Below are 72089 nucleotides of genomic sequence, written 5' to 3'. Positions count from 1 at the left end.
CTTTCTTCTTCTTATCGTGCTGTTAAATTTGAGAGCGTGTAGCCGCTCCAAAGGAACAGGAAGTGTGAGTGTAAGTGTAAATGTCAGTGGTTTGGTGAAACAGGCTTATATAACGTAGGATAAGGCTACATTCGAGAGTCCAAAAAGACACTTTTTAATTTAAATAAAAGAGAGGATCTTTTTTTTTATGTAGTCTTTTATCAATTGTATCCAGTGCGTGTGGAACAGTATATAAATGACCTCATGTAACAAGAGAACTCAATTCAATAGAATGTACAGTAATTGCAGAGTAATACTGTTACTGTACAGAGGATCCAGTTTCACTGCAGGAAAGGAGTAGCAGTTGTGATTTTATACCACGAAAAATGGGTAAATACCTCCTTACCCATGTCGTATGCATTTATCTAACCATATATAGTATATCATAGAATAAGTAGTGATAGTTTAAGGAGCTGATTTGAGAAAAAGACACCTTTGATGAGGAATCAAACTCACAACCCTGGATATACAAACTGAAAATATTAACATTCCAACCCACGGTAACTTGTTCGTTTATCTTAATGAATTTTGACAAATGTCTGTGAGGCTGATGTATTGACTATTTCAGCAGATTGATTTATAACAAGAGCGCAAAACCTCCACCAAGTGTCCAAATCTCCTCCAATCCAGATGAAACTCAGTGGGGTAACTGAGGAACCCACCAGGTTTTTAAAGATTAAAATTTCAGTAAGAGGAATTTTTTTTAATTATGCCAATGATGAGAGGTAGGGATTCTTTGATTTTTTTGAAACTTCATTCAGAACCAGTATATTGATTAGAATCCCCCCCAAAATGTAGTGGAATCGTCCTTGGTGTATGGTCTATCTTTGGTGAAATGATAGACACCTCACCGTCTCCTTGCCTATGTCAGTAATAAGATGCTTTACACTAGGGCTAATATATAGGCAAAGCAAGGCACATTTATTATTCAATGTGCTCTGCATGATCAAAAAGTGCAATAGAAAACATTCAACAGCCTAAAAATCAATAAGAACATTTAAAATTAGCATTAAAAACATTTAAAATATACTATTTCACTTTATGATTTCTAGAAACATTCCGTACATAGGAACCTCACACAGCTGGTTTTTGGCTGGTCATTTTCTGTACCAGCTTGTCCTCTTTTTCTTTTTTTTTTTTTATCAAGTTAATGGATCACTGGAGCCTATAGATGTGGCTGGACACGCCATGGACTGAATGACAGTTTATCAGACTCATGGAAACCTTATATTATGAAGAAAATCAAAGTATAAAGAGTAAACCCACCCAGCAGATAATAATGTGCAGGCAAAAGTCCTTATCACTGAGCTGACCCCAGATATAACATGTTATCATCTTTTCATCGATATCATTTCATAGTGTTTTCTGTCAGTGGAGAAAACAGCTCCAGCTCTTAAACTGATTTCTTGGAGGTCTGCCATACTGCATGTTTCCCTGCTCTAAAAAAAAAAAAACCTCAATCCAACAAATGTGTCATCTAGATTCTAGAAGGTAAATCTTCAGCTCCAAGTCCCTGAAAAGGCAACAGAGGTGAAACCAATGACCTTCTTCTTTATTTTTGTCTTGCCGTTTGTTCCTCAGAGAGCTCTTGACCCGTCTGTTTCTTCAACCATCGTCAGGTCCGACAGAGTCTGACGCCACATGACATTGTTGACAGTAGTTGCGGAGGTCATTTGTTCTACTCCTGACAGATGGAGGGATGCTGAGAGGAAGCACGGCCAACCCTCCCCAATGCCCCAGCTGATAAGTGACCTCATTACGGCTCCGCGGGGCATGTTTTTCGTATCCACAGAATGCTGTGATGACGGTTGCCTCCCTGGGAGTAAATGGACTTCCCAGTCGTGCCAAGTTGTCTTGAGTTTCATTTTTTTTTTCTTCTCTTGGCTCATCTTACACGATCCATCATAAATAAATGAATGAATGAATGAATGAAATAAAGAAATAAAGTTATGATAAAAACACATCAAGCCTAAATGCCTACACAGTGGTTTTCAATCTTTTTTTTGGCTCACGTACCCCCTTTCTTCTGAATCCAAGTACCTCCTTTGTCCGACTACAACATTTTGCTTAGAAAACTATTTAAAAATATAGAGCATAATGATGGAATAACTGAGTGATAACACACATTTTAAATAATCTCATTTTGTAAATAAGGCGAAAAAAACAATATTTAGTGGTTCCTGAACTTTTTTGGATCATGACCCAATTTTCAAAAATTTTTGGCGACCCCAAAGACTAGAATTTATTTTTGACCATGTTTGAGCTCAGACTTTTATTTCATTTTTTTTTTTTTTTTACTGCATTTTAGTTGAACTAGATTTATATTTCACAAAGTGAAAGAATAGAAATACAGTTGTTTATTATTGTGTGTTGTTTTAATCTTTCAAAATAATAATAATAATAATTCAAAAAACTCAAAAATCTATTTTCATTTTTCAGGATTTGCAGGCGACCCCACATGGGGTCTCGAACCCCAAGTTTGAAAACTGATTTATTGGCTCCTGAATAGATTCATTTTTATAGTTTTCATCATCTCCAGTCATCTAACGCCTGGGGTGGGACCAAGATTGACACTTTAGTTTGTTAATTTTTTACTCTCTCTCTCTCTCAAGTACCCACTGTACTGCCATCACGTCCCCCTAGGGGTACACGTACCCCCATTTGAGAAACACTGCTATATAACATTCCATGTCTGACTCGGTTTGGTTTTTCGGGGCGGCAGCTGTAAGTAATTCTCTCACTCTGTCTCTTTCCATTTGTTCCCCTCGTCTTCCTCCACTGAGTCTGGAGAATGTAAGCATCATAAGAGGCTCCAGATTTCTGCCATCACAATCTTTCCTGCAGCAGATATGAAGACAGGGCTGCACTGACCCCGTCGCCCCGCCCGAGGCACTCGAGTGTGCGCAGAGTGTAAAGTGGGATTACACTTAAGATTGTAATGGCACAAAATTTGTGTTGACAGTTTAATTCTTCCCAAAAGGTCTCCTTGCTCAGTGCTACCATCTGTTAGATATGGGAAGGATGTGGAGAATGGTGTGAATGCTCAGTTGATTTTTCCATTTATCCAAACTCTGGGCTCTACAAGGGCCAGGATTTAGACCAACGTGCATGTTTTTGGACTGTGAAAGGATGCAGTATAGATCCATCTGGGTTAAACCAACATATGCACATGCATATTAAGCAGCCTTTGTGCTGTTTGCAAGTTCTTCTTACCGACATTTACCTTCATTGTAAAGTCAGAGGAAGAATCATGTTATTCCAATCTCTAAAGCGTTTCTGGCTATAGGCAGACAATGCAATTGCATAGAGCCCCATGAGCCAGTAGGGGGCCTCTACAGCTGAGTCAACTGCCTAATTTGAGAAGAACTAACTTTACATATATTCATTTCTCTAATATTCCTAAAATGTAGTAGGTATAACATAAACTAACATCATAAGCTGTGGCTAGTGTTTTTGAGGAGTAATTAAATTTGCTAGAGCCAAACAAATTCATCAGATAAAGACATGGCTGTGTTCGAAATGCATACTCCATACTACACACTACAAGCTAAATAGTATATACTGTCTACTATATACTATATGTATGGTTAGGATGATTAGGATGATGATCGTTCCCACTGAAGTATAATTCAAAGTTCCCCAAGATGCATTTCAAACCTACAATGACAAAAACCAGAAGCACTGAGGCTAAATATCTCCGTTTATTCGCCACCTTTGAAAGTTCTGAAAGCATTTTAAGTGGGAAAGTGACCAAGTAGAATATCAACATGCGGTCATTTGATCCATATAACTTGCGGAAACGCATTTCATGCCGACATTTCAGAGATTTTCACAGACCCGCTATTGTGCTATATCTACTAGGGGTGTCCCGATCCGATATTGATATCGGATATCTGTGCGATATCAGCCAGAAAACGAATATCGGATTTTATCGGACTGCATCTAAAATCTCCGATATCATAACCGATATTATATTTTATTCAATTGTAGAATACTGTAGATATTACGTTGAAGGTTAAAATGTATGTAACCAATTGGTTAATAATAAATGTGTCAGTTTTTCTCATACCTACTGTTGCTGACTATTGCTCTCTGTTTGAGTGACATCACTTGATGAAGCCTTTTCTAACATTCCACACTACAAAATAAGTCATGTGTCGGAAGTGAAAAAGTTGTTAACTTCAAAACAAGAGCCCTATTTACAAAAGCGTTAAAAAGTAATGGAAGACAAGAAGAGATGCTTTTGTTTTGAAAAGGAGATTTGACTTTTCGTCCCAGGACGATTTCACGTTCCACTCGCAATGCATCATGGGGCGGTTGAGTATAGCTAGTGTGTCCACCGTGCATACTTCAAAAATGTCCCGATATAGTATACGTCTGGGTATTTCTTGCACACTATCTACAGTGAACGCACTACATAGTCGTTTTGACGTCAGACTTAGTATGAGTAGTACTTTAGTATGCCATTTCTAACAGCCTTTGTGTAGGCCTCATAAATGAATAAATCGAAGATAATTTGCAAAAAAAAATAAAAGGTTGAAATTACCGCTCAGAAGTTTGTTTTGTTCTCCACTGTAAACCCTCTGTTTATTGACGGTGTCAGAAAAATTGCCACAATGCATTGTGGGATGTAGCGTCCAGTAAACTATAAGTGTTTTTACTTCATTCTTATCGTGATTTCCTGTGTTTTCCCAAAGAACTCTGGTGTTTTCACAAACTGAAAGCTGTGACAAATTAATGGCAAATTTTTATTCTATGCCTTACATGAAAATTAAATGTCTCGCAGAGTGAGGTGATATCACGGGGAATACTGGGAACAAACCAGAACTATGTTTCTGTCTAGGACTAAACATCCCACAATGCAATGAGTGAAAATGTCTGAAAATGTCAATAAGAGTGTTTACGGTGGAGACAAAAACAAACTTTCGAGTAGCAATTTCAAACTTTTACATCTTTTTCTGACAAGTAGCTGTAACTCATGGACCATTTAATGGATTAGGAATCTCTCCATGTAGTTTGCTAAACTGGAGGCCATTCAAGGGAACTCCCACCCAGTCCCAGCTTGTGTAACTTACATCCATCCTAATGATCCCAACATCATTTTCTCCCCCTTTTCATTTCTTTGCTGAGGAATTCCACGAAAATGAACTCCATGTGTGTTTGAAGGAGCCCCATGGGAAGCAGGCCAAGAAGAATATACTGCTGACGAAACACAAACACTGACTTCATCAAACTTTGCGAGTATGATGCTCTCCATATGCTCACCTGGGGCTGGCAGCGCAGCCATTTGCTGACAGCAGAGATAGGTTTCACCAGCCATGGCAGCTTCTTTATCTTCTTATATGACACATGCTCCTCAGTAACTTAAGGGTGCACAGAGACTGGTCCTGGTAGTTGGTATCAGCAGTGAGGCAAAGCGTCACCACTATAAAGGGGAGCTCGGTGTTTACACAGACCTTCAAATGATAAGCTAACAGGGAGATAGTAAAGAGTTGGTGCGTCAATCAAATGTAAATGTTGCTTATGTACATTAAAGAAGGAGAGGGGAGTTCCCTGAGCAGGCTTTGTGTGTTTTCACTCAGTAACCAGGGTAACAGAAGAGGAACAAAGTTAAATAACAGGGAAGAAAAATGGAGGAAAGAAGGGGAAAAAAAGAGGCAAGTTGTAAATTTTCCTGCGTAATAATTAAATCTCATGTTCCCGCACTATTTCTCACTGAAACCTTATTTCCACTGGCACCTCGCCAGGGGCGGCTGACCTTGTTCACTCTCCTTCTCGTGTCACGCCGCAGCTGCTCGCTGGTGACCTTTCAGGCGATGAATGCACGTACGTCTCTGGAGAACAATCACTTATCGAGAGCATTCACCAGCTTTACAAAGAAAAAGCAGCCAATTAAGTGCAGCTGTAATTCATGCGATCATCAATGTGTCCGCGGAGCAGCAGCCTTTCTTCGGCGTTGACCTCTAACATTAGGAATGTGAGATTGACCGTGTGGAGCCGAAGGGTGGACATGAGCTCCAAAGCAGACGTTGAACCACAGGAACCCTGTCATAGGGTTCAGCGTCCTTTCTTCAGACGTCTCCGACACCTTAATAAGTTAGTTCAAGCGTGATTCATTTTGTCTTCTTTTTGAACAGTGTGTTAAGTTGAGGTTTTGTTTAATCAGACAAGCTTTTTCAGGTTTTTAAAAAAATTAATTAATTAAGACAAAATTAATCTTGCTAGAACTATTACATGGAAGTCAAGTGAAATGTCAACGGAACCATCCAAGGCGGTCAGCAGAACTCCTCTGACAAAGACTGGCAGTTGACAGTCGAAACATGTCAGGAGATTAAAAAAAAAAAGAAAGTGTCTATTTGTACGATTGCCTTATGAACAACCCCCGGTGCTATTGGTACGGTTACCGAAGTACAAGTACGTAGCGTCTTAGGTTTAGGGTTAGGATTAGGTTTAGGGTTTGGTTTACGGTTAGGTTTAGTCTTAGTCACGCGGCCTAAACAGGCCAATGACTAACCTATCACGTGACGTGAACTGGCCAAATAGGGGCACTGCGTACGGATAGAATGTTGGTATATTGATACGACAACCGTACGGATAGCCACTGCCTAAAAAAACTACCTGAAAAACCTTCTCTGAATAAACGAAACCTTAATAAGATAAAAAAAAAAAACAGACCAAATCAGTGAAAGTAGCAGTATTACACTGTAATGTATTTATTGGGAGAAATACCTTTGAACTAACTTCAGGACCCTGCAACAAAGTCTGTCACTATTTTTCATGTCAAATACCAAATGGCTTGCTTCAGCTAAGTATCATACATTATGAAATTCATCCAAATGGGAAATTTTACATTTTAATATAGCTTTTGTGGAGTTACCGGTCTGCTTTTGGAAGAATTCCCATATATGGATTATTACTCAGAAAAAAGTTCTCCTTCTTTGTCATCATTAATGTAGTTTGTATTGACAATGCGTACGGAGTTAGCGAGCATGGACGAATAAAACACTCAAAGACAGCAGCTGTCAGGTTCTGTTTGGTTTTAGTTGTGTTTAGCTCTTGTGGTCCTCTCTTTGTGTCTCTTTTGATTCCAGTTTCATCTGTTAACTACGGTGGCTGGAAAGTGTCAGGTGAATACATTTACAGAAACGAACACAAATGCAAACAGGTCACAACACGAATGCAAACCGGCCACAACGGAAGTGTTTCCGACGGACCGGTATTACAGTCGGACGGGTATTATGATATGATAGCCTGATATGAAAAATATAAGAGTATCCTAATCAACTTTCACTTACTTTCTTCTTCTTGTTCTTCTCTGTTCTGGTGGGTTAAAAACATCCGCCAGAAACGTGTCCGTCTGCAATACCGGTCCGTCGGAAACACTTCCGTTGTGGCCATTTTGCATTTGCGTTCATTTCTTTAAAAGCATTCACCTGACACTTCACAGCCACCGTAGTTAACTCTTGTCTTTGTGCTTCCCAGGTATTAATGCTCGTGTCTCTACCACCCAGTGATGTCAGTGTGTTTGGGTTGTGAGTGATTAGCTGACTCATGTGTTGCACCCAGGTGTGGCCCCTTCCTAATCAAGTCTCGCTCACTATTCAGCTCAGTGTTTGGACACAGAATGGCTGCCGGTTTGTTGCGTATGTTGCCCTGTTCGTTTACTGCTGCGTTTTCTCCCCCTGCTCCCTTTTTATCTCATGCCTCGTTGGTTTTGATCATTAAACATGGACTATTATTATAATCTATAATCTAATGCTTCAATCTCTCTGCGCTTGGGTCCTCCACCACCACATCTCCAAGGCATGACAGTGGCAAATGCAGTAAATTCATGTTTCTGTACTTTACTTGGGTATTATTTTGAGGGATACCGGTACTACTTCTCCTGTCTGCTCACATGTTTTTTTTTTAATTTATTTATTATTATTATTATTATTATTATTATTGCTTCAGATCTAATAGAAAAGTTTATGTTGATGTTCGTTTTGGGGTGAACCAGTCACGCCCAACTTTTACACACGCATGTAAATTCATAAAAAATATATCACTTTAATAATTGTATCACTTTAGGGGCTTTGTAGGTTTATTATTTCTATTACATTAATAAATTCCTGTTATTTTTATATGTTTATTTTTTAATGTTCCTCTTAAATGAAGCAATCATATACTGTAAAAACTAGGGGTGGGTACCTCACGATATGATTCGTGATACAAAGCTCACGATAACGATTATCTCACGATGTGAGCATACTGCAATTATTGATATATTGGTCAGAAATCAATCTACAATAATCTATGACATAAAAAAAAGATTTAGTGAAACATTTAAATTTTTATTTTATATCTCTGAAAGACAATTAATTGAAAAAGTGTCCTATGAACAGTGACACTATTTTAGTGCAACATTTCTGTAAATAAGTGTCAACATACAAATGTAAACGAATAAGTATCTCCAATAGTGCTTTCTGTAAACAAAAATAGGGTCTTTCTTATCAGTGACACCAGTATAGTGCAATATTCCAGTAAACAACATATTGGTTCCTTCAACAAGCAGCGCAAAATTTCTGTGAAGACGTACCTGCACCTTTTAGTGAAAAAGCAGAAAAGGTTTTGAAAATAACAAAATAAATCTTATATCAAAAAAAAAAAAAATCGTGATATATCGCCATATCAATATATCGTCACACTCCTAGTAAAAATACAACAAGCACAACTTTCAAAGTAAAACTATGGTTTTACAACAACCAACATTAAACTAAACTTAATACAAACTCAAAATAAATCTGATTAAAAAGTGCAACAGAAAGAGTGAAATGTAGGTTGTTTTTTTACATGTTTTTTTATGGAGTATTTTAGAATTTTTTTTTCTTTTTTAATGCTCCTCTTAAGTCGTGTTAAACATGCCTGCAGCCCATGTTTGGGTCTCACACCATGAGTTGAGAAACCTTGCTATACACTGATGTGGTTTAAAAGAACCACACTGTTATGTGTAAGTGTCGTATTTTTGGCTGATCTTACTTGAAAAAGTCATTTTGCTCTTTAATTTGTTCTTTTCAGTGACAATTACTTTCCTGTTTTCTTTGCTTGGCTTCACTCATTTCCTCGTTTTTGCATCCTGTTTGTAGAAAAACCCTTAAATCATAAATACTGTGGGAGAGGACATTTGATTGGGTTCATTGGACGAGCACAGAGGACGCCAAAAGAATGCTAAATCTGCTCTGCACACAAGAAAATGGATTATTGAATTTCATAACTGAGGGGAAAAAGAGGGATGCAGCATTGATTGATCTACTGCTGGAGGCGTACATATGGATTCAGATCATAATCAATGCATGTGTGGTTTTATGTGTCGGAGTCCTTCAGTTTAAGATGTTGTCTATTAATAATAGATGATGGGATTGGAACACAAGCCTCACATTAAATCTGTATGTGGACGGAATATAGATTTTGACAATAATACATGTATATATGTTTGTGTGTGATTTTTGGTTGCATTCAAGCTCTGTGTGGTGCTGCTCTTAATGTGCAGTTTGCATGTTCTCCCTTGAGAAAAAGATTCCATCTCTAAGTTTCTCCCACAATAAAAATATATCTTAGATTGGTCAATTTAAATCAGCCCAATTTCCCCTTTATTGAAGTTACTGTATATTACTGAAGTCTCAGGATGTCAGGCTTCTATGTTGTAAAATAAAGATATTTTGGTCGTAAATGTTCAATGCTAAATATTCACAGGTGGCCATATTGGATTTTCCATTATGGGGATGCCAATCAATGTTACTGTCAAATATGCATCATATTTAGAATCCCTGAGGTCCAAAACCTTAGAAACATATTTTTAATTTGAATTATGTGACTTTTGGTTGGTTAGTAAAAGAAAAACCTGTTTTTGAGAATTCAGGCAGATTTAAATTCAGCAGGTTAAAAATGATGTGTGCCATATTTCATGCTTATTGACAAATTTGCACGATCCCTCCTTAAAATCCCCCGAACCCACCAGACGAGCTGCAAGATGTTTTTCACATACACCATATTTAATCATTTCATGCTGATGTTAACTATAAAACCAATATGTACACACTACAGCTTTTGTAATATTAGTTTACATATGAGATTCTTCCAAAGCACAAAATAGAAACCAGTCAGTGTTTGTTAAGAATGTCACCAGTGGAGGTAAGATACATCTGTAGCCACCAGGATTGGGGTCAATTATAATAATGTCATTGTATAAATCTGTTGCTGTTGTAATTGAGTTTGTATAATTGATTTTGTCATTGTAATTGGCATTGAGATTCTATAAAAACTGTAATTTACAATTTAAGTAAACACAACTTTTCCCATGACCTGTCAGTTCCCTTGAGGATCATTTTACCCATTAAAATGTAATATATATATATAATATAATATTATATATAATATTAATACCAATATTGTCATTGATAATAAAATTGATAATAATTAGATGATAGATGATATTTTTTTGTGTATTTTACAGCTGATTTAAGACATGGATCAAAACTGACCAGTTATCATAAGAGATGCTAATAGAATGCTAACACAAGAGGAGGGTTGGGTTTTATGGGCTTAGTTATCAAACACTCAGTAATTTTGATTAATTGTCATTTAATTTGAGTAATTAAGAATGCAATTGTAATTGATTTTCAAGTGGAAAATAGTTATTGTAATTTTAAATAATTGGAAAATATGCTGGATAATTGAAGATGTAATTGTAATTGACCTCAACCCTGATCTGTTGCCACGCCTCCAAACATTTGTTCAAAGTTACTTAAATCAAAGTGGGTAATTTAGCAGCTTGCTGGGTCCTAATATTGCATCATTTGGAGTGAATGGAGATGTGTCTGTACTTGTGGTCACAGATGGAAAAGAGGAATCCCTGCCACTTATTTACTAACCCCTCTCAGGTCGTAGGTAAGATCTAATCTGACTAAGGAAGCAGATACCACCAAGCCTTCGTTTGATGTCACACTTAGCATCCGTTTCCAAAGACATGTCTGAATATTTCCCTGAAAGTCCAAGCTTCTTCCTTTAGGCTCCAGGTTTCTCAGCTCCTCCTTCACTGTAGATGCCGGAATGATGCCTGGCCTTTTTCCTGCACCTCTGGGAGGAAAATCCTGTTTAACGTCTCCACAGAAAACACTCCCTGGGGTTATTTATTCAGGAATGTTAATGTGCTTCGAATCTGCTGGCCCCTGTGGCCTCTGACACGCTCTCCTCCGGGTTTTCCTATCAAGCATTTGATCAGACGCAGCACAAGCTCTTTGGTGCCACTTCCATGTGTTTAAAGCACGGAATTCAATACAAGGGGGACCATTGCATTGTGTCTTTCAGATGATGGTTTGCTTTTTGTGCAGAAGGCTGTGGGATCTCAAATGTAAAAACTCAGTCACTGTTTCATAGCCTACATATTTTGATCATTTAGCTCACTTTCACTTACATTTAGCAAACTTTTCTTTTATTTCAGACAAATTCATGTACAACAGCATGTTCTATATCATTGTTAGAAATGTGTAAATGTGAAAAATAAATCTAAATGTAAATGTTCAATCTAAATGTAAAAGTTACATCTAAATGTTAAATCTAAATGTAAAGGTTAAATCGAAATGTAATAGTTACATCTAAATGTAAATGTAAATGATAAACCTAAATTTAAATGTTAAATCTAAATGTAAATGTTAAATCTAAATTTAAATGTTAAATCTAAATGTGAATGTTAAATCTGAACGTTAAATCTAAATGTTAAATTGGTTGCCAAGTGTAAAGCTAAATGTTTAGAAATTATACAAAGTGGGTTGGTCAGCACCTGTCGATCACGAGGCCACACCCCACCCTCCACGGTCTTCTGCATCCTTGTAGTTTAATCAGTAGCAAAAGTGAGTTGACATACAGCATGCCAGTCCTCTCAGCAAATCTACATCTGTTAAACTGTCTGTGGGCAGTCGTCCGCACATTCTCTCGGCTGATGTGCAGCACGTACACCAGTCATTACCGCTCTTCCGAGTTCGTCAATTTGGAACGGTCCGGCAATGTCTCGCTCTTCCCCTCTCCTCATTCACTGAGCCGCAATCGGTGGTGTGCGCGAGGCCTCGTGATTGACAAGCGCTGACCTGCCCACTTTATATAAATAATATAATTTTTCAACATTTAGCTTTACACATGGAGACTGATTTAACATTCAGATATAAATTTAACATTTAGATTTACATTTAACATTTAGATTTAAATTCAACATTTAGATTTACATTTAAAATTTACATTTACATTTAACATTTACATTTAGATTTATTTTTCCAGTGTGCTCATTTTAACAAGGATATAGATTCTATATCCTTGTTAAATGAGAACATGTGAAATATAGCATGTTCTATATTATAAAACATGCCGTTTTACATCAATTTCTGTGACCAAGTTTTTACATTCGGCACCCCATAGAAGGCCTATACTGTACTTTCCTCATGTGTCTGTTGTATTTCAGAGATTAAACACAGCACAGTTTATGGATGTAAATGGGCCCCTTCAAACACATGACATTCATTACATTTCCACTTGCAATTAATCTCTCTGTAGGTCCCTAAATGCTAACAGATGCTCACACTCCACATTCATGAGCAACGGAAGCTGTTAACTAACAGTTTTTCTTCTTTTAACCACTGTCACAAAATACAGTGTGGAAAATAAAGTTTTGTGTGATTGTTTGCAGAAAAACAACTTGTAAAGCAACAGTAAAAGGCTAAGTGAAGCCAGATGATTTGGAGTAGAGCTTGGAATGGAAATAAGGGGAAACGGCTCATTTAGGTGTGATCGAAATCATGTACCAAAAAAAGCACAACGTTAGGTCAGGCTTAGACCAGTGGTTCTCAGCCTTTTCATGGTTCCTGAGACTGGGGGACTGGGGAACACAGACATGAACATTAAAGAACAGTCATGTGGAGACAGGACCATCTAAAGGGGGGAAGTCCGCCAAATGATGGTCCATTGTTCTATGAATCTGTGATAACCACATTTATTTATTTATCAGAACAATATCAACCAAGAAGTTTATTATTATTATTTGCACCATAGTATATAGTCATCATAAATCCTTGTTTTAATCAGAAGTAAAATAAGTTAAAAGTGACCAAAAATGGTGGCAAAGTTGGTGAAATGGAGTTTTAAAAACCACTGGGGGGGGGGGGTAAATGTAATTTAAAAACTAGGAACCATTAGTTTAAGCCGGCAAATAATGGGCATGGCAAATGGTGAATGTGGTTACAATGGTTAAAAAACATAAAATTAAAAAAAGCATGAAATATGGTGAACAGAGGTTATAGGAGGTGACAATAATGAGTCAACATATGGGACATTAGGTGGGAAAAGTGGTGATTTATAAATGCTAGGAATGTCTTAAAAGTGGAAAAAAATGTGCAGAAAAAGAAAAAAAAAGTGATGAAAATAGGTTAAAATATGGCAAGTTTGGTCTAATTGCAGAAAAATATTAAAAATGGGCTCAAATTGTTCAAACAATTTTCATAGTTTCTTGAAGGCATCTGGCGACGCCCTTCCAGTGTCCCGCGACCTTAAATGGGGTCCTGACCCCAAGATTGAGAACCACTGAGTGAGACGCTATTTTCTTGTGATGTCACAAATAGCGTTATCTCTGTTGGCTCTCAGTCCATAACATCAACTGCGGTAATTCATACAAAAAAAATCTCTCTCAAAAAAAAAGCTGAGATCTTGACTTTGATATTAATGCTTCTTGGCACGGACACAAAAACAGCATTTTTATTTTATTCTGAAGGAGCTCCAGAAAAAGATTAAAAAAGAAGATCAAAACAAAATGGAAAGGAATGGAAAGCCACTCAAGGACAGAGATACAAAACTATATCGATCACGACTTAACTGTGCAGACCAGAAATAGTATTTAATATCATATATTAACTGTCAGTCTTCCTCAGAGGCATCTCCTGATTGCTTTGATGTATCCCTATCAAAGCAATGAGTAGATGCCTTTGAGGAAGACTGACAGTTGGTTGTCAAAACATATCAGGAGATCAAAGTCATTTTCAAAGTAAATGTTAAGCTAAATTTCCTGAAAAACGTCGCCTGAATAAATAAAACCATAACATATTATTTAAAAAAAGAAGACAAAATGAACTTGCTAGAATTATTAGTGTTTAATATCAGTTTAGCATAAAAAAAACTAAATTAAAAACTGAAGTTTAGTAGATCTTGAGATTAAAAGGTATATGAAGAACAACAACATTTAAACAATAAAATCAAAAAAATGCAAATGAGCTCCACCACTAAATGAGTATAAAACAATAAGTAGAAATAAAAACACATTTAAAAAAAATTATAAATAGAAATAAATCTGATTAAAAAAATAGTAATAATAAATAAAATAAGTAAATAAAAATAAAATAAGAACAATAAAATAAAGTGTTTAAATAATAAAATAAATGTAATGTGTAACCTTTAGAGAATATTCATTTTGTGTTTTGTGTTGAACTTGCAGGGTTTTTTGTTGTTGTTGTAGGAAGTTACGTCGTACATTTATATCAAGTTGCTGTTTATTCTTGTCTCATTGTTCATTGTTTCTAAAAAGAGACAAAAAAAAACTGCTTCCCACTTTATAAAACTTGCAGTAAAAGGGAAACTTTTCCTGTGAAAACATCTTTAAATGCAGATCTAAAAAAGAAAAGAAAAAAAAAAACCCTCTCATATTTCTTGTGTACCTTTGACATGCAACGTCTTCCACACTATACAGCTTATTTTTCTTGGCAAACCAAAAGATTGACGGATTGTTTTCTGGTTCTTACTGTGCAGCAGGGATCCGAAGGTCCCTGACCTGACCCACACTGGTTTAACTGGGTTTGCATGTGCAAACCCTCTGAAGACCATGTGAAACCTGGAGGATTTCCTGGCCCAGTGTCCTCCATTCATGTTGTTTTTCTGACCCTGAACTCAAACCTGCAGCTTCATGCCTACTGCACCCGGGCGCTAGTTGTTCTGGTAATCTTTTAGGGAAAGATTTTCACCTTATTTTTTCATGCAGCAGTCTGCGTTGCTGCTGTAGTTTCTGCCCAGTTCTCCATGTTTTATTGGTTTCGGGTGATTCAACCAAAAAACCAGGGAAGGCTAACTCCCATCATAAAACCCTCATCCCTTTATTTTTTTACGACTCAGTAAATCAAACTAATTTTATCGACTGATGCAGTGAAAGCTTATCTGCTCATAATGCTATAGCTTCTCATTGACATTCTCATTTTAACCTATTTTTACTGTTTGTATAAATTTATGATTTCCCTAAAAGTGGAAGTTAGAGGCCCAGGCTCGTAAAAACGCATAATCCTTTCTCTGTGTAACTTCGCAAACTTCTAACTTTAGGGTCCCACTCATGTGGTCTGAATGTACGTAATGTTTCACATTCTCACCTCCATGTGGAAATTTATGTTTAGCCTCGCCACATTTTATCTTCTCACGGTTTTATTTGCAAAAAAAAAAAAAGCTACATATAGGCTTATTGCATTTTTTTGCTTTATTATGTTGAAATCCCTAATTCCTGCATTGTACATGTTGAGCATATTTATTGTGATAGATAAAAAGTGCAAGGGTAAAACTTTTCTCTAGAATTAAAGCATATTCTTACAAACATGGGATGACCTTCTCTTCAGCATCCAAAACTGAGTTTGATTGTTGGGCTGAGAATGTCCCATCAAGCCTTTTACCATATCATGCTGCCATCTAAAGGCCTTAGCACAAAGTACAGGATTTCCTATATTTCAAGTTGAATCTGGCTTTCTTAAAGGTGCAGTCTGCAACTCTTATAAAAGTGATTTTTTGTCATAATTGCTAAAGCTGTCACTATGTAAGGACGGCTTTACATGAAACTAGTAGTTTGTGTAGAAAAAAAAACAGGCTCATTGATTGGCAGATTGAACTCTTACTAGAACTCTGTAGTGCATGTGTTGTTCATGTGTGCGCAGCAGCCTCCATGTGGGCTGCTGGAAGTGACACTGTGTTGCTGCTGCTGGTGCTGAGGTGTGTGCACATTGAGAGAGAGAGAAGCAAAATATTCTTTTAACAGAGCATGTTATATTACTGTGATGTTGCTATCGGACTAACGTTAGCTTGTTAGCTCCTCTGAGGGAGGGACTTTGGAAAGTTTGGAGGCAGGGCAAGAGAGCAGCGGGGAGGGAGGGGGAGAGAGGGATCTGAAAGTCGCGGACTGCACCTTTAAGAAAAAAAACAAAAACTGAATAACTGTACATTTGATTTTGTTTGATCATAATTCTATTTTATATTTTTTATTCATCTAAGTTAAATTGCGCTATAATGTTGCAAGGTGTTGCACTGATTTGGGACGCACATCACCCCTTTTTGAATAAACCATGACTCAAATTAAGGACACAAGAAAAAACATTAAAAAAAATAGAGCAGGTTGAACCTTTTACTCTTTTCTTTCTTTTTTTCTTTTGTGCAGGTTGAACATGACTTATAAAGTTAGAAAAAAATCATAAAAATTGATTGATAAACTGAAAACATCTAACATGCGGCATAAGAGGTGAAATTATATCTTCTTTTTAATAATTAAAAAAAATCTGAAAACTGTACACCTCAAGTGCAAGATAATACAACACACTGTGAAGAAAGTTGAGAATGCTCTCACACTGAAAAGTTCCTTTATGCACAAGTTGCTTAAACGAATAATTTGGTGTAATTGAGTTTTACAGACAACACATGGCATCGTCCACAACAGAAACATTTTATCCACTTACTCATGACAAATGTATGCACAATTTACATTTCTTCTAATTACTTTAGCAGTAGATCAACTGTAACATCACATTGCATTCCTTAAAATAGTCTACGCTTTCCCACCGCTTCCATCGTCCTACCCTGACTCACTCTTCCCTGTTCCTTTCCCCCTCACCAAGGTGTAACACTGCCCTCTCTTTTTTTTTTAATTCTCCCTTTAATGAAGTGTTTTCTTACCTTTCCTTAGGGAGGGCTGGTGATGGTCACAATTATGCAATAAACCATGCATTGCTGTCGCAAAAAGATTGCACTACACTAGTATTAACCTTCGACAGCTTGTGCAGACAAGGTGGGAAAAAAAAAACCCAAAAAAACTTTGGAAGTAGAGCTGGAAAACACTCATTAAAAGTAACTAAATACTACCATCTAGTGTTAGATATGAGTTACATGAACCTCTTTATAAAGTCAAAGGACTGTATTTGGACTTGTTGTAATCTTAAATTCACTAAAAGTAAGTGAAATCATGAAACATGTATTACTAAGTAATTCGTCCATACTTGGGTAAAGGTGTTCAGATAATGTACCTACTGTAATCCACATTTTCTGATAGGAATGTTGACCAGCAGCTCTTGTCTGTAGTATTCACAGGTGCCCATGTGACCTCTGCTATGAAACTCCCACCATTGTTTGTGAGCAAAACAAAGAGCGCTTCCCTTTTCCAGCATCCTGCTCTGAGCTACATAACAGAAATACCTCAGCAGTCTGAATAGTGTGAGCCATACATACAGGACCTGCTCCCTACACTTCCAGCATTTTCATGGACTTGTTCTGCTGTTCTGTGACTAAGCTTGAAGACCTGCTGTTGTTGGTTTACAGGATTTGCAGATGATGAGCTGATGTTTGTTAAAGTCAGTGATTTAGATAGTTGGTGACATGGCAGAGTATTTGCTCTATGATTGCTTGCCTGATCTAAAGGAGCTGGAAAACAAGACCGGGAGGCAAATACCTGCAAGTCTACTGATCTGGATGAAGGATTCCAAAAATCCAGAGGATGGTTGGAAGTCAGACGTGCTCAAAAGGGAACACTCCGGTTCTGTCTGTGACAGCTTTTCTGACAAAATCAACAATTTAAAACAAGAGATGGTAGACGTGTGTTTGTGCTCTCAGCTATTGCTCACTATGTGCCTTTTTACACAAGGTTTCCTTTCTGCTACAAACCTGCACAACTTGTTTTCAGAAATGTATTTACACTGCAGGTGTGAAAAGTCTGAGCTCCTTTTTATTTGGAGAAACAGATTCTCATCTCACTTCCTTGAACATGCTTTAGCTTTCCTATCGTTAACTTAAAATCTTATAAAATAGTAGTGAATTCTACTGGGCGCCGATTGTATGTTGTGCTTTTGACCAGATTTACAGCACTATTTGTGAAATTAGTACTATTTAATTTTCTCATAAGAATATAATGTTAAAGCTAAATGTTAAATCTAAGTCTAAATGTTACATTTAAACATAAAATTTAATTGTTAAATCTAAATATGAATGTTAAATATAAATGTTATATATTAATGTCAGGGGTAAAACTAAATATTTAGCTAATATGCAAATTCACCAGAAGTACCCAATGAAAGTTCACATTTAGATTTAACATTTAGATATAGATTTAACATTTAGCATTTAGATGTATATTTATCATTTATATTCAAATGTAATATTTATATTTATAAATGTAACATTAAGCATTTAGATTTAGATTTGAAATTCGGGTTTATCGTTGACATTTTATTTTTAGGAGAAGTATCCCAAATTTTACAGATATTGCTGTAAATCTGATCAAAAGTAATGTAAAAAAAATGTGACATACATTTTTTAAATGTGATTTGTTGCTAAAACTACTGTGTATGTAATGTAATATTTAACATTTAGATTGAGATCTATCATTTAGAATTAGATTTGACATTTAGGTTTAACATTGACATGTAGGTTTAACATTGTACTATTGCTATCATTAGTGTGAAGATCCTTTGATTCACTGGTCAGCCTGTTTTTATTCATACAGATGTGGCTCAGATCTGCTGATGTGAAGATTCTACGCCAGCTGATGGCTGTGCATGAAGGTATTGAGGCCATGCGTTGGTTGATGATGGAGGAGCGTGGAGCCTTAACCAGCCGAGGCAGCAGTTTAACAGGAAGCCTGAGTAGCCTCGTGACTGTGGAGGAACAGGGACCCTCCATGTCCCCCTGCAGGTATAAGGCAGTCTGTTTTAAAGCTTCTCTACATGAGAATTTAAAGAAAATTGTATCACACGAGTCAAAATGTTTTATCCGCACTGATGTATTACCTAAGTGGAAATAAGCGTACTTACAGTATGCCCTGATGCATTGCAAGATATATAGATATAAACGTGGGATGATTTATTGTGTGACAAGATATTGTGATATTAAAGTAAAATGAATGCATGAGAGATTATTTTTCCAACTGCATTTTTCACATTTTGGTCTTTTTTTCCTTTCCAAATAAGATTGTGTCATTATCGAGAGCCCATTGTCGTCTATTTTATTGTGTCGGGAATTCAATGTATTGTCCCAACCCTAATATATACATATGGGCATAATTTCTTTCAAGCGTGTTCTTGGTTATCTCTTCCACCCTTTTTAATTTTTACACCTGTTCCCTTTTTAGCTTCTCCTTCCTTTCTACGTTCATCTGAAATTTTTAAGCTTTTAAATCATTTGTCTGTTCACCTTTTTATTTTCTTCCTTTACCTGCTTTAATTGTACCTATCATGTCATATTCATACACCGAAAGTCTTCCCAATATTCATTTTATGGATAATAACCTAAAGATGCTTTTATCCTTCAGGCAACTTTTTTGATTGATTCAGTAATCTTTTCTTGCCTAGAATATTCTGTATTTTTGGATTTTGTAATTGTTTAAAGCTTATAAGGAATATTTTACTTTGAAAAAAAGAAGATATTAGGCCAGTGATTCCCAACCTTTTTCTTGGATTGTGACCCTTACTTTTATATCACACAATTCTGGCGACCCCAAATACATGTTTTTTCTTCCTAGAATTAGGTTTTTTAACATGTTTGTTATATTAGTGCAAAAAGTGACAATATGCACTAGCGCAGATATTTTTCTATTGCATTTAATTTGAGCCATATTTATATTTGAGAATGGGAAATACAATAGCTGTTTAGGATTGTGTGTTGTGTTGTAATTTGAAAAATAATTTTTTAAAAAAAAAGGCATTTTTTTAAAATCAATTAATAGGCATTTCAGACGACCCCACATCGGGTCACGAACCCAGGGTTGAAAAACACTGTATTCGACATTAGGTAATTATATCATATATACATTTGCATCATCTGAAAGTTTTCAAACAATATAAGTCTATGATCATAAAAGTATAGAGTACGAATGAAAAATACGATAGTTCATTAAATTACATGAACAATCAACAATCACTCCATACAGTTAGAAATTCAAACTGAAAGACTTTTGTGATTTACTGACATTATTAGTTAATATGTATATTAGCTACAAGATCGTATGGGATTTAAAGAGCAGCATAAGAAAAAAGAAAACTTCAAGCATTGTATATTTCAATATAATTTACATTATTTCTGAGATCTTGATCAACATTATTCAGTGATTTTGTTTCCTTCACAGAAAAAGTCCAACATTCCCTCAGGATTTGAATTGTGAGACATCCACCGATCTGCTTCTGCTTCACTCCACCTACGACTGTGATGATTCCAACCACCAGAGCTACTACAACAAAGAAAGTGCAATGAGAATTCCACATGGAGTTTATGATCAGTCATCAGGCAATGATTGGGCCAAAGCTAATGTAGGAACATGTGCATCCCAAGACTCAGATGATGTCACTCCACACAAAATGAGAAAGGATGGTGCTAACATCCTACGGAGAGCTTTACTCAGGACCAGCAAGGGAAGGGAATCCCAGTCAGAGCAAACTGGGAGCTCTGCTCAAGCTCAGTCACCAGTGCATCCAGGTCAGGAGAGTTTATTGCCAGGATCTCAAACCAACACAAAGGAAGAAAAAGAGACGACACTTGATAATGAGAAGCTTCTGTTAGGCTATGATGCTCAGTGGTGCTGGGTGGAGTCACAGGATGATGTTACATTTCTATGAACTTCTTGAAAATCTTTTTAAACTGTATGATGGTCATGCGTCCCAGCACATATTTATCAATTCTATGAGATTATTATGGTATATATATATATATATATATATATATATATCTTATAATTCACTTGTTGTTCTTTAGACCCGATTTTACTCAATTTGGTCCTCATTTAGACAGAAAGACGGATGATTTACAGTAGTTTTTGTTAATCAGTATCAATAAAAGATGTGCAGAACACAAAATTGCATGTGTTTAATGTTTATTGAAGAAATAAAAATGGTAATGGTTATTTTACGTTACTCAATATTCCACAGAAAGAACACTCATCAATGTTGTCCCTGTTATTTACTTAGCAGGCTGGAAATGTTGAATTGTAACCCTTTTTAAATACTTTTATAATGATGAACTGTGTAACACTGGAAATAAAGTTTGGTTTGGTGATGAATTCTTATCATTATTTGATTAAAAAAAATCCCATCAACAAAAAATGTTGATGGCATTGGGGATAATGTGTTTAAGAAAAAGTCTAAGTACATTCATAAAACATGAATGTGTTTTGGTTCTATAAAACCCAAACAGGGTTTAAAATTAAACATTTTATTTATTTATTTATTCATTTATTTATTTATTTATTTATTTTGCTTTAATCTTAAAACATGCTTTAGCTGTAGACTTTCACCTTCAATTTAAAGTTACTTCCATCCAAATTGGGTGAAAAGGCTAACAATCATTGCATGTTGTATATGGACCCAAAACTTTTTTTTGTTGTTTAAAGTAATGTATGACATTCAGTTTAAATTGTCACTTTCAGTACTTAGTTTTAAATTTTTTACAGTTAAAATTAATAAACATCAACAAACACCATTATCATATGTCTGTTTGTCAAAAATGTGCAAAAAATACGTGATTTATTTTTTTCAGTGGAATTCGCATGGTCATCCCTTAGCCCCAAAACTAAAGAAGAAATTACCAAAAAAGAAAAAAAAGAAAAGTGTTTTTCTCTAGTACTTGAATAGTAAAAAATATTTTTTTAAAAAAAACAAAAAAAACATTTAATTCATAAAACTTTCCTTTTTTAAATAGCAAGTTGAAAAAAAATTGTCTATATTTGTATAGAAAATTAAAACCCTTTGTGAACATTTCTATGATGCAAAGCGGTTCAAATGTGAACGAGAAATGTCGTTCACATTATATCGTGATTTATCGCCAATCATCCAATTTGATGAGCAACCAAACGCATCGACTGGCTAGCTTTATGACGTCATTTATTTACAACCAGAACCCGGAAGTGTCAGCCTGCCGCTGCCTGGGAGGTCTCTTTTCTGCAGGACGTCCAGGTAACGTTACAGGTGGAGGCCTAGGAATGTCATGACTGGGACAGTTAGAGCAGAAACATGGACGGTGTCTTTCTACGTGTCCTCTTTGTGGTCGTACTGACGGCCTGGGCTTCAGGAGACGGTGAGTCAGCAGTGAGGTCGAAGTGAGGGCTGTTAGCATGTAGCATGTAGCTAACCGCTTCCTGTTTGTAGATGCCACCTGTTCACTGTGTTTCACTTTTAATTGTTCTCATTTGGCGTGGAAATTATTTCAAATCGATTTCTTAGTATGACTGCATCTGTGCTATAGTATGTCGCACTTAAAACACACATTTGTTTAATTATATTGTTTAGCTAACATCACACCTAACCAAAATAAGTTAAATCTAAATTTGAAAAAGTGCAATAAATGTATTAAAAATAAATGTGTGTCCTGGCCTTTTGCATGTGTCCATCAGAAATATGTGTGGTGGTGAGCCTTTTTATTATTCATTTATTTATTCATATATTTAATTTTTGCTTGTTTTTCTCTTTCTATTTCTACACTTTCTATTTCTGCTATCAAAACCTTGAGAAAATGTTTGAAAATTCTCACTTGTTCTTTTAATTTAGTAATTTTTATACTTTCTTATGATATAAATTTTAGGCACGTTCTGCATTCAGTACATCTCCTATTATGACTTCAGCTAATTCTATTATTATTTTTTATCTCACTTTAAGTTGTTCAACATAAATTGAATTTTCAAGAACTTTTCCACAATCAAATTTCTGGCACTGTTACTATGACACCGAGTCTTTACTCAGTCTACTCTCGTCTTTCTATAATCTTGTTGCTTTTTTTTTTTTTTGCAGACCTAATTAATTTCCATTCTTCCATTAATTTTATTTGAATCTCATATCAAATGTATTCCTTCAGATGGAGAGGTGACTTTTGTGTCCGAGCTGTCCTCCAAACCCGCCCAGAAGTTATCAAAGTACAGTTGGTATGGCAACGTGAGGTTGCAGAGGTTTTACATTCCAGAGGAAACAGCCATCGCTCGCTGGCTGTTCTCTGTCACAAAGAGTCAAAACTTTTACTGTGGACAACACAATGTTACCATGTAAGAAAGAAACACAATTTCCCTTTCACTGTCTCTTACAATTGACATATTATAAATGTTCTGAACATTAACTTCTCATCAATTCTTATCAATTTGCAGCCATATTCGTTGGGGTTCCCCTCCAGTTGTTAACCCAATAGGGGCTGTGTTTCCCAATGCCACTCTTTGGAGTCCCAGTTTGTTATTGACTCTACCAGTAACAACGCAGAGCTCATCTTTCAACCTCTCCAACCCTGCTCCGGGTTATTGGTTTGTTGCTGCTCACTTGCCTGAAGATGACGGCCGGATTCAACAAAAGGTTTGTGTGAAGATATTTGTGATTTCTTATTAATTAAGTCAAGTTTGGATAAAAAAAATAATAATCTTGGGTTTTCTGCAGTCTTTTATTTCATTTTCAACTAAGTAAAAAAACAAATAAGTTATTATTAGACAGAAGAAACCTACAATGACCTCATGTAAAGAATTTGCAATACCCACGACTGGTGAAATAACCCAAAGTTGGGGTCCAAAATAAAAATGAAGAAGTTACATAAAGAAAAATTGTCTTATATCCCAAGAAACAGAATTCAGATTTTTTTCTTACATTCCCACATGCATTTATGAGCAAATGAGATAGTAAAAAAAAATGTATTTTTTCAGATTTCAAGAGACTGAAAATGGTAGAAACGAGGATTCAAAAAAATCAACACATACCCCCCTCACTAAATTGGCCATATCTCAAAAGGTATGGCCAATTTAGTGGCCATACTATCATCTGATCAAACAAAAAATTATATGCCTATTGAATTATTAAGGAACAATTGGTAAAATTATAGATTTTTTTGGACTGAAGTGCATTGGATGACCTGAAGACCCATTAAAGATATATTAGTTACTAATGATTACAATTATCTGTCAGTTTTCTAGCCTGGTTAGATTAACTTTATTAGTAAGTAAGTAAATAATTTATTTATAAAATGCTTTTCGCAGATAAAATCACAAAGTGCTGTACAGAGCTGTGGGGGAAATTAATACAAGTGTAACATCATAATAGCATAATAAAACATGGGTGAATATACATTATAGGAGCAGCATCGTAAAAGGATAAAGAAAAATGATTTAAAATCCAGTTAATTAAAAGCTTTTCTGAAAAGCATAGTCTTCAACAGTTTCTGAAAAGTGTCCACACAGTTGAGCTCCCAGAGAGACTGGTGCAGGTTATTCCAGAATCTGGGGGCCACAGCCTGAAACACCAGGTCTCCTCCTTATTATTGCAATGATATGCCTGTGATAACTCTTTTAGTTAGAGTGCAGTTATTATATTTTCTTATAGCCCTGAATGTGTGCTATTCTTTGTTTTGGAGAGCAGTTGAACTGCATTCTTAGACGCTGTGTATTTTATTCAGCTGCCACATGCAGCGTTCATGCTAAAGCCTTGTCAACATTTCCATTTTTGTTTCTTTTTGCCTAAAATCGCTATACTTAAAGCATAGATTAATTGAACGCATATTTGCACCAATGGGCAGAGCTCCAGTTATAATACTACATTGTTCTTTTTTCCGGTCAGGGCTTTCCGTCTTGTTCATATCTCTTCCAGCCTCAGTTGTCAATCAGGAGAGAAGTGGACACACCTGTTTTACAGCAGAACACGTACCTCACACAAACAGCGGCGCCTAACAGACCTGCACGCCTTAAGTAAGACCTCTGCCAAATGTTTCCAAAAAACCCACCCACGTGACTTTTTGTCCTGTTTTTCTGAATTGTGCAGATCCAGTATGCACGCTAATGGTTTGCGTCTGTGTGTCGCAGGTTGTATGTTCCACAGTTTGCCTCATCTCTCTCTGTTACTGTAGCTGAATGTTTGTCAGCAGAGACGACTGAAAGTGGGAAGTGCCTGCTGGTTCTCAAACTGGGCTCTGCCTCTCTGCAGCAGGAGCCAGTAACGGTGAACTGTACGGGGACCAGCTGCTCTGCGGCTCTCTCTAACCCACCCTGGGACACCTGGGTGCGTGTTTTAGTAGAGAGCGACCAAGTGAACCGTACCGTCACCTTTAGTATCATTTCAAACTATACAGGTGAGCTCAGTAACATATATATTCAACATTTGAAATGAAAGTTTTTCACACAAATTGATTTGATTGAAGGGTCTTTTTTTTTTTCCTCTTCATTCGGATCCATCACAAAATAAGGTTGAAATTGAGATAAAAAAATTGATGTTGAGAAAATGTTGAAATTTTGGACAGTGGAATTGTATCAACGTGATTTTTGACGGCAAAGATAAAGATTTAGGCTGAAAGTAGATTTTTTTTAAAAAAAATTTTATGAAGGAAAAAAAATTATGTAAAACAAATAAATATTTTACGGAAGCAAGTCATAAGTTTAAGGAAAAAAGTGGTGTTGAGCAGTTTTTTCAAAAATAAAGAAAGATGTCCCAATACAACCTTTTCCTTTCCGATATATCGATATTTTAGACACGAGTATTGGTCGATATCGATTTGATGTGGTATATGCATGAATCATACATACTTTTATGACATATTTTGCAGTGTGGACAATAGTCAGCAACGGGAGGCGTTAAAAAAACTACATTTTAACCTTAAACATAAGATTATTCTTCGATTGAATAAAGTAAACAAAAAATAGCTTAAATAAATTTAATAGATAAGTGCTTATATCAGGGATTTTAGATGCAGGCCGATGCAATTGATTTTCTGCTGATATCGGACCGATATCAATATTGGATCAGGACACACCTAATAATCAAATTTTTTTAATGGGAAAAATTACATTTGTTTATAAGTTGCAAATCATTCTGAAATTCAAAAATTTAAAGCATTTTTTTAGTTATTTGGATTAGAGACGCGCCATATTTTCAGCCCAACAATATTTACTATATTATGTAATATTGGTTGGCATCGATATGGGTTTTCAGCTGATATTTAATCTTTTTATTGTTTCTTTCCCCATGTCTGCATTTGTTGTCTTATGTTGACACTCCATTTAGTGTAATCTTTTCTTGAAAGATGTGCATATCTTTCCTTTCAACAATAAATCACCAGCCCTCCCTAATAAAAGGGTATGGAAAACTTTATTAGGGGAAATACTGAAAAAGAAAGGACAGGTTATATATATATATATATATCGATATTTGAGAGATGTTGAAAATAATTATGGCACTTTTTCCATATCTTCAGTTGAATGAGTTTTCTTTTTTTGCACAGATGATGTTTTATTTTTGATACATCTAGTAAGGCATCACATTAAATGGAGGCACAACATGTCCATTCACTATGAATAAATATAATGTGACCTATTAGTTTTCTAGAGTCTGTGTACTGTATATTTACCAGTATATAGACTATATGTATCAGTTAATATCAGAAATTAAGTGTTGGACAGTATTGTCCTATCAAATATCTGCAAAAAGCTAATATCAAACATCTCAGAGGTAAATGCCAATTGGTTAAATTAAAACCTGATTATTTTCACTTTATATTGTATTATATCCTCCAAAGCACTTCCTCTGTGTATGATTTACGTCGCCTCGTTAAAGTATCGCTGTGCCTTCATCCATGCGCTCTTGGTGGCTTTAAATTGTGTTTTTATGCATGTTTTTTTTTTTTTCCAGTTGGATGTAAGCCACCAAGTGTTGGCTTTGAAGCAGACAATGACTTTAACCAACTCCATAACTACAGCAGTTCCACCAACTCAACAGTGATGGGGAACAGCTCCTCAGCTGCTGAGTCGCCCCCCCTGAAATCTCCCCTGGTTGAGTCTGCATGCGTGTGGAGCATCCCTGTTCTGTATGAGGAGGCGGATGTTCTGTCGCTACGGTTCACACCTGCCAATGGACCCAACGTCAGTGTCACCAACACACACGCCACGCTGCTCACCTATCCCCTACACACACAAGCCACTGGTGGCACGCTCAACCTGCAGCTCACGCTCAACACAGTAAGTCAGGATGACTGGTGATGCTATACTGGGTGTGTGCTTTCAGACATTGAAAATGGTTTACGTTCTACCACTAAGAACTGTTTTGATGATATTAGGGCCTGTTCCTACTCCTTTCTCTCTTCAAAGCCTGATTCAGATCAGCATTCAGGTGGAGAGGGAAGAGTATGAAAGGGCTCAGCAAATGAGAAGCAAGACCGTTGGGAATTTCTTTTTCGTTAAAGATTTATAATTAGGGTTGTTAACTGCCATGAATCTGACGATACGATTCATGATTTGCATGTCGCGATACGACATATTTCAATCTATTCCGTTACTAAACAATTTGATATGTATCGAAATATCAGTAATTACAAATTTCACATTTACAGTACAAAATGGTAGGAAAAACAATTTTCATTTTTTTTTCAAAAACTTGATAAATGGTAACTAACTGTAATTCAAGTATCAATATCATAAACAAGTGGCGTGTTTATCAAACTGTCAAATTACGTTTTTCAAAAAAGTGTAACTTTTGATTCTACAACAGATTCTGATTCTGTTAAGTTCTTAAAAAAGTAACCACATGCATCTCTACAAGTGCCCAGTATGTTTTATGAAAATAAAGTGTAAATAAACAACCTCCAAGCTAAAATGCATTGAGGAGTTAGTTTAACAAGGTCTGATGTGGTTCACTGACGCCGAGTGACGAGACGTTTACATGCTATGCATATGTTAGCGCATTTAAATGGTTTTTTCGTTAAAAGACATCATTTAAAAAAAATCTATTTGGATATTTTTTGGATCAATACAATAATAGTGCAATGAAATATCTCAATACAGTATAAAATCGATTTTTTTCTTACATCCCTATTTGTAATCATAAAGAAAGAATTGATTTCCAAGGATCAATTTATTTATGTGAAAATACCTTATTTTATTGATTTATTTACGTTAAGTGAACCTTCTTATGTTCTGAGATGAAAAGTTAAAAATGTAAGTATTTCCCGTCGGGTGCTTTTATTTTGGAAGCTTCCAGGAAATGTCGATTTTTGCCTATGGCTCTGGGCTATGCTGAAAATTCGGTGTTTTGTTTTGTTATTGTAATGCTGACAAGTTAAGTAAACGTGTGTCAAAAGGAACATTTCTCTGGCCAGAGTCTCCAGTCCCTTTTGTTTTATATTTAATGATATCTCTTCTTACATCATATTGTGATGTGATATTATCTTAATTTGTCTGAATCAAACAAACTTCATGAAGTTATATATGCACCTGCTTTAATAGTTGTGTATGTTTTGTGTGTTTGCAGACAAACATAACCATAGGGAACAGCAGCGTGGTCGCCTGTTTCTCTCCATGGGCTCCAGTTCTTGAGCTCAATCACTCACAGGCCTGTCGCACTGGTACAGTGATACTGACACACACAAACTAAAATTAAAAAGACAAATTAGTAAAGAGACCTCTTTAAGAATTTAAAAACTTAATAGAGAAACAAAACGTTTTGATAATTCATAGTCTTCCAACCACTGGTTTTCCCACAGCTTTGTTTGAAGGTTATTCTGTCGCTGTGAATACCAGCGTTCCCAAAGACGTGCTCCGACTGCCTTTTCCCACTTCAGCAACATGGTACCTCACTATGCAGCTAATATGCAACAGGTAATGCACATGCACACAATGAAATAAACATTTCATTAACTCTCTTGAATATATATTTTGTTATTATCTCTCTTACAAATAATGAAACCAATTTTCATATTTGTACAATGACGTTTTCAGGTTATTTTTGTGTTAGTAGCTAACTTTTGTGTCATTGATTTTCCACAGCAGTGACTGTGGTAACACCTCACTGGTGTCTGTGGTTCCTGAGGTGTCTGTCAGTGGCTGTGTAGAGGACTGTGGTACCTACGGTGAATGTCGACTGCTGCGGTCCTACACCTACCTGTACTCCGCCTGCGTCTGCAAAGCTGGTATCAACGTTTTTTTGCTTTAGAGAAATGCAACAGCAGAGGGCAGGCTAAAAGAAATACCCTTACTGTAGATGGTGTTTGGTGTTTGTAAAGCATGTTGATTAGCAGCAATACAGAGAGCTAGACATTAGTTGTTTTCTAATCAGCAGTGATGAGGTGATTAAGGTTTAAGGTTTTTTCATGTTTCCATAAAAAAACAAAATGTGTGTCTCGGGTCCAGTAGCATACAACAAAAGAAATATTAGTGGAAATATAGTGTAAACATGATACAACAGAAATGAAGAATATACATAAATAATAAAGAAAGTCAACACAATATGCATAAGTACAGTAAAAAAAACAAGAGTTCAGGTAATAATATGAAATGTCTATTTGAACAAAAGTGACGTATAATTCTTTGTGTTTTTCAGTAGTTTATCTTTAAGTGATGGGAGATAATGTAATGTTTTTCTTCTTTTTTGATTGCAGGTTGGAACGGTTGGGGCTGCACTGATGGTTCCACAGCTCAGTCGTACGGTCGCCAGCTAACAGCAACCCTGTTGCTCACACTCAGCAACCTGTTCTTCCTTCCAGCCATCGCGGTGGCAATCAAATGCTGGTACATCACTGAGGCTTCCGTCTACATCTTCACGATGTTCTTCTCCACGGTAACGCATTTTGTCATACGATGCATACGAGTTTAGTCTTATTGACTCTTTAGTTCCTACTTTGTTGCATTTTCTGCAGATCTTTTATAAACAGTTGTCTTATTTAAAATAGTATGTTTAACATTGATTTACTGTGAAAAGTGCTTTATGGCTAGATTTTAGACACATTATTTATCCAGTTTGTATGCAGCAGAGACATCGGTGATCTATCAGAGCTCTCCAAACTTCTTCTTTAGATAAAGTTTAGCTAGTACTTATTCTGGTACAGAATCAGTGTTTGTGCACTCCTAATGTATGATATTATAGTCATCCTGTCATTCTTTATGTTTTATTGCTTGAATCTAAATTTCAGTCAGTGCATTCGACCACCTTACATAGACTAAGCTGAGCGTCTGACTCGCCTTTACATTAAAGCTGCTGGAGACAAAAACGTGTTATCAGATAAATCCCTAGTGTATAGACTCATAGATTAATAAATCAAATGTATTTTGCTCAAAAACAAGATGTAAAATGTTGAAATTGTTTTTTGAATGTTTGTTTTGATCTTCACTGTAAAAACTCTCTTTGGTTATATTGTGGGTAAAGATTTGTGCATTGCATTGTGGGATGTGAAGTCTCGTAAACGGATGCATCAGCGTGTTTTTACTTCATTCTTACTAGGATTTCTTGCGTTTCTTCACCAGACAAGAACACAGTGAACCCTTTTTGTTCTAGTTTTATTCCCCATAATATCGCCTCATTCTGAGGGACAATCACAACTTTCAGTCCGTGAAAACACCAAAAATGTGTTGGGAAGTCACTTAGGTAGAGTTTATTGGATCACAGTAAGAATGAAGTAAAAACACTACTGAACTCCACCTCCCACAATGCAATGCGCAAAACGTTTCTGACGATGTAAAAAAATTGTGTTTACAGTGGAGATCAAAACAAACGTTCCAGTGGGAATTTCAACCTTTAACGTCTTATTATTTTTGAGCAAATGAGCTTGTTTTATTGCTCTATGAGGACTACACGGTCTTTATATGATAAAAGAAAACATATTTTTTCCAGCAGCTTTAACGAGTTAATATATTTTTGGACGCATCATAAAATGCCTGCTCACATGTTGGAGTAGTGACTTGTTTACTACAATGTTCTTCCTCTTTTAATAATGTATTTATATGTTTTATGGTCAAAATAAATCACTTTCTTTTATTTTAAATTGATTATTAGGATCTTGCTTACCAAAAATGTGTCCTGATTTTAAATTAAGTGTTGATAAATCCATTTGCATGAAGTGGGTTAATGAAAGTACTTTAAATGGTCAAATTAAGAGCATAGTCAGATTTGAAATGAAGTGACTAATGTTAGTTTCCCTTGGTTTCTGTGATTTTTAGTTCTACCATGCCTGTGACCAGCCTGGTGTAGCAGTTATGTGTATAATGGACTACGATGCTCTCCAGTACTGCGACTTCCTGGGTTCCACCTGCTCCATCTGGGTCACCATCCTGTGCATGGCTCGCATCAAAGACATATTCAAATATGTAAGACACCATCCTTTAAACCAATTCATTGAGAGGAGCATTTAAAAAAAAAAAAAAAAACTTTCCTGTTCTTTCTGCGTTGTGCGTAGACTCTGTTCATGCTGGGAGCTCTGCTGATCGCCATGTCCATGCAACTGGATCGCAAAGGCCTGTGGAACCTGCTGGGCCCAGTCCTCTGTGCCTTGATGTTTATGATCATTGCCTGGGTGAGTATGACTTATTGTGCAGAATCATGTCAGTGTTTCCCACACATTCATTCGTGGCGGCCTGCTACAAATAGGTTTTGGCGCTGTTCGTCCTCCCTCTGTGTGTATAGCATGTCATTACAACTCCTGTACATTTGGTGGTGGTATGCAACTGCTCCTCCAATAAAACCAAAGAGGTAGATGCACTTCTTAAAGCACTTGGTCTGTGTTTGAAATCTCATATATTACTCATACTAAGTCTGACGTCAAAATGAGTATGTAGATAGTTTGGAAATATTGAGTATGTGAGAAATACCCAGATGTATACCATATTGGGACATTTTTTAAGTGTGCACGGGGGGCACACTACTCATACTCAACCGCTTCATGATGCATTGCGAGCGGAACGTGAAATCATCCTAAGACCAGCTTCAAGCTAGGGCTGGGCAGTTTTGCCTAAAAAAAATCTCTGATTTTTTTGAAAGAAAAATTTGAGTTTCGAATTTTTTTTTTTTTTTTTTTTCAGTGCACTTAAAAATTATTGCAGACATCAGATATATTGTCAAAAGTGCAACTTTACTGCTGTGATTGTCAAGAGTTAAAATGCATAGAACAATCCCAAAATAAAAAGTAAATGAAGCTCTGTCATTCAACTATTTCAAGCTTTAAACCAGGTTTAAGCAAAAGTGCAACAGCAACTTCACAGTAGCTTCAATTTTCTGATTAAGAAATCAGATAACTACTGTACATATTTTGTAACATTACAATAAAAAGATAATAAACCCTTCCCTTAGCATCTCAGCATATTACGAATTAAACATTAAACATGACTGTGGCACACATACAGCCTACTCAAAGGGTAAACAAATGTAAACAAAGAGAGACCTGGCTCACATCGCGCTACGGTAACCCACAAGGACAGAACGTAGAAAAGTCGGAAAAAACTGGTGGGGAAAAAAAAAACAAATGGAATTCACAAAATAAAAATCGTTTTTATCTACAAAATCGAGTAAATTGATTTTTTTCCACAGCCCTACTTCAAGCTGAAAGCCAAACATCCCCATTTCAAAACAAAAGCATCTCTTCTTGATCTTCCATTAGTTTTTAACGCTTTTGTAAATAGGGCTTTTGTTTCCCCTGCCCCCACATCGCACTACGGTAACCCACAAGGACGGAATGCAAAAAAGTCCGAATAAACTGTGGTGGGAAAAAAAATAAAACATTTTAAATTAAAAATTTCCCCTTGCGGGAAATCAGTCACCACAATAAAAATCTGGTCCTGTGGGAAACACTGCACGTTCATTTTCAACCCCAATATGGGTTTGACCTTTGTGAGCTTCCTGTTTCTAGACGTACCGAGGGGTCCGTAGACGACACTGCTATCCCCCTTCATGGCGACGCTGGGCTTTCCATCTGATCCCTGGAATACTATGCGCCCTCATCGGCGTGTGTTTGTACATTTTCGCTGAGACGGAGGATAATTACTACTACACACACTCGCTGTGGCACATCCTGGTAGCCACCTGTGTCGTATTTCTGCTGCCTCCCATGGAAAAGGAGAGGGAGGCTTGTGGATGGAGCCGAGGCTGGAACCTGAGCTGGACCTGGAAATGGAGACCTCGAGTTTGTGGGTACACGCTTTGTGAGAGCAGCAGCAAAGACGAGCTCTACACCGTCACCTAGTAGTGCACATTACCAAGGTGGCATAGAATCTAGATATTACATATATATGAAATCTATGTTGTTAGAACTATGTTAATAGATCTCTAAATTGACCTGCAAGACAGTATAAACTTGGTGATTGATTACTTGAAATCCTGTTCTGTAAACCAATGGTGGCCCACTGTACCAGCTCACTTGTTGAGAGCAAAGCCTTCAGGTAGCAGAGAGCGTGACCTTTGACCTCCTTGCTTTTGTAGATGTATGTTTTTATTTTACAAGAGTGGGAGATAATTGGTTGTAACTCTTAGCTAAACACTTTACTTCAGTCTGTTCTTAACTCTAATGATGATAAATCATGTTTTATTTATAATTAACATAAACACTCCTCATTAATCCATTACAAAAACAACATGCACGTTAAACCTTACTTTATTATTTCCTGTAACTATCTGAAATATGAGAAATACCATAGTTCAGAGGTCCTGGGTTCAAGCCCTGGGGTGGACACTTGGGTCCTTTCTGTGTGGAGTTTTCATGTTCTCCCCGTGCTGCGTGGGTTTCCTCCGGGTACTCCGGCTTCCTCCCACAATCCAAAAACATGACTGTAAGGTTGATTGGAGTCTCTAAATTGCCCATAGGAGTGAATGAGAGAGTGAATGGTTGTCTGTGTCTCTGTTGCCCTGTGATGGACTGGCGCCCTGTCCAGGGTGTACCCCCGCCAAGCGCCCTATGAGAGCCGGAGATTGGCACCGGCAGACCCCCGCGACCCTGTTAAACGGGAATAAGCGGGTAAGAAAATGGATGGATGGATGGATGGACCATAGTTCAGATGTGTCAAACTCATCGCCCGGGAGCCAAATCCGTCTCTTTGAAGCATCCAATTCGGCCCGCAGGAGAAAGTAAAAATTACAGAGAAAACATTATTTATTGTGTAAATGAACATTAACACTTCCTGTGCTTATATTGCATGATTGCACTAATTTTTAATGGTAAACTGTTAAAAAAAAAAAACACACAAAATTCTTACAAAATCCTTCAACTTTGCTAAAATTATTACATAATATTTCCATTAATAAATGGAAATTGGTCACAAAATCTAGGAAATTTAAAACGCTTGGATATTGTATATTTCTTACATATTTTATGTATACGTAGAAGTGCAAACTCGGGCACAATAATGTTGAAATTACTTGTTTTCCCGCATAAAATCTGTGGTCCACTTGAGATCAAACTGCTCCGTATTTGGCCCCTGAACTAAAATGAGTTAGACACCTCTGCCGTAGTTACACAGAGAATATTTAGCATCAATGATCCTGGTGTCAAATTATCCAAATGTCACCCAACAGTGCTGAAGACGAGGCTGGACTTGGCTCTTAAAGCGTCCTCAGCTACAATAATGTGTATGAGAAGAAGAATGAAATGAAAGTTGTATAAAAGTATATTATATTTCCTACAGGAAGTGACTTAAGACTAAAAATTACGGTTTGGATAAGATTGAAGAAAGGAAACTCATTCAAAATAACTTCATGAAAACTAATCTTAATACAAATTAGCAGTACGTCATAGAATTACATTGTTGTCCTCATGTCACCGACTTTACCCACAGTGCCCCTCTGCTATTGAAACCAACCAAGTCTGCTGTTTCTCTTGATGCGGTTATGCAGTAAACCTACGTATAGTTGATGCACTAAAGAATTTGACCATGTTTGTGTCGTCGTGTTTCCAAAAACCTTTGAATGTGTCTTTGGTCTAGAATAAGATGATTTTTGGATGTTCCCTTTCATGTTTTCTATTGATCTCAGATGAAGTTTCTCTGATGTTGTCAGAGCTCTCTGAGTGAAGTAAAGCAGTATAGTTTAAGGCTTTTTACTCATAGATGGACTTTGACTGCTTTACACACAGCTCGTTATAAAGCAGGCGCTTATTACTTATTTCTACCCCTTTACCAAATCTGAAGCACTTTGATTCCACAGTGTAATTTCCGCTCTGTTGGTAGTTTTTTTTGTTGTTTTCTTTTTTTACTGTCTCTAGGCTGGGAGTGTGCAAACTTACTGAATGTTTTTTAAACTTGAGCTGATATTTGACTTTATTTCACTGTTTGTGTTAAAGTTTCCCTACATTTCTTCAGCCTTCCTGTACAGACTTTTATGTACATGTGTGACGCTGGCAATAATCCAGTGTTTTCTATACCTCTGTATTTTAATATTTAACCATTTTATTTTTTTTACAATGACGTGAATTTTAGGAGGTATTTTACGTTCCTGTCCAGTCTATGTGTTATCTCTGGGAAGTCCAGTTTGTCATATTATTACCATATGTATCAAAGCCGCATTGGACAAAGAGTTATTTAAAACAATCAATACAAAGTAATGTGTGATCTGGAAGGATATTTTTATGTTTTTCTGCTTGGAGTCTGCATATAATTCCACTCATTACCCCACACATACAAAGCAGCGAATGGATGGTGAATCAAGCAAAGCCGATTATCATAATCCACTAAAGTGTGCAAAGTGCTTGCTTTTCAATGACCATTTGCGTGTGTGTGTGTGTGATTTCTTACATATAGCTCTCCATTAGTAAATTTGACGGCTTTACAAAGCTCCCAGATTAGTCAAGCTCAACCGTTCAGCTGTGGTAGGGATACAGTACGTGAGGTGTTTACCAGCTTGTTTTTGTTTGTCTTTTTATTGGTGTTGGTCGCTGATTAAAAATAGGTGTTAGCATGTGATACACTTTAAAGCAGGAATCAATACTTCAGACCTGGCTTTTGAGGATCCTTTTCGTTGTATAATCTATGCCTATTTATTGCGTCGCCTGTGTGTTTGCAGTTGATAGGACCCTATATCGCTGATTTGCTCACAGGCATCAGCTGATGTTTATTCCAGTGCACTGTAATGATCAGAGAACTTTCATAGAGGGATAAACATTTCTTCCTTATAAAATAAATAAATAAAGCTACACTTTCTCTCTCTCTCTAAAATTCTGTATTAGAATTTAAAACATCTATTAGTCCAAAAGAAACATGCAGAAATATATCGCAGCTTGAGAACAAACTTTATACAGAATACAGTGTGTCTAGATTCAAAATGGAGATTACACTTTCTAAAAGCTAATAACCCTCACCCACTAATCCAGCTTGTTTGGGTCATGACCCCATTTTTATATCACATTAATAGTGGCCCCAGAGACATTTTTTCTCAAGAATTACTTTTTGATCATGTTTGTTATATTGTGTTACAAATACAGAGTATAACAGGATTAGTGCACATGATTAGTTTAGAAAGTGTTTGAGATTGTGAGTGGTAAAGAATAATAATTCAAATATATATATATAGTATATATACACAGTATGTATTTAAACAGTCATTTTTTTTTAATCAATTACTCAACATTTCAGGTGACCCGATTATAATTCCAGGCGACGACCTCAAGGTTGAAAAACACTGCATTAAGCCATAAAACTTGAATTTACACTAAATATGTGCAGGATAAGAACACTTCTCCTATCTACCACTAGAGAAAACCACTTTGGCTTAAAAAAATAAATAAAAAAAAGAAGAGAGCAGTTGTTCTCTGAATGTAAACAAAAGCAGAAGGAAAATGGAATAACAAATAGTGCTAGTGTGGGAAGATTTTTGCATATAAAAATATATATATATTTAATCTGAAAAAAAATCACAACAGGAGTCAAGTATATTCATAGTTAGTATAAATATAAAATGAAATATAACAAACTAAAAAATAAGTCTAGGGTAGGACTGTTCATCTGCAGTCCTGAAGGTCTCCAATCTCTAGTTTGCCTAATTGGTCCTAATACATGGCTGCATAACAATATATTACATTTAGGTATGTTGAAGGGGGACAACGTGGAGATGAGAAATGAAGCAGATTTAAACTAACAGCCTGTTACACAGACAAACATGCAGAACTGCCAAAAGCACAAGCCAACAACACCGTGATGGCAGTTTTAACCATTTATTAATGTGAAAACATGCTTCAGCAAAAACGATCACAGGATGATGTTCCTGCATCAAGTGAGTCGCTAAACACATGAATAACAGTCATGCTGAAAGACCGACGTGAAGGAGATGTTTCTACTATCTTTGTCTTACTCTACTTTCCACTCAAAGAAGAAGAAGGAATGGGTTCCAACAGAGGAACAGTATGACAACAACCTAGCGCACATTAGGAGATGGTTTCTAGAGAAGCTCTATAGGGTCTTTCTTACTGCTCGTATACGTTGCTGTGCTGAGACTATCTCTGCTATCTGAGAAAGAAAACCTCTTAAAGAAGAACAGGACATTTCAGACTGTTGCTGTGACCATCAATCAAGATGATGATGATGAAGAAGACATCATGCATTGGCCCCCGCTTGTCCCGCCTCCTTGACACGCCCATCCTCCTCCGTGGCCTGCGTAGCAGCCTGAGCGGGGGACGGGCTGGAGTGTCGCTGGCGTCTCATGAAGGGGAACACGCTGAGAAGTAGACAGAAAACTACAAAAGTGAGCTTAGATGGATATTTAATACGTAAGAGAGGAGGTTAGATAGTGTTTCACCTTTTTTTGGTTTCCTGGGGAACAATAGCCTTGGCCAGCATGTTTTTGTACAGGTCAGACTTCAGATACCTTGGATAAGAGTCCTATACACACATACATAGATATAGACAGTGTAGACATGGAAAAATAAAACAAGTGAAACAAAGAGATTTCTTCAACGCACCATTTCCTTTAGTGTATAGAGTACACAGTAGATATCTGATGACGATCAATGAATAGAAGGGCTTTAAAGGTCACCTGTATCAAATTTTATTTGCAAGCTCTGTCAAAAGATCATTATGTAATACTAGACTCAAGATTTATGTCACATCCAACCAAACATGGCTTCTCCCCATGAATTGTATTTTAATCCTCCTATTATCTTTAGGGTTAGTTTGACCCTATCCAATGTTCCTCATTGAAATATAATAGTTGACTTTTTTTTTTTTTGCGCCATATTTCATGACTTTTCCTAATTTGACGGGTACAATTGATTAAGCATAAAATCATGATAATATTTTTTATGTGCTGTCCTCTGGGGTCAATTTCACCACAAGCTGTTTTAGCTGTGTAAAACAGCAATGACAATATCCTCATTTTGGAACAGCTCTTTCATAGTAAAGTGATGTAGAGGAGGATGTGTTTGAGACAGATGACTTTATCGTAAATAACTATGTCACAAAAAAAGGATATAAAAATAAGTGCGTAAGTAAGATTTTCAAGATACACTAACGCTAAAACTGAAGGTTTGACCGGATGGAGCTCATATTACGTATATACTGAGCTACTCCAAGGGAACTCAGTTTAGAACCTGCCTTTTTCCCCCTTCTCCCTTCCTTTCCTCTTGTTTTTTTGTGTTCTTTGCTCTAACTACCAAGGTAAATTCCTTGTGTTGTTTTTTAAACTATACCTGGCGAATAAAATCTGTTCTGATTCTGATTTTGATTCTGATAACCACAACCAATACAACACATTCTCACTCCCAACTCGTCACATATCGACGTTCGGGAGAGTACCTTTGGCATCACTGTGTGACGCTAATGGTCAGCCCATGGACACTCTTGTTTTTATGACATTTCTAGTGAGAAATGTACCCATAACTTATGGTTGTTATGTTAGGTTTAGGGTTAGAAGTCTTATTTTGAAAAGTTGCGGTGAAAAAAAGCTTACGGACCCTTAGCGTCACATAGTGACGCCGAAGGGTCATTCCGTAATGTCGATATGTGACGAGTTGGGAGTGAGACTGGGTTGACCAACTGGGTTCATACTCTGGTGGTCATTAATGTTGTCAGTAAATTTGAGAAGATTATAATGAAAATGTATTTAAAAAGTTTTGCTGGAGAACAGGTCAAGGCTTAATTATCAAGGGGTACTGGACAACTATTTTCCTAAAATCATTTTCTGGAGGCAAATATGTGTGGGGTGAGAATGACCCCAAGGGTCAAATGTCCCTTTATGTGTAAAGGGCCAGTTTGGTCTCTCACCTTCTTCATGAGGAAGTAAATGTGCATCTGTGCATCATCCATGACAAAGCGATGCGGACGTTTAATCCCTTCCAGGGTTTTATACATAGTCTTACTGTCGATGTTGACCCAACGTGCAGCTCCAGGAGCCAAAAAATTCCTGGATCACCAAAAAATGAGAGTGAATAATGACAACATCAGCTCAATAACCCAGCAGACATTCCCAGAGTCAAACCATCAAAGGGTGTCAATAGAAACCACTGAGTCTAAAACCTTTAATCTGCCCCATTTATGAGACTAAGATAAATGTTCAACAAATAAATCTCATTTCACAAAGAGAACAAATCAATAACGTGCATATTAATACTTGTTTATCCTATCCAGAATCCCTCATTGTGGACCTTAGAGTGACGTTCAATGTCACACCTTCAATGGGAACCTAACTTTAGGACAAACCAATATGATATATTGCAGATCATTTATGATTTATTGTTCTGTTATTATATATTTTGATTGAACTATAAATCTATATTTATTTTTGAGCAATTCCCGCCTTCATTGCTAAACTGAAGACTGAAAGCCTTTTCATACAAGGCCCACTTAAGCCCACACTTTACCTTAATTACTGTAATAGAGCGAACATGCTCAACTGGACACCTACTTATAGATCTCATTCACTTTTTCTGAGATCCTTGAGTTCTCTCCATGTCGGATTTCTTCACAGGCCTGCCAGAAACACAAGTTCTCCGCTGAGAGCAGAGAGACACACAGTGAAGAACAAACCGACTAAAGAAGAATGCAAAACAATTACATTATAGGGAACATAGCACAGTACTTCAATATATTCCATTTTTAGTATTAGCAATAATTAGTATTTTATACAGAAGTTTAGTCCAGTAAGATGATTGAATTTGTATTTCCATTTGTTACTGTAATAATCTATTCCACACGATGGCGTCTTAGTGCCACATTAAAATAAAAAGGAATCTGAACACTACGACATTATAGTCGTAATATTTCAAGAATAGAGTCGTAATTTAATGAGAATAAATATTTAAAAAACTCATAACGGTATAGCGTTCCGTATTTCTGTTGAATTCCCTGTTGAAGTGAACGCAACTAACACCAATCACCCTTAAGTCGACCACTTCCTCCTCCACTAAAGAGACCATTTGCTCCAAATCAGTCTGGTTCTTTCATCGGAACAAACACAAACGTCTGCTAAGTGGCTTTAAAGTCCTTACACTGATAACAGTGTGTTGATGATGGTATTTCGCCATGTGTGAAACCTAAAGAAGTATAATCGCACTAAATACAGACAAGATCCTGTTTGTATTTCAATTTTGTTCTCATAAAATTACGACTTTGATCTCGAAATATCACAACTTTAATTTTGAAATATTATAACATTAATCTTCAAATATTATGACTTTAATCTCATTAAATTATGATGTTGTTAAGACATGACTTTATTCTCAAAATATTATGATTTTAATCTCGTAGTGCCCAGATTTTTTTATTTTAATGTGGCCCTAATACGCCATCGTAACCCCACATTATTATGAGACAAGTTATAAATAGGCAGTGGCTATCCGTATGGTTGCCGTATCAATAAACCGACATTCTATCCGTCCGCAGCGCCGCTCATTGGTCAGATTAGACCATGAGATAGGTCAGTCATTGGCCAGTTTAGGTTACGTGATAGGTCAGTCATTGGCCAGTTTAGATTACGTGATAGGTCAGTCATTGGCCAGTTTAGACCATGTGATAGGTCAGTCATTGGCCAGTTTAGGTCGCGTGATAGTTCAGTTTAGGTCGCGTGATAGGTCAGTCATAGGTCAGTTTCAGAGGTGGAAAGAGTACTGAAAATTTGTACTCAAGTACAAGTACTGTTACATTGCCTAAATTGTACTCAATTACAAGTAAAAGTACTGGTATTAAAAAAGTACTTAAGTAAAAGTACAAAGTACTCTTCTCAAAAACTACTCAAGTACAAATTACTTTTTAACTGTTGGAAGTTTTATTGCTTCGTCAATAGCAGGCATTTGAATCAATTCACCTGTATAAAATATACGTACAAAGCACATTTCTCAGATGAACAATGTATAGAAAAATGGCAAATTGTTTTGTAAAGAAATGTAAATATAAAACAGAAATTTTGTTTGTTAATAGAATGACAAAAATGTTTTTAAACCTGCATAGAACAGTTTAAACTTTGCCCAATACACTGTGAACAACAGGCAGGTAAGTGTCATACTGGCCAAGATATACTAGCCTGTCTGTCACATTTCACTTTCTGAACCTTTTGTTCAGTTTCAGCAAGAGCTGGTTTTCTAAGTTTGCCGAGCCTATCCGGCTTCGTTTGGCTGTGAAGAGTAGACCAGCACAGCTAAAAAGTCGTTCACATGCAGCAGAGGCAGGCAGGGCTGTGTTCAGCTTGAGAGAGAGCTTTTTAATGGCTGTGAAGGAGTGCAGCAGCTCCATGGTGTCTGTGGGGCAAGCAAGATAACCATCAAGCTCAACTGGACTTTGCAGCCTTTTGCAGATTGGTCTGGAGAAGAAATCATCTTCATCAGATGACTCTTTTTGCTGATTTGCACTCTCATGCTCCGTCGTTTCAAGATGTTGTTTGATGTATGTCAAGGCTGCAGGTACATAGCACAATTTTGTTATTTTAATTTCAGTGAATTATCCTTAACTCACAGACTTAAACCAGCTAAATCTCAAAAAGGATTCTTTGGTAGTAAGGACAGACCCTCAATAACTGACAACCTTTTAGGTGAGCGATGACTGAGATGTTATAAAGTAAACTCACTTACACATGTGTTCAAACATAACAATTCACAAAAATTGCAATCATATGAATCTTTTAAAAAATATGGCCTCACCAGCCTCTATTACATCTGCTCTGTCAGTCCAGGAAGTCTTGAACTTGGGTAAGAGAACTGCAGCTGCAGCCAACTCTGGATCCTCCATCATCGGTCCAAAACGCTTTTGAATCCCATTTTGCAGGGCTCTGATGAGTGGCACACATGTCTTGCTTGATGTCTCTAACCTGCTAAGTTTGGAGAGTAGTTGTTGGATTACAGGTAGCAGCCATCCCATGAAGGAAGTAAACTCAGACTGGAGGATGTTTGAAGCCTTCACCAGTGGCTTCATGGTGGTACAGTACTCCCTTAGGAATGCAACTTCTGCAGGACTCAACCTGTAAGATACAACAAAAAAACCCATCATGACTATAAAAATGGCAGAAACAGCACCACATTTGACACAGTTTTGTTTGGCAACCCTATTTGCTGAATAAGGACAGGTGGACTTGAGCTGCTGTTTAAAGTGAGTTTAAAGTTATTTTTTAATCATTGTTTGTTTAAATTATTTGCACTCTGAATTAATGTTTCACATTATTAACATGCTGCTAAAAAAAATCTAAACTCAGAATAATGTTTTGTGTTCTTATAAATTATGAAGAGACTTCATTTTTTCAACTGTCCATTAAAGAAAATGCATATAATTTGCAACCAAATTGGTAGGTGTCCAATTTTACTCACATTTTCACTTTGAACTCCTCACAAATGCTTCTGATGGAATCTTCCCCCTTCTCGTCAAGAATGCGTATTATCCTTTCAATGGCAAGGTAGGTTGAATTCCACCGTGTTGCATTAGGACGAATGATCTGTAGCTCACACTTGTCCTCTACCATTTCATTTGCCAAATGAGACCGGCCGGTTTTGTTCCAAATGGCCTGGCATTTTGCAAAGGTTGCACGGGAGAGCCTCTTGTAGGTGTCATTCATGCTCTCTGCCAGGGCAGCATCGGTTGTTGCCACAAGGTTAAGCAGGTGACATGCACATCGCTGATGAGGAGGGAGTTGATATTCCAAACCAGAGTCTTCATCAAGGATTGCACTTGTATCATGGTAGTCAATATGGTCAATCAGGTCAAGAGCATCTGGGTCAGCTTCTTCTTCATCTTCTTCTACATTATTTTGTGCCCCAAACATGTGGAAGGCCTTGATGAAGTTGGACCCACTATCAGTTGTGGTTCTTACAACTTTGCCTCTAATCTTGAATTGGCAATGGACATCATCAAGAGCACCAGCAAGCATGTCAAACGTGTGTGACCCTCTCAATCTTTTGCATGCTAGTGCTGCAGATCTTCTTTCCAGGGACTCCTCCTCTATCCAATGGCATGTAACACCAAGGAAACTTTTCTGATGAACTGACCAACAATCAGTAGTGGTAGCCACAAATTTGACTTTATCCAGTGTTGCAACCAATGTCTTCTTCATGTGATCAGCAGCTTCACAGATTCTGGCACGGACAGTAGGTCTGGAGATGACTTTGGCTTGAGGCTGTAATGTGGTAACCAATTCTTTGAAAGCAGGCAGTTCTACCACTGCAAATGGCTGTAGACCCTCACATATGAAATTGATGACAAGCTTGTCAACAGTTGCTTGTGGAACACGTTTGTTTGCAGCTCTCAACATCAGGTCTGGTAACTTGGCTTGTTTATTTTCTGAGAGCTTGTTTGGTGTGGCTGTTGTCTTTCGCTGATGAGATGTTGCAGCCACAGTGATGTACTGCTCAGTCTTTGATGGATGTTTCCTCTGTTGAGACAAATATGATCACACATCAGGTTCAAACACTACTTCATCACATCACTGATTAAAACCATGAGAAAACACATTTTATTTCAAATCATTCAACCAGAGTAATAATTTGAGCTAATCTTTGATCATTTAACATTGTATAAAAGTGATAAAATTTGGTTAAACTTTGCTGATATATTGCTGTATTTATTCATAAGTGTGAATCAATTTTGAAAGATCATTACAAAAAAAAATCTATTTCTGTATATATTATAAATTCTGCAATATGTATATTGTCTGTAAAAAGAGCAAAACCCAATGTATCAGTATTTAAATATTCTAACTCCCTTTTATCAGCATCAGCATAAAAAAAATCCAGTATCAGTCATGTCTTAAAAAAACAAAGAATGCAAAATATGTATAAATCAATGCTAAACGTTAGCCTAACGCTAGCTTAAATCTACCCTCCTTACCGACAAGCTAATGGCTATTTTCAGTGGTCAATTTTCAATTGATGCCATTTGTGTTTCATAACATAGCGTCCCCCTGGCTGCTAGCACAAAATATATGCCTGTTGAATTGCCAGTGAGTATCAAATAACTACAGATGTAATTCATTATTTATGTAAGAAAACCTTTCTAAAAATGATAATTAAATCATGCTTTTGCGTTACGTTAGCTAGCTCTGTCATCAGGCTAACCAACAGCAGCCTTATCTTAGCCAAACTAATAAACTTAACACACATGAAAAACAAGTACAGTTGTAAAACATCTTACCGCAATGTGTTTTTTTAGATTAGATGCTGAAGTTTTATAAGCCGATATGATCGTAGTGGTCAAACAAAGTCTGCACTGCATCTGGACGCTGTCTCCCTTTTTCCCTTTGTACAAGAAAAATTCCTCCAAGTACGGCCACGGGCACTCGGACTCGTCTTCCGACTTTTCACCATCATTTTCACTGTTTGCAGTGTTGTCTTCTGCCTCCATTCGGCTTCTCTGCTCGGCTTCTCTGTTCCGCTTCTTTGCTCCGCTTCTTTGCTCCGCTTCTTTGCTCCGCTTCTGTTCTCTGCTCCTCTTCTTCGCTTCTTTGCTGCGCTGTCTATGTTACCTTCAGGGACTGCTACGGCAACGGACTTTCCTATGTTACGTTAACTGGCGCCAATTAATAGCGATTAGACGGCCTTCTTGGCTACAAAGATGTGGATGAAAGTATGGTCGTTGGGAGGTGCAAATTGAGGGCGTACTCAGTAGCGATTTATGATTTTAAAAGTAGCGAAGTAGATTACATGGTGTAAATTGTACTCCAGTATGAGTAAAATTACAAACTTGAAAAAGTTACTCTAAAAGTACAAGTACCCAAAAAATCTACTTAATTACAGTAACGTGAGTATTTGTAATCCGTTACTTCCACCTCTGGTCATAGGTCAGTTTAGGTCACGTGATAGGTCAGTCATTGGTCAATTTAGGTCACGTGATAGGTCAGTTTAGGTCATGTGATAGGTCAGTCATAGGTCAGTTTAGGTCACGTGATAGGTTAGTCATTGGTCAGTTTAGGTCATGTGATAGGTCAGTCATTGGCCAGTTTAGGTTACGTGACTGAGACTAAACCTAATCCTAAAAATTGTTGCGATATAGGGTTATAACCTAACCCTAACCCTAACCCTAAGACGCTACGTACGTGTACTTTGGTACCAATAGCAACAGGGGTTGTTCGTACGGCCACCTTACAAATAGACACTTTCTTATAAATAACAACAGCGACTGCACTTCTGCTTCTCACCACTGAACTCTTTTTCTAAGTATGTCATGAACTCTTTTCTTCCCATCGTGTCACTTAGAAGCTCCATGAAGCTGAAGCTCCAGCGCTCCACGCGTAGGCGAGTCGGTACGGGCACGCTGGTTAAAGACACAATAAAACATCATGACACACACACACACACACACACAGGTGTGGAATCAGCGATTAATTGTAGAACACTTCAGAATAGGACGTGTTTCTCACACGTCAGCGTTCATCGTCCAGTGTGCGGCATCATCAGAGATCCACGGGTTACTGGGAAGGCAGCCTTGCATTATGGGATCGTGGTTCTGGTACTGCTCGCTGTGCTTTAAAAAACTGCAGATTCGTACAGAAATGCCAAACCACGGGCACACACATACACGAATATAAGAATCCAAGCACACACACACACAGTGTTATTGTATTAGAGCATCAGATCAAAAGAGTTAATGGACACTAATTCCAACTTGCCTCAGGAAGCCTCCATTAGTGACTCTTAAAGTGGGAGCACTAAGCTCTATATGTGTGTGTGTGTGTGTGTGTGTGTGTGTGTGTGTGTGTGTGTGTGCGCGGGCACATGCATTAGTATGGTGGTCTTTGTGTGTATTGCTGCTTGTGAACCATCATCAAACTGACACATACCCTTCCAGGCAGTTGGACGACTTCACGCGGTTTCTTCCGAGGGCTCGTTGACACGCTTCAATCTGTTCACAATGTTCACCGTGAACGACCCCACAAATCATTAAAATGTAGATATTTTGGATTGCGTGAGGTGTTTACTTACCTCTCTTTTGTAGAAGTCACTGTTCTAGTTCTGTAAAGAGTAAAACAGATTCATTGCACAGGGGTTAAGCACTGAGTGCAGTTATAGAGAGCATTACAGTATATCATGTTGCACCGCTACAGTCACTGTCAGTAGTTTAAGACATTTATGTCTGTATGGAATGATTGCTTAACCTTCCTATTATCCTTGGGGTCAATTTGACCCCATTCAATGTTTATTAATCAAAAATTAATAGTTGACTTTATTTTTATTTTTTGCTTCGTAATTTATGACTTTTCCTAGTTTGATGGGTACAATTGAATAAGCATACAATTATCATGATTATATTTTTTCAATGTGCTGAACATGCATGCATTGGGGTCAATTTGACCTGAAGCTGTTTTAGCTGTGTAAAATGTGTCTGTCTGTACATTTTTGCTACATTATTCCAATTTCTGCCATTATATGCACATTTTGTCCACTTTCAAGACATTTTTGGCACTTATAAACCCTTTCCACCACTTTTCCCACCTAATGTCACATATGTTCACCCATTATTGTCACTATTAACCTCTTTTCACCATATTGCATGCTTATTTCCACCAATTTAACCACACTCATGCCCATTATTTGCCAGTTTAAACTAATTGTTCCTACTTTTTAAATTGCATTACCCCAACCCCCTCTCCTCCCATTTCTGCCACTTTTCAATTGATTAAGCATACTAGTATTATCATGATGATATTTTATCCATGTGCTGAACATATATTGCACAAATTGGCGTTGCTCTGGGGTCAGTTTGACCCCAAGCTGTTTTAGCTGTGTAAAAACTTGTGTGACCTTACATCTCCACACCTGCAGGTGCAGAGTTGATACTTTTGAGTTGATTTGAGAAGTTTTGGATGAAAGATTTTCAAGATACACTAACACTAAAACTGAAAGTTACTAATAGGGTTCCTACTCTTGTGGTCATTCATGTTGCCAGTAAATTTGAGATGATTTGGAGGAAAAATATTAAAGATACAATAAATTAATTCTAATTTAAAAGTTTGGCCTGATGGCGGCACGAGACAACAGGCCAATAGTTTTATTATCAAGGGGTTATTTATGTATTAAACAAATAAACAGAAAAACAAAAAAACAAAAAAAAAAACTTGGTTAATCATTTTCTGGAGGTAAATATCCTTGGGGTCAATTTGACCCCATTCAATGTTTATGTTATTTTTGCTTCATTGTTCATGACTTTTTCCTAATTTGATGGGTACAATTGATAAAGCATAAACATATTATGATGATTAGGGATGCCCCAATAGAACTTTTTCACGTCCGCTATTGCAGCCTCGAGTATTGGTCGAAACCGATATCGATCCGATACGATATCAGCACAAATCATACATTCTTTTATGACTTATTTTGTAGTGTGGAATGTTAGAAAAGGCTTGATCAAGTGATGTTACTCAAACAGAGAACAACACGTAGGTATGATAAAAACTGACCTGTGTATTATTAACCAATTGGTTACATACATTTTAACCTTCAACATAATATCTACGGTATTCTACAATTTTAGATTTTAGATGCAGTCCGATAAATTCCAATATTCGTTTTATGGCTGCTATTGGGCCGGTATCCGATCTTAATATTGGATCGAGACACCCCTAATGATGATATTTTTTTAAATGTACTGAACACATATTGCACGCATTGGTGTTCCTCTGGGGTCAATTTGACCCCAAGCTGTTTTAGCTGTGTAAATTTGAGAAGATTTGGATGAAAACTATTCAATATAAATTCATTTTAATTTAAAAGTTTGGCCTAATGGTGGCGCTAGAGAAGATTTCATCCCCAAGGGTCTATTTATCTATTCAACAACTAAACAAACAAACAAAAAAAAAAAAACCATGGTCAACAATTTTCTGACAATCATTTTCTGGAGACAAATATCTCTGGGGTCAGATTGACCCCAAGGGTAAAATGTGTTAAAATATATTGTGATGAGTCATCGTTCAATGCGAGGGAATATAAAAGACGTCAATATTAAAACATTCTGTTTTTTAATTATGATATAATGCAGCTGACTTGTGCACTTACTTTCACATATTTCCGGGAGCGAAACATTTCAATGAAAGCAATAGAAAAGGAGACAGATAGATGTGTTTACATTTTAAGATGTTGGATCAAATCTAACGTGTAAAGATGTGTAATAAGGTCACTGACCAGCGTCACCCGTAAGTTATTTGGTCGCTCCAGACCGGCGTCCAATATATTTGGCATCCCAGGCTGAGGAATAAAAAAAGAAAACAACACATGTACACGTTGTGAAATCTTTGTTGTGTCTGCTTGTGCTGTGTGTGCTGCGTGTGCGTGTGTGCGTGTGTGTCTATATGCATGTGAGCGAGCACTTGTTCTTTCATGAGCTTTCCACTCTGTTAGCTCTGACTTTTATTCCCAGGTTTCTTTCTTTTTCTCCAAGCCCTCGTCCCTAATTCACAAGGTCAGATGAAGATGGAGGAGTTCCATCCTCCAAATCACTGTCCTCTGTTTGACTCTCTCCCTCTCCTGCCCGGGTTACCCCACCAATCATCAGTTCATTTCCTCTTACCCTTTGATTTCTTTTTTTTTCTGTCTAGAAATGCCATGAAATGTGGCATTTAGACAGAAAAAAAAACATTTTATACATGTGGTGAGTCTCCCCCCCCCTCTATCTCTCTCTCTCTCTCTCTCTCTCTCTCTCTCTCTCTCCCACTGTTGTTTCTTGTCAGCTGAAGCTTTTAACAGATAAGCTGAATATTTCATGCTAAAGGCAGTCAGCAACTGTGGTGCACCATTGGTGGTTTCATAGGCCTGAGGTACAGCATAATATACTCATCTCAAATACACTAGAAACATGGCGCTGTTTGATAATCACACTGTGAAAAATGTACAAAATACACAAAGACAATCTATGAAACAATATATAGTATAATAAAATATAATATGAGAGTGCTGTATAGAATAATATAGCATGGCATAGTATAATATAGTACAGTACAAAACAGAAGTATTCTATACTATAGAGCCCATTATATTACTATACTATAGCATAGCATAGTAGGATATAGTATAATATGACAATATACTATACAATACATGTGGAAGTATTGTATATATATATTTTTATTGTAAATATCAGTATACTGTGTGTTTAATTTTTATTCCATGTAATTTATTAACATACTTTTAATTTACAGTATTTTGTGAATTTTGTACGTACTGTACATACATATATCTATGGGTATGTGGGTTTCTATATACATATATATGCGTACATTCTAATTTTTTCTTTTTGCTCTGTTTGACTACATGATTGTTGCTATTATACCCACTATTACTAACATTGCTACTGTTATTATTTACTTATTTGGTTTAACCTTGATCCTGTTTTTTTTTTTTTTATGCACTTAATTGCTGTACCAAATGTGTAAATCTTTGTTCATTGAGTACCAAAAATGTGCACTAAAAAGAAAAAAGCATTGTATATCAGGGCATCTCGATATGATATTAATCGGTTTGATATCAGCAAAAAAAAAAAAAAAACCCAAAAAAACAAGCATCAGATTATATCAGCCTGCATTTAAAATCTGTAGTTTAAAAGATACTGTTTTATTCAGGTTATTTTTCAGGTTCTTTTATTTAATTTATTTATTTCATTTATTCAACTGTAGAATATTCTCATGTTTAGGTTCAAATTTATGAAACTCATTGTTTAATAATAAATGGGTCAGTTTTTCTCATCACTACTGTTGCTGACTATTGTTCTCTGAGTAACATTATATCACTTGATCAAGTGTTCTCTAATACAGGGGTTCTCAACTGGTCTCACCCTGGGACCCACATTTTGCCACGGTCATTAAATCGCGACCCACTTTTTTTTTTCTTTTTAGAATTCAACCAACCAAATTTAGTTTTTAAAAAATAGCTGTTGAAAACACACATATATATCATCTTTTTAAAAACATAAATCTATATATTTTCCTGTGTAACACGCATTTCACAGCAAGTCTGTCAAAAGAAAAGTTTCTTTTAAAATAAAAGACAAGTCCAATTTGAGAGGTACTTATTTTTGACCAGCTGTCCGTGACCCACCCAGTACAGGTAAGCGACCCATTTTTGGATCCCGACCCACCAGTTGAGAATCACTGCTCTAATAATCCACAACACAAAATAAGTAAAAAGTGATATTGGATCAGTTAATTGATTGTATAGTATAGTATCAAACAATACAGTATAGTACAGTACAGTATGTTATAGTGTAGTAAAGTACTGTATAGTAGTATAATATAGTAACGTACAGTATACAATAGTGTATATATACAGTGCTGGTACATGATAAAGTGCCATGGCTAATGTGGTAAAACATTAACTTACTGCAGGTCTGTTAATGAGCCAATAAGCCTGTTCCTGACACTCCAGAACAATACGGTCAGCCTTCCGCCGCTGTTTGGATGCTCTGCACATAAATCACAAATTAGCTATCTGGGTTTGGCAAATGGTGTAATAGATTAGGTATTCATGTGTGTGTACCTCAGTTGCTCTCTGGCTTGCATCACCACAAAGTCCCAGGTGTGGTTGATCCGTTTGTGTAACAGACTGTACCTCTCCTAAAGCAGCAAGAACAAATCATAAATTGGGCCCTTTGCCCATGTATTTGTCACTGCATCATTAACAGTGTATGTGTAATCTCTGTTTTTTTTTAATATGGGAGAACAGACAAACTGTTACATTTCCCTCACCTTCTCATACTCCATCAGTTCTCCTTGTTTCCTTATGTTCTTTTTGGCCAGATAAATGGCTAATTTGTCGCAAGAAAGGAACAAACAAAAAAAAACACAAAAAAAGATATTAAAAACACAGAAAAAAAAAAGATTTATGCATTTTAATTTAGACACCCTTCTTGTGTATGGGGTGCTGAATGTAAAAAGTCTGCCATCTTTTTCATAGCCGATATATTTTGAACATTTAGCTCATTTTTCTTTAATTTGAGACAAATTCATATATAATTCACATAATTCATTTATATGATTGTTAAAAATGTGTAAACATTACAATGAATTACAAATGTAAAAGTTAAACGTAATATTAAATTTAAATCAAAATATTTAAATTTAAATGCTAAAACTAAATCTAAATGTTAAATCGCTCACCAAGTGTAAAGCTAAATGATGCACTGAAGTGCCTACTTTGCATAATTTCTAAACATTTAGCTTTACACTTGGTGACTGATTTAACATTTATATCTATATTTAACATTTAGATTTAGATTCACCATTTAGATTTAGATTCACCGTTTAGATTTATTTTTCATGTGTACATATTTGTAACAATGATATAGAACATGCTGTTTTACATGAATTTTTGTCTCAAATGAAAGCAAAATTAGCTAAATGTTCAAAATATGTCGGTTATGAAAAGCACCCCATACTTGTGTCATAGTATTTTATATTCATTTTTTAACTCTTACCATAGTCTAGCTCTGTCGCGGGCCATTGGGTGCTCGTCCAAAAGTAAGGAGTCTGAAAAACAAGTCAGCTTTTTTTTTTTCTAAATGATGTGTTGTCGTGTGATGATTGAGTAGCAGCAGTGAGTGGCAGATGGATGAGGGATTAGGCAGTGGACTAAACGATAAACATATATACTGTATATAGAAATGCATTAATAGAGAGGGAGCTAAAAACAGTGAGGGTGAAAGCAGTGTCTGACCTGAAAACGGTAAGGTGACTCATCTCGACGTAACACAAGGGACCTTGGCTCCTTCAGAGGGTAAATGTATCCATATTTCACAAGCAAATTGCCAAGGTGCAGAGCCTCTGTTGAGTAGAAAACTCATGTCTACAAATGTTTGGAACCCAGGGGAGTTACAATTTGACATTTTAAAGGGTTGCACGTGGTCTAATTTCATATAGGGCAGCTAGAGGCCACGTAACAGCAAAAGTGGATTTGAGGTAGGGGTCATGGTTGGTGACAATTAGGCAAGGCGAGGCAAATGTATTTGTATAGTGCATTTCGTACCCAAGGCAACTCATTGTGCTTTACGTGATCAAAAAGTGCCACAGAAACATTCAACAGCTTAAAAATCATTAAGGGCATTAAAATCAGTAGTAAAAACGATAAAAGCATGGACCAGTTTCTCCTGATCTTTCTGAGTCGATAAACCTTTCACTCTGGAGATGTTCTTTAGGTGGTAGAAGCTGTTTTTGTGATGAATTTGATCTGACTGCTGAATGTCAGATCTGAGTCGATCAGAACACCAAGATTTTTGACTTGGTCTTTAGCTTTTAAAGATCGATACTCAAGATACTTGCTGACAGCAGTCCTTTTTTCCTTGTTACCAAAGACAATCACCTCCATCTTGTCATGATTTAGTTGAAGGAAGTTTTCACTCATCCAGCAGTTTACTTTTTCTAAGCAGTCACACAACACCTCTATGGGACCTTAGTCATCTGGGTTCAGTGATAAATATAGTTGTGTGTCATCTGCATAGCTCTGATAAACAACCTTACAGTTCTGTAAAATGTGTCCTAAAGGAAGCATATAAAGGCTAAACAGAAGGGGTCCAAGAACAGAGCCCTGAGGAACCCCACAGGACATTGTGAAAAATTAAATTATATTTAAAACAAAAACAAAACAACAACGGCATAAAAAACACAACAATGAAAACAAAATTTTGTAAATAAAAGTACGTTCTCAATTAGTAAACTTTAAATTCAATGAATCACAATTACTGAGCCTGAAATAAATAACCCCATAAAACGTAACCTTCCTCTTGTGTTAGCTTTCTGTTAGCATCTGTTATAATAGCGGGTCGGTTGTAACCCATGTCCTTAAATCAGCTGTAAAATTCACTAAAAAATATTATCTATCATCCAATTTGTTTCTCATTTCTTGGTTTCAGTGTTAAGCTTCGTTATCCATGAAAATATTGGTACTAATATTTTTAGTGTGTGCGTCTGAGCCGTTTTTCTGTCAGTATACCCCTTAATTTCATTTTTCAAATAAATGGTAAAATAATCCTCACGTAAACTGACAGGTAGTGGAAAAACATGATCTGAAACATATTTGATTAATTACATATTTGCAAGCCATAGAACTGTAACATGGTTCCTCAATTTTGTGTTTAATTAAATTGTAATTAACATACCAATTGCAAAGTCAATTATCTGAACTCAATTACTGACTCAATTATGAATACAACAGCAACTGATTCTTTCAATTATAATTACGTTGTAATTGTAATTAATTATCAATGGTACGGTGGCTGAGAACTGCAAAACACATTTACAAATGCCACATCAAATGCACAATTTTGAAAACCCTGTTACAGTACGCCATTGTAAATCTGTTTTAACATTTGTAAAAGCATTTTGCAATTTGTAAATTTTTTTTTAGATAATTATGTAAATTTGTTTTCAAAATTGTACATTTGTTGTGGCATTTGTAAATGTGTCTTGGACTTCTCAACCACCATAGTCCTGGCAGCAGTACATAAAACAAGTTTACAGTGTCAAAATAATACTAAAATGTTCTTAAAACAAATTAATAGCACAAAAGACAAGTGCTGTACATGAAAAACAATTAAAAAAAAGTAGTCACAGAGTCATATATCTTTATCCAACTGATAAAGCTTTCACTGCACACCACCCAACTCATGTTTAGAGCTCCGACATTATGACACCAAAGGTCAACTTTCCTAAACTCTTATTTATTTACGGCGATGTATACGAATCTCATGGGAGAGTCTTCACAGGGACGCTAATTAAATCCAGATCCACAGGTGAGTTCATCAAACCTGAACCTACTGGGGAATCACGCAATCCCTGTTTACTGGAAACAACCTCCAGCGTCAAGCGTGCATAAATCTGCACCACGTCAGCTGCAGGGAAAACACTATAACCTGGCAACCCACTGGCAAGGAAACACAAGCTGGTCACTCTCAGGCGTGGAATCATCACCACACACGCACACACACACACACACACACACACACACACACACACACACACACGCACACACACACACACACACACACACACACACACACACACACACACACACAGGGTGATGGTACACTCACCCTCCTCGGATATACAGTATTTCTGGATCAACCAGGTGATTATATCATGGCCTGTAAAAAAAAAAAAAAAAAAAGATAAAAAAGATTTATCAGAGAGGAAAAGGAAAGAGAAGAAAAAAATAAATAAAACAACTTTTTTCCACTGAGTGCACTCTCCCAAAATTTACTGCTGCATTATGCATGACTGCTGGGACCAGGGTTAGCTGCTTTGTGCCTCTTTGCACATGTGGACACTGACTCTACTCTAATGTACACTGACAATAGGACACACGCGCATGCACACATGTATGAATACACACCTGTCATTGCGTGTGGAATGACAGTTATAAGGAGTCTCTGGTTTCTCATCTTCATGCCCATGTCTGGGTCCTGCATGGCCACAATCACTTTCTCCATCTGGCAGAGAAACACACACACACACACACACACACACACACACACACACACACACACACACACACACACACACACACACACACACACACACACACGCACACACACACACAAACTTGCAGAAACACACAACACAGCTACAAGTTTTCCAAGAATTGAAGTTTGAATTATCAGGATGTTTATGTTGTAAAGTTGCACAGAATTATCCCATTGCTTGGATGGATTTTGGATCTAAATGCATCAAAAAAGCATTTAATTTGTTAGACATCAGTGTTCATTTGTGACTTGTTCCCAGTCTTACCTTCCTGAAGCACGCCATTTGTTCTTGTGGACAGCCTTCTTTGACCAGCAGTGTGTTGATGGTCATCTTGCAGGATGATCGCGAGCTCTCGGCGGGACGGCAAAGTGCAGAACTGGAGGAGAGGAGCCGGGGGCGCGCATTAGAGCGCGTGCACCGGTGTTTTCCTCTTTTTTTATTTCCCACCACCAGGCTGTCTTTTGCTCACCGAGAGCGCGCCCGGTAGATTAGAGTGGATTATATTAAAGTGTGTTTATTTATGTGAGATATTGCCAGTCATTATTTTTAAATGACATAGACTATGTTATAACACCCACGTGACTGCAATTAATGTGAAACTTTCCCCTCAAAATAGCTTGTGAACAATTCTTGTGAGCCCCAAATGCACACAGAAACATGGAGAGAACATTATGCAAACTCCACAAAGAATAGGCTCACATCCTTCAAGATAATCAATTAGAAGGTAATCAGTAACTGATGAATAACAGCTATTCATATTTAAAGTGGCGTAGCAGCTGGAGAAAAATGATAATTTTATTTTTAAATTTTTTATTTATTATTTATTGCTATGTTTTTGCTTGTTGTATAGTGCTACCCAGTTTTGGGCTGATTTACGCAATAAAGGGGGTTTTAAACTGACAAAAAAAAAAAATCACAAATAAAGGGGTAGTATATCTGTATTTTTGCATTTTCATAAATCGTTCAACGTATTTGGCTAATTAATTGAAAATAAATTGAAGTCGTGTTTTCTTTTTTATATCTTTTATATATGAATTGAACCAAAGTTAAAAAAAAATGAACTGAAAATAAATTGAAGTTGTGTTTTTTTAATATCTATATTTATTGATTTTTTGACAATATTATTTTTTTTATTTTTGCATTTTTTTCCAGTTATATTTCTTTATTACTGAATATTTTTATTCATTTTTTTGTTTTTGTTTGTTTTTTTGCGTTTATTTAGTTATTCATTTTTTTTCCAGAAATATCAGTATTGCTCAATGTACTTTACTCATTTATCTATTTGTAAATTAATATTTAATATTTGTCATTTGTTATCCATTAATTCTTATGTCAGTGTTCAGGCTTTTGTGTTTATCAACGATAAATACAGTATACTCCGTTATTTTTCAGTGATTCTGAAACTGCGTATGCGTATTCCTTTTTGTCCCACTCAGACTTCCGTAAAAACCCGGAAGCGGTACCGTTGCTGTTGTGAGACCGTTCATCTGTTGTCTCATCCACGGCGTTTACCAAATTATTGTTGACTTTCACACGGAGGTAAGAGCCCCAGTGTGAGTGTAGCTGAGCAGAATAACACAAAATATGCTAAAATGTAGCCGTGAGGAGGAAACACACGGACTGCTTATATCCAGCCTGTAGCCAGCCGCACCGCGGCTCTACACTGTCCGCTCACTACCGTGTGTTTAGTGGTTAGTGATGGGACAGAACCACTGCATAAATGTTGCTTTATGAGACGGTTCCTTTCATCACAGCCACTCAAATTAAACTATATATTTATAGAAAGGTTTCATATCTTGATATAAACACAGTGTGAATGTTTATTGGTATTTTGGGGTGGTAATAATTAATTACTATGACAATAAGTTTATGTAATAGCTACAGTATGAAATGGTTAGGTTTGGAGCATTTTTAGTGGCTATGACCAAAGGAACTCTTTCCCAGATTATGAACATATTATGATTCATCAAAAAAATTACAACTAGTGTAATAAATACACAAAGAACAATAGTCATAAACACTTAACTAATATATATATATTTTTAAAAAGTTTCATCCTCACATTTTGTTAACTCTGCTGCTGTTTGTCATTTAGATTTGTGATTGTTCTGTGATTTTCTTATTGGTTATTTATTATGGGTTTGCCATCTAAGGCAGGGGTTCTCAACTGGTCTCACCCTGGGACTCATATTTTTCCACGGCCATTAAATCGCGACGCACGTTTTTCAAAAATAGGTGTTGAAAACACACATTCTCTTCTTTAAATCATAAATCTATATATATTCTGTAGAGCCGAGGCATCACTGAGAGGGCTGTACACTTCCTCTACTTACTGGGGCCAAATGAAAGTGTCATTCTTCTTGAATACGCCTTTTAAATTCTAAGTATAATATTTTGAGTGAACTTATCCTTTAGTAACTCCGTAAATTGATCATTTAAACTGTCATCACAAGTAGGGATGTCCCGATACAACTTTTTTCATTCCCGATATGATACCGATATTGCATCCTTGCGTATCGGCCGATACCGATATTGATCCGATATCAGCATGAATCATACATACTTTTTTTTTTTTTTTAAATGTAATATAAATGATAATGACTTATTTTGTTGTGTGGAATGTTATAAAAGGCTTGATCAAGTGATGTTACTCAAACAGAGAACAATTGTCAGCAACAGTAGGTATGAGAAAAACTGATCCTATTTATTATTAACCAATTGGTTACATGCATTTTAACCTTCAACATAATATCTACAGTATTCTGCAATTGATTAAAAAAAATTAAAAAAATGACTTGGGAACATTTTTATCCGATATTCGTTTACAGGCTCGATATCGGATCGGGACACCCCTAATTACAAGTGGAGCTGTCTATGATCAGTGCTCTATGCAGCTGCCCCTCTGCAGGCACATTCTATTCATATTATTCCCCTGTCGTCACTGGAGCGATGAAGTGATGAAGCGACCAAAAAGCGAGACAATGTTCAAGCAACTCATCACGGGCGATTTAAGGGACTATATTTGCTGAAGTGGTGTTCTGTGTGAACGCACCTTCATAACAGACTCATATTCCACAAACACTTACTTATTTAACCCATCGCGGTGAAAAAAATCACTCTCTTTCTGGTGGTTGCCATGGTAGTTATCTTTGCGCCATTGATGACGGCTTTTTATTGCGCTCGTGCATGTAAGTAACCCAAGGTTTACATACTCAGGGTTGATTGACCCACTTCATACCAGCTGTAATGGAATCGGATATCCAGAGTTTCCTATTTGAATTTCCTGAATTGTTTGTTTGTTTCTGTCTGTCAGGTTGTGATGGGTGACATACGTCAGTCGTTGCTGCCTCGGGATGTCCTGAGTGCAGCCAAGGAGCTGCTCTACCACCTGGATATCTACATCTGTAACCTGCTGCAGTCTGGGAGGCAGCCTCCTCAGGTCGATTCCAAAACCCTGGAGCTGGTGGAGGAGTTTATTTTTCACTCACCTAATGATAGAAACACACCTGCTAGGGTGAGATTTACACTGATGAGTCGTTGGTAGAAATCTGAATAGGGATAACTTTGTGTGTGTATTTTACAGAGGATGAGCGCTCTGCAGGAGCTCCAGCTGTTGGAGATTATGTGCAGCTGTTTCCAGGAGCAGAGTCGGGACACTGTCCGTCAGCTCATGTTCTCAGCGCTCTTCAATCTCCAAGGAAACCAGGCAGATGAGAGTCGCATGTCTCTGCTGGGGAAGCTCGTTTCCATGGCAGTGGCTGTGGGCAGAGTCCCTATTTTAGAGTGTGCTGCTACCTGGTTACAGGTAAGGACTCAAACATATTCTTTTATTTGATGTTGTGTAAGTGGACGCGGTTTGAGTGGCTTGTGTTGTGTTGCACAGAGAACCCATCGGGTGTACTGCGTACGCCTGGCTCAGGTGCTGGTGGATGACTACTGTGGGATGGTTCCAGGTTCTGTTTCCACCCTGCAGAACATCCACAGTGCCAGCCCACGTTTCTGCTGCCAGTTCATCACAGCAGTCACAATGCTCTACGACCTCTCTTCTGGTAAGTTCTATTAACACAGAAAAAATATATGCAGATGTTTTTGTTGTTGCTTCAGTTTTGTTTTTGTCTGACCTACAGCTCTACATGTTTGCATTAGTATCTGTTATTATTATTTTATATTATTTTGTTTCTACTGTCTGCTCTTGTATTATTGTGTTGCTGCAAAAGTGAATTTTCCCTTTTAGGATCAGTAAATGAGTATTGTAACTTATTCTTTTTTTATTCTATTACTTAGGGATGCACATTTAAAAAACAAACAAATATGGCCGATAACCGACAATAATTACCAATTAATAACCTTAATTAAGGCTTCAGATTCTTTGTTTCAAAATATCCTCCATTCTGTTTCATTTTATAGCTATTTTTGCATTTTTCCACATCAGTTTACCCAAATTTCAGTTTTTTCAATTTTTTTTTTATCGTCTTTCCTTACTTTTCTAACTTCACTGGTTATTATGCCTTCCAGAATTAGCCAAACATGCTTAATAGAGTTAATTGAGTCAACCAGTGTTAATAATTTAATGTTTTTACTGACACCATGGAAGCCCGGAATTCCAATCAAAGTCACCGCTATGACGTAGACCTGCGCATGAGTAGAAGTTAAAAAAAACACAATAAAACATAAGGCAGACAGATAACTGTTAGTACGGGCAGACGTGTGCAGATGTTTGAGGAAACTCTCCAGAATAACACGGATGATGATGACGCTGCGTTGCCCTGACGACACGCTGTGTGACAACAGACCTGTGGTTTTTACAGGAAAATACCAAGGAACTAGTATTGATTAATTTGTTTTGCCATTTGATGATTGTAAAACCTTCAACTCCCGCCACCTGGTGAATCACCCTCAAGTTTTGCACAAAGTCCCACGCAGCTGTGTGACTATAGCGAGTGATTCTGAAGGGGATTATGAGCAAGATTTCACGTATCCGTTTCATTGGTGGTACATTTAGTAAACATTCAGTCACCTGTTTTGTAAATATAAATGTGTGATATCATTCCAAAACATGCATGTGACGTATTTTCGTGTCATATTGGGGCCTGATTCAAAAAATGAGCACACTGACATAAGTAGGTAAATTAGAAAATACAAATAAAAGATCAACTGTTAGTATTAATCGGTCAAAATTCTTGTTATTGGTTAAACAGTTAACCATGAGCATCCCTAATCAATCTGTGCTTGGCAAGTTGGCCTTTTGGATCACATTAATCGATCTAAAATTGTTTTAAAAGCTAATCAATCGATTGTATTTATACAAGGTAATGAAACATATGATTTAAGCACGGCAGACTTTATATGGATGTGTTTCAAAAGCATTTTTAATATTAAAGATGTACGTCCAGCTTCACTATCATGATAAAAAGGAAAAGTATCAGGTTCAACCACTGCTCATTTAACCTGAACAGATCTTGGCTGCGTTACATTTTTTACATTGATATTGTATTATTTTTATTTTGAAAAAACAAGCAGAAGAGTCAGGTAAACCATATTGAATATTGAAAATGATAGTAGAAAAGTTAACATCCTGTTAATTTAAACTGTAGTGTTGGTTGGACTTTATTCAAATAAAATGTCAATACATTTAGCATTAAACGTTGTTTACTTGTTTGTTTATGTCCATAATTTATTAATAGACGATTCCCTTACAAGAAACAACAGGAATCTATGAAAACTCACCTGCACTGTACATTATTCAGGCTAGGGGTGTCCCGATCCGATATCGATATCGGATATCGGTCCGATATTAGCCAAAGTTCCTGATTTTCCGGTTTTTATTTATTTATTTTTATTTTATTCAATTGTAGAACACTGTAGATATTATGTTGAAGGTTAAAAAAATATGTAACCAATTGGTTAATAATAAATGGGTCAGTTTTTCTCATGACTACTGTTGTTGACTATTGTTCTCTGTTTGAGTAACATCACATGATTATTATTTTTTATTAAAGAAAAGAGAGTGGGGGGGAAAAAATGTATGATTTATGCTGATATCGGATCAATATCGGTATCGGCCGATTCACAAGCCTGCAATATCGGTATTATATCGGAAATAAAAAAGTTGTATCGGGACATCTCTAATTCAGGCATTTATTTTACAGTCACACTGGTTAAATTATTATTTTGACTAAAAAGTTACTGAATCGATTTGAAGTCACTGAATAGTTTCAGATCGAATCGTTCTAAATGAATCATTATCAGCAACAACGAATCGTGATTCAAATATAGTTAAGACATTAGTCAGGTCCATGCAGTACTTGTATGGTGAGTTAACAGGCTGTTGTGTGCGTTTGCAGAGGACCTCACCCCCCCACTAGAACTACTTCAGATGATCGTGTCGTGGATCCAAGACGACCCTCGTCTTGTCCTCATAACTTTCTTAAACACACCCCTTTCTGGCAGCCAGCCAATCACTTCGCTCGACGTCACACCCCTCGGAGGCTTGGTGCGTTGGTGCATCAAAGCACCGCTGACCTACAGGAGAGACAAGAAGCCCCCGCTGACCAATGGCAGCTCTGACAGCGTGGTGGAGGCAGGGCCACTGTTCTCTGCTCTCCATTTGAGTGTCTTACAGGTGTGTGTGTGTGTGTGTGTGTGTGTGTGTGTGTGTGTGTGTGTGTGTGTGTGTGTGTGTGTGTGTGTGTGTGTGTGTGTGTGTGTGTGTGTGTGTGTGTGTGTCAGGGTTGGAGTCAATAATTTTTTTTTTTAACTGCAATTACATCTTCAGTTATCCATGTTCAATTACAACTCAATTATGATTATAGTCTCCGACATTTTTTCATTTTTTTTATTACAATTAAAATTACAATTATTATATTTTTCCCTTTAAAGTTAATTCCAATTATGTTCTCAATTACTAAAGTTCTAATTAAATTAATCACAATTAATTTCTGTTAGCTTTCTGTTAGCATCTCTTATGATAATGGTTCAGGTTTGACCCACGTTTTAAATCAGGTGTAAAAAACACAACAGAATATTATCTATCATCCAATTAGTTTCTCATCTCTTGGTTACTTTGTTAGGCTTCCTTGTTCATGAAAATATTGCTATTAATATTTTTTGTGTGTCATCATACCCCTCGATTTCAATTTTTATTTTTTTTTATGGTAAAATGATCCTTTTACCATAAAACTTGATCCATCCATCCTTTTTAAGACCTGCTTGTTCCTGTTTTTCAGGGTCGCGGGGGGTAAACTTGATATGTAACATATTTTATTAAATGTTAACTATACTGTATGTGTAAGCCATAGAACTATTACATGGTTCCCCGGTTTTGCATTTAATTAATTTGTAATAGACAGTTTTTAAAAAGTAAATTATCTGAACTCAATTACAATTCAATTATGATCACAAAAGCAACAGATTCTTTCAACTAAAATTGAAATATGAATTACGTCGTAATTGTAATTTATTAGGGCCGCAACTATCTATTAATCTACTGATTATTTACATTGATTAATTGGATAACTATTTTACTTACTGTATATTAAAAAACTAAATATCACGACTTGAGAGCAGATTTTATATATTAGGTAAAAAACAAATTAACACAATTTTATGCTTGCAGAAACATTTATTTTGAATTGCACATCCATCAATATTGAAATTGCACATTTTTTTTCCACAGGAGAGCAATCATTTAGAATAAATAAATAAAAAATACCTGAGTGTAGCTGAAAACTGAATTTAAAAAAAAGGGTCAAACAATAAAAAAATACTTAGTGTAAGTATGAAAATTGCACAATCATTGACATCATTTTCACATTTTATATTCATACTGCTTTATGTCAAAACAAAAAACTCAAAAGCACAATATCAAAAGATGCCATCGGAATTTAAGTGCATTTTGTGGAGTGCATATGAACACTGTAAAGAATGAATAAGAATACAACCAAATAGTAATCAAAGCTTTTTTCTAATCGATTTAATCCATGAATTGTTGCAGCCTCATAATTTATTATCAATTACGTGATTGCAATTGTAATTGACCCCAACCCTGGTGTGTGTTATTCTATGATCAGTTCCAGTTCCAATGTTCACAGGCTAAAATATGTCCCTTCCACTTGTGTCACATACAGGTTTTCATGCTTCTGCCCACTATACTGAATGAGAAAGGCCTCTACGGTCGACTAACCCTCCTTCAGATGGAATCCTTGGCCGCGCTCACCTCCGACCTCTCGCGGCTGTTGGACCAGGCCGACAAACACACTCATAAATCGTCTGCAGACACACACACCTCGTCCCAGCTGGCCCTCGACCGGCTGGCACAGGCCCTGCAGGTGGCCATGGCCAGTGGAGCTCTGCTCTGCTCACGAGGTGAGACTGAAAGAAGATAAAGTGATGGTGCAATTAGATTTTCTATCAACAAGTAATAATAATTTATTCACTTTTATTGCCATTTATGTGCTACATACACTATTTATGTTAACACAAATGTGGATAATACATTATATATACAAAGTGTGGAAGGGGACACAAGTTAAAGGGGACAGCTTTTCTCAGAAACTTTTTAAGATATGATAACCAAATTCGGTGTGTGGCTTCAGAGTAACAATACCTTGATGGAGTTCGAAAATGAGAAGCGCGCAATTATTTTTTCCAAAGTTATTGTCCTTGTTCCATTTTTCTTTACTCTGTTCAAGGTGTCTTCAAAGGGGACAGCTTTTCTTAGAAATTGTAGGATAACCAAATTTGGTGTGTGGCTTCAGAGTATCAATATCTTGATGGAGTTCAAAAATGAGAAGCACTTATTGCCCTTGTGTCATTTTTTTTTTTTTTATCTTAAAAGGGGACAGCTTTTTGTAGAAACCGTTTAAGATAGTTAGTAATTTTATATTCTGATGTGATAATATTTTCTTATGTATACATCTAAGTTCTTAGATTTAGGAAATTTAGGAAAAGGTTGTAAGTTATAATGACAACCAATCTGGCGAGGGATGTTGATGACTGTCTTTTTATTTTCTATTTAAACTTTCCTTAGATTGGTTGGCATTTCAGCTTCTTCAAATATTTTCTTTAACTGTAAATATAATTTATTGTTCATTATTTAAACTCTGTTGATTATTACTAATAATATTCTCTTCACAGAGGACCTGAGAGCTATTTGTTCCCGCCTACCTCACAACAAGTAAGAAATATTTCATTTTTAATTTTTCTTTATTATTAGCCTATAATCGTTTACTGGAGAAATAAAGCTTTTAAAGCTGCTTGAGACAATACATTTTTTATCAGATAAATCCAACGTGTAGGCCTGATCAAACAAGCTTGAAAAAAAGAAATAAAAGGTTGAAATAGGTGCTCGAAAGTATTGAATGTCTCGCGGAGCGAAGTGATATCACTGGGAATGCCAGGAACAAACTAGATGGCTCCCCCTAAAAACATAATCATGTAATGTCATATACAACGTAGCCCTACAGTGAAAAGTGTCTTTTAATTTTACCTATCTTGTTCAGGAATAATATATAATATTTAAAAAAAATAATAATAATCTGTAAGCACACAATAAAACATCATGTTCAGAATTTGAACTTACAGTATACCAGTAATCCAACATATTCATCACCCTGAAACTGTGAAATACAACCTGCTACAACTTTAATAAGAAGTATGAGGTTGAGAGAATTCACAGAACATGGTAGAAAAGGGAATCAAACATGTTTGGCTAGCTCATAGCAATGTAGCTCTCATCATATTTGCACATTTTTGTTAGGATTGTTTCTCTGTCACCACTAGAGGGTAGTCTTACAGAGGCCAATGTGTAATTTGTAGCAATGCATGGAGGCTCCTGACTACTGGTCTATTCATATTCTAGTTTCTAATGTTGTCAAGCTGTTTTTAATTTTTGTCACATATTTCCAATGACAATTTGCGTACCCACTTTGGTAACGTATTGGCTAAAACAAACATGGAGTCAAGCGAATCAATGTCCTCTTTGTCGTGTGAAGAAACACAAGAAATCACAGGCAGAATGAAGTAAAAATACTTGCATCCATCTATGGTACTCCACATCCCACAATGCAAGTGGAGATCAAAACAAACTTTTGAGCAGCAATTTCAATATATCTTTTTTTTTTTTTCAAGAAAATGTTCTTTAAAGTTATTCATGAACTTTTTCCTGTTGGAAAGTCACAACCAATGATTTAACGTGTATTTTAATACCGTATGTACCGTTATTTCATACTTCTTTGTCTTTACCGTACATGCTTAATGCTATTTTCCTCAAAAATGAATTGTTGAAAATCTTTTACCTCGGCATTTATAATAGTTTTTGATACTCACTTAATATGTTACCTTTTGGTATTTTGTAAACATTATTTTCTTTAAAGGTCCAGTATTCTGCTATTTTTCACGAATCTCCATTTGTTCTAAGAACTCCAACAACATAGTATTTGAGGTTTATTTTCCCAAACTCGCCTGTTTTCCAGAGTTTTAGCGGTCTTAAAAGTGACTTTCTGAGTAGTTCTAAAAACAGCTGTTTTGGGGCCTACTTATGCATATTCCTGAGTAGGCGTGTCTGTAGACGCTGAGTCCACACAACAGCTGATCACTAGCGATTTTCTTTTGCTATCCACACACTCCTGTTATTGTTTACAGCCAAAAAACTGCACATTACAGTAAAACACATGGTTATTTAAGCGGCTATTGTGATTGTGAGTCAGACAAACACTGTTTCAGAGTGTGTGAGGCGGCAGCAGCGTAGTCAATCAGCTGTTTCAGGTGCTTCAAACACTCACCGGAGCTGCTATGTCACTTTCTTGTCCTCCTCTCCACTACTTATTACAGGAAGAGTCCATTCAATGTGATAGTCCACTGTTTTGTCCAACCGCTGCGTTGCATTGGGTCACAAACACGTAAGATCATCTCAAAGGCGATACGAGGCGGTATAACAGATACTAAAAATGGAACTGATTGTAACTGCTCCCTGGGTGCTTCACTGTGGCTACCCACTGCTCCTCAGGGAGATGTTAAATGTAGAGAACACATTGTGTGTATGTAGCTTTACATATGACAATCAAGTATAATGTATTATTCTTTATTAAACCACAGTGTTTATTTCAGATATGAGGTAGTTTGAGAGGGAGGAGCTCACATTCTTATATAGGTGAGGAGGAGCCTAGGATTGTCAGGAGGAGGAGTTTCCGCTTGGTCACATCACCTAGCGAGAAAAATCCAACTCACCTGTTTGGAGCTGACTTTTTACATAATGTGGAATAACAATGGAGGGAGGAAACAGAACTTTTTCAACTTTGGCCCTCTGAATGAGGCTAAAGGGATGTATATCACTGTAGCAAAACCATTATAAAGTGAATTTTTCATAATACCACCCCTTTAAGCGTATAAAACTATTTGTAATATTTGCCTGTTTGTGTGTTTTCAGTTTGCTTCAACTGGTGTTGTCTGGTCCAGTGATGTACTACAACAACATCCACACGCCTCCGCTGGCATTCAGCCCGCACGCCGCTCACTTGCCCATCACAACACATCCAGCACATCCTACACATCCTACACATCCAACACATTCAGCTCTGCCAACACATCCTGCACAAACAACCATTACGTCCCATTCATCTTCTCACAACCAGTACCCAGGTCAGTCTTTCATGACTGGGATGTCTTTCCCCTTTCGGCCCAGCCACTAAAACAAGCTAAACTGGTTTGCAGTTGTTTGTATGTGTGTGTGTAAGTGTGTGTGTGTGTGTTTATGTATTTTGATGCCATTTGTACGTTTGCCTCTGAGAATGTGTATGGGAGTGACGTGTTTGTCCAATAAATATTTTTTTACATTTTTTGGCTGTTATATTTTCCAACCACTTGTGGGCGCTGTTGTGTATAGAACGTGACATATTCTACTTTATTGGATCCTCAGGGTGTTAGATACATTATTTCCTAAGCATTGGTGGCATTAAAGACATAAATTCAAGTCTTTTATCATAATATACACCAGGGGTAGGCAACTTTTATTACAGCAGGGCCACAAAAATGTGTTACTTTCATCTGAGAGCCATATTATCAAAATTCATGTCAGCATTTCAAATAATGAGCGATTGGTGCATTAATATAAGAAACAACAAAGAGTTTTTAACAGTAATTTTGTGTGTTTTTCTGTCATTCTGTGTATGTTTTCTTGTTCGATGTGAGTCATTTTGTGCATTTCTCTAGTTCTTTTGCATATTTTTCCTGTAAAATATGTTTTTTGGAGTTGTATTGCATTTTTTGGAGGAATTTTTTTTTGTATTTCTGTTGTCGTTTTGCTTGTTTGTTAGTACTGTGGGTTTGCGGAATTATTTTTTTTGTGTTTTCCTTGTATTTTTGTGTACTTAGGTTGTCATTTTTGGTAATTTTGTATATTTTTCTGAGTAATTTTGTGCGTTACTGTTGTCGTTTTATTAATTTTTTAAGTATCTTTGTGTGTTTTTGGAGTATTTTCTGTGTTTTTCTCTTGTCTTACTGTATTTTCCTGCAATGTTGTAATTGTCATTTTGTACGTTTACTTTAGGGGCCGCATAAAATTAGATTGAGGGCCACATGTGGCCCCTGGGGCACCAGTTGCCTATGCTGTTATACACTAAACCTGTGATAAGTTCAGATTCAGAATATTCGAAACTTTTGTGGTAACTGATTAACTCAAAAGTTTGAGTAGGTAATTTATTATCTTTGAGTTTTCATCAGCTTAAAAATTTAAAATGACGAACACTCAAAATTGTGGGTGTTTCTTTTTGTAACTTTTTTTTTTGTTTACTCTTAATTTTATGTTTTAATTTCTCAGAACTTACTGAATTTAATGTTACAGTAGTTAATGTATTAAAATATATATACTGGATATGATATTATACTAGACTTAGATCATTTTCTATACATGGTTTGGTGGGAGCAACTTCTTCCCTATTTGAAGACCCAGTTTATAAAATAATTCAATATTAAAAAAACAAAATACTTTAAAAGTGTTTTGTGACCCATATTTTGGTTTAAAATGCTATCATGGTTTTGTTTTGGTACTTGATGAGATGATTATGAACAAAGGGAAATAAAAAAAAGTGTTAAAAACCTGTAAATCCTTTTAAAACAGTTTAAAAGTGCAACCAAAAGTAGTTTAGTCCTAGGTTGTGGAATGCTTCATTGGCTTTATTTATTAAAATGTTATCACATTTCTTTTTTCATGTGGCCCTGAAGCAGGCAGTTAAAGGTTCACTCTGACCCAACTGTGGAGGAAGGATGAGGACGTGTAGATTACAAAACTACTGAAAGATAAGAAAGTTGAAGTAGTTTTAGTGGAATAGCTACAAGCTTTATTTAACAATGCTTTATTGAGTCTTTTTATTTATTTTTTTTCTTGAGCTCTTTTGCCATTTAAATTAAAGAAACCTGCAATGACGTAAATGTAATGTAAAGTAGGCATGGTGTTGCAAAAAGAGGCATAAAAGCAGCAAACTGTTTCCTAAAGCAGCGGTTCTCAACTGGTCTCTCACTGGGACCCACATTTTGCCATAGTCATTAAATCGCAACCCAATTCAACCAACCAAATGTAGTTTTTCAAAAATAGCTGTTATTTTTTAAAAAACCGTAAATCTATATATTTTCCTGTGCATCACACAGTTCACAGCATGCCTGTCAAAAAAAAAGTGTCTTTCAAAATAAAAAACAAGTTCAATACGAGAGATATTAAGTATTTATTTATTTTTTTACCAGCTGTCCGCGACCCACTTTTGAGTCCCGACCCATCAGTTGAGAATCACTGTCCTAAAGCATAAAATTGGTTGCTGCTTCTTACTAACATATATAGTAGGTCAAATGTAATAGATAAATGTGTGTTTGGTGCATATTGTTTAACGTTGAAACCTATAATATTCATAGTGTATCTATGAGTATACACTAGCTCTAAAATGAGTTAATTTCCTCACTATTCTGACCCATATCATTGTATGAATACAGGTGGAAACCTAATGGTAGTGATAATAACCTTACAGTGTATAATGTAGAAAAACCTGAAAGTGCTGACATGACCTCACATAGTGCTATAGTTCGTTGGAGCCAAACCCAGGGAGCAGAATTCTAGCCCTCGCCTGGCTTTAACCAGATAGCATATCTTCAGCAGCAGCAGCAGTACCTCAGAACACTTACACAACCCCCATCTGCCTTCATTTAGGATCTAAGTTGCATCATCTGTTCTCCAGGAACAATTTCAGAGAACTTTATGGCTTTCTTTTCATCTTTGTACTAAAAAATGAGAAGAACAACTTAAGTGTTTAATTTCAGATTCAACTCCAAGATGATTTGTAATGATCATTTTTTTAATCATATTTGTAGAATTAAATTAACATATATACTACCGGTCAAAAGTTTTAGAATGCCCTAATGTTTCCAGTTATTTATTGCAATTCAAGTCGTGCAAGTCCAATGAATAGCTTGAAATGGTACAAAGGTGAATACTGAACAGCTAGAGGTTTAAAAAAAAAGACGGTTTGGTTACCCAAAACTGAAAAAAGAATGTACATTTCAGAATAATACAAATAGGCCTTTTTCAGGGAACACTAAGTGGGTAAACAATTTAAAGCTGTTCTGCAGCAATGAAGGTTGAATCAGCCTTGAAAGCTGGTGCTACTAATTCAGGTGTTCCAACTTTTCTTGGTTATTTCCAACCCCCTCTATGTATGAAAGCAGTGTTAGAACACACTGTGGTACCAGACCCTCAGGAGCATCAGTTGAACATTTCCATGGTTTCTTTTTCAACTCAAATTGCTTATTTGTTCTATGCTTTCCTTTCATTTCAGAGTGCAATGACACAATAGACTGAAACATTTTCAGCAAAAAACTGGAAAAAGTGTGGTGTTCTAAAACTTTTGACTGGTAGTGTAAGTTAGGGTGGTTCACAATATGATGGTATCCATAAAAGCTTTCCAAATTTTGCCACATTGCATTTTGCCTTGTTCCTATTGTCATTTTCAACAATTGAGCCAAAAAACGTCTGTAAAGGTTGGCACACTTTTCCACAATTTTTATTGCTCAACCAAAGAATGTGTAACGTTCACAAATATCAGAAACTTGAATGATATGAAGGTAAATATGATCATTAATAATCTCTCCCTGTATTTATCCTAAATGAGTAAGAGCATTAGGACAGTTCAAACACTATTCTGAAGAAGTGTGCCACCTAAATGTGCAGCAATTGTCTCCATTTTTGGTAACAGATGCTCACAATGTCAATGTGAACAAGACAAAATTTGGTGAAAATGTATTTTGTGAACCACCCTAATGTAAGTTTGTGCTGTTTGTTTGTTGTTGTTTTTTGTTTACCATTAAAACAAAGACAATCAAAAGTCCATGAATCAATTATAAACATAAATGTTGCCATTTATTTCCATCTCATATGTATCGTACAGCCTGGGCGAGTCTAATGGGTGAGTTAGAGATAAGGATGTCTATTTTGTGAAGCCTTTCTGTTAGAAGGCGACGCAAGAAGAAGATACTATTCAAGTGGAAAAAGACAGGATAGACGATGACCAGGTTTTTGATTCATCATGCCAGTGCTAATATATTCATAGAATAACAGTATAGTTGGGCAGAGTTCAAGGAAAGCTGAGTGTGTGTGTTCAGCTGAGACATTTTGGTTTCAAACCAGGGAAAAAGAAACAGTCAAACACCAACTTAACCTTGGTAACTCAAAGTGAACTAATAATAAGCTATAATCTATATGTTTAAATCTAAAGGAAGTGAATAGCTCTTGTTAACTGAGCCACAAACCGTGTAAAACACTGAGACAGTCCTCCATCAGATAATAAACAACTCAACAGATTATACATTAGACATCCTACTTCCTTTTCTTGGCTGTTCATGCAGGTGTTCCGACAAACTATTTGCGCTTCCGTTTTCACTAGACAAAGGATTGATTCAGAACGGGGTGAAACAGGCAGTAATCAGTAACAAATTAGTCAACATTAAAAAGTATTTGATGGAGACGATTGAATTCTTTAGTCTACAGTGAGAGAAGAACACATGAATCTGTGGCTGGGAAAGGACCACCCACTTCTGCCTATCTGAAAGAGGATTAGGACTGCAGCAAAAGTTGATCTCATAATTATCGCAAGCATTTAGAAAGTAAATACTGTAAAATGGACACAACAGATGAGATAAGAGAATGAGAAGCAACACGACTCTTTTCTTACAACTTTAAGTCCTTTTAAGTTTGGGGGGGATGAGTGTTTTATTCTGTGGCTGCACGTCAAGACCAAGATTGTAATGGACCGCCATGGAATACTTTATTATGAATAAGAAAGTATAAAGTCCAAAAAACATGCTTCCATTCTATATCAATGATGATAAACACACGTGCTTTGTCTAAATGATGTATAACCATTGTACAATCTTTTGCAGTTATATTTCATACGACACAACAAAACAGCACATGCAAAAATCAATATTATTTTTATTCTTCCCAGTTATAGTAATTAGTAACTATTCTGTTTGATCACGAACAAATCTATTTGAAAAAGATTTTGTATACTTTGTATAACTGTGAGTATTTACATTCAATGCACTCTGCATTGAAAAACAGCTTTTTCTGCATCACTTTCCCCCCCAATGACTTAATTTATATTTATACAATTTTTTTATGGACATATGTGCAACATGAGTACTCTAATCAAATCAAATCAAACTTTATTTATATGGCACATTTCATGCACGAGGCAACACAATGTGCTTCACAGTCAAAAACAAGTCATCTCAACGATGACTGGAAAATTAAAACTAAATATTCAGAGTTAAAGCTCAACATGGACATACAAAAATATCTACATAAAGTAGATCACACAACACATGCACACAAACAAACCCGCACTGAAAGCAGACATCAACATCTAACTGTAAAATGTTCCAAAAAGTAAAGTTTTCTATTTGCTTTTAAAAGTGTTTAATGTAGGAGCTCCTCTCAGATCTGCAGGCAGGGCGTTCCATTTGCTAAGGGCGTAAAAACAGAAAGCAGCCTCTCCTGCCTTGGAATGTATTCGTGGAACGTATTAAAAAGCCACTACCTGTAGAACTGAGAGTTCTATCTGGTATATGACTTATTAGCATCTCCCATGTATTGAGGAGCAAGGCCATTCAGTTTTTTTTACAATC

The 72089-nt window shown here is 36.5% G+C and overlaps 4 protein-coding genes across 5 annotated transcripts; 3 read left to right on the top strand and 1 right to left on the bottom strand.

The window, feature by feature from the left end:
• The first annotated feature begins 17536 nt into the window (after positions 1-17536).
• LOC114479595 (leucine rich adaptor protein 1-like) lies at positions 17537-21252 on the top strand. The gene is made up of 3 exons (XM_028473349.1): positions 17537-17934; positions 18848-19035; positions 20465-21252. The coding sequence occupies exons 1-3, from the start codon at positions 17725-17727 to the stop codon at positions 20949-20951; spliced, it is 885 nt and encodes a 294-aa protein (XP_028329150.1). The 5' UTR covers positions 17537-17724; the 3' UTR covers positions 20952-21252.
• Positions 21253-22235: 983 nt separating this feature from the next.
• Positions 22236-33858, top strand: pgap6 (post-glycosylphosphatidylinositol attachment to proteins 6). 2 transcript variants are annotated; one of them, XM_028472804.1, is made up of 13 exons: positions 22236-22404; positions 23179-23362; positions 23462-23660; positions 24909-25036; positions 25151-25416; positions 26970-27295; positions 28584-28677; positions 28816-28930; positions 29102-29241; positions 29710-29888; positions 31265-31411; positions 31501-31617; positions 32947-33858. In XM_028472804.1, the coding sequence occupies exons 1-13, from the start codon at positions 22341-22343 to the stop codon at positions 33277-33279; spliced, it is 2292 nt and encodes a 763-aa protein (XP_028328605.1). In that variant the 5' UTR covers positions 22236-22340; the 3' UTR covers positions 33280-33858. The 2 variants fall into 2 exon arrangements, with proteins under 2 accessions (XP_028328605.1, XP_028328604.1); XM_028472803.1 differs by having other exon boundaries at positions 29099-29241.
• A 3030-nt stretch (positions 33859-36888) lies between these two features.
• Positions 36889-55299, bottom strand: rgs11 (regulator of G protein signaling 11). Its single transcript, XM_028472731.1, has 17 exons — positions 55191-55299; positions 54796-54892; positions 54497-54547; positions 52126-52232; positions 51887-51938; positions 51159-51217; positions 50950-51026; positions 50794-50875; positions 48604-48666; positions 46408-46431; positions 46266-46327; positions 45846-45959; positions 45624-45739; positions 39918-40005; positions 39278-39416; positions 37815-37897; positions 36889-37733 (listed from the first exon to the last, which is right to left on the bottom strand). Exons 1-17 carry the CDS (start codon positions 55254-55256, stop codon positions 37613-37615), a joined length of 1401 nt encoding a protein of 466 aa, XP_028328532.1. The 5' UTR covers positions 55257-55299; the 3' UTR covers positions 36889-37612.
• Positions 55300-56274: 975 nt separating this feature from the next.
• Positions 56275-66760, top strand: ints15 (integrator complex subunit 15). Its single transcript, XM_028473046.1, has 8 exons — positions 56275-56465; positions 58240-58440; positions 58510-58731; positions 58810-58975; positions 61271-61548; positions 63053-63290; positions 64062-64101; positions 66352-66760. Exons 2-8 carry the CDS (start codon positions 58246-58248, stop codon positions 66611-66613), a joined length of 1401 nt encoding a protein of 466 aa, XP_028328847.1. The 5' UTR covers positions 56275-56465; positions 58240-58245; the 3' UTR covers positions 66614-66760.
• The last annotated feature ends 5329 nt before the right edge of the window (positions 66761-72089 follow it).

Source organism: Gouania willdenowi, chromosome 17 (assembly GCF_900634775.1).
Source record: "Gouania willdenowi chromosome 17, fGouWil2.1, whole genome shotgun sequence".
Classification (NCBI taxonomy): Eukaryota; Metazoa; Chordata; class Actinopteri; order Blenniiformes; family Gobiesocidae; genus Gouania; species Gouania willdenowi.
The sequence above is the reverse complement of the archived record's forward strand: the minus strand, read 5'-3'. Positions and strand labels throughout refer to the sequence as shown.

What these genes read in the sequence shown, in the direction of transcription:
- LOC114479595 (XM_028473349.1), top strand. Translation starts at nt 17,725, where the DNA reads ATGGCAGAGTATTTGCTCTATGATTGCTTGCCTGATCTAAAGGAGCTG. An exon ending in ACAATTTAAAACAAGAGATG is followed by an intron (nt 17,935 to 18,847) that starts GTAGACGTGTGT and finishes TTATTCATACAG; the next exon opens with ATGTGGCTCAGATCTGCTGA. An exon ending in CCCTCCATGTCCCCCTGCAG is followed by an intron (nt 19,036 to 20,464) that starts GTATAAGGCAGT and finishes TTTCCTTCACAG; the next exon opens with AAAAAGTCCAACATTCCCTC.
- pgap6 (XM_028472803.1), top strand. Translation starts at nt 22,341, where the DNA reads ATGGACGGTGTCTTTCTACGTGTCCTCTTTGTGGTCGTACTGACGGCC. An exon ending in ATGCAGCTAATATGCAACAG is followed by an intron (nt 28,931 to 29,098) that starts GTAATGCACATG and finishes GATTTTCCACAG; the next exon opens with CAGTGACTGTGGTAACACCT. An exon ending in TCACGATGTTCTTCTCCACG is followed by an intron (nt 29,889 to 31,264) that starts GTAACGCATTTT and finishes TGTGATTTTTAG; the next exon opens with TTCTACCATGCCTGTGACCA.
- rgs11 (XM_028472731.1), bottom strand. Translation starts at nt 55,256, where the DNA reads ATGACCATCAACACACTGCTGGTCAAAGAAGGCTGTCCACAAGAACAA. An exon ending in CATTCCACACGCAATGACAG is followed by an intron (nt 54,548 to 54,795) that starts GTGTGTATTCAT and finishes TTTTTTTTACAG; the next exon opens with GCCATGATATAATCACCTGG. An exon ending in AGTCACCTTACCGTTTTCAG is followed by an intron (nt 51,939 to 52,125) that starts GTCAGACACTGC and finishes CTTGTTTTTCAG; the next exon opens with ACTCCTTACTTTTGGACGAG.
- ints15 (XM_028473046.1), top strand. Translation starts at nt 58,246, where the DNA reads ATGGGTGACATACGTCAGTCGTTGCTGCCTCGGGATGTCCTGAGTGCA. An exon ending in ATAGAAACACACCTGCTAGG is followed by an intron (nt 58,441 to 58,509) that starts GTGAGATTTACA and finishes TGTATTTTACAG; the next exon opens with AGGATGAGCGCTCTGCAGGA. An exon ending in GTGCTGCTACCTGGTTACAG is followed by an intron (nt 58,732 to 58,809) that starts GTAAGGACTCAA and finishes TGTGTTGCACAG; the next exon opens with AGAACCCATCGGGTGTACTG.